At 34.4% G+C, this 72,089-nt stretch overlaps 2 protein-coding genes across 4 annotated transcripts in view; one reads left to right on the forward strand and one right to left on the reverse strand.

The window, feature by feature from the left end:
* The first annotated feature begins 11,021 nt into the window (after positions 1 to 11,021).
* Positions 11,022 to 54,637, forward strand: Naalad2 (N-acetylated alpha-linked acidic dipeptidase 2). 3 transcript variants are annotated; one of them, XM_071616598.1, is made up of 19 exons: positions 11,022 to 11,345; positions 12,189 to 12,300; positions 17,646 to 17,832; positions 19,618 to 19,719; positions 20,362 to 20,487; positions 22,807 to 22,993; positions 27,531 to 27,624; positions 28,624 to 28,722; positions 33,566 to 33,651; positions 33,897 to 34,016; positions 34,103 to 34,185; positions 34,930 to 34,993; positions 35,899 to 35,966; positions 36,847 to 36,938; positions 42,187 to 42,277; positions 45,003 to 45,267; positions 48,663 to 48,744; positions 50,019 to 50,111; positions 52,386 to 54,637. In XM_071616598.1, exons 1-19 carry the CDS (start codon positions 11,264 to 11,266, stop codon positions 52,573 to 52,575), a joined length of 2,223 nt encoding a protein of 740 aa, XP_071472699.1. In that variant the 5' UTR covers positions 11,022 to 11,263; the 3' UTR covers positions 52,576 to 54,637. The 3 variants fall into 3 exon arrangements, with proteins under 3 accessions (XP_071472699.1, XP_071472700.1, XP_071472701.1); XM_071616599.1 differs by lacking the exons at positions 48,663 to 48,744; positions 52,386 to 54,637 and having other exon boundaries at positions 50,019 to 50,107; XM_071616600.1 differs by lacking the exons at positions 11,022 to 11,345; positions 12,189 to 12,300; positions 17,646 to 17,832; positions 19,618 to 19,719; positions 20,362 to 20,487 and adding an exon at positions 23,742 to 23,811 and having other exon boundaries at positions 22,979 to 22,993.
* Positions 54,638 to 64,561: 9,924 nt separating this feature from the next.
* Positions 64,562 to 72,089, reverse strand: part of Chordc1 (cysteine and histidine rich domain containing 1) — a 17,219-nt gene continuing 9,691 nt past the window's right edge. Inside the window, exons 7-11 of the mRNA XM_027951375.3 lie at positions 70,002 to 70,072; positions 68,993 to 69,098; positions 65,881 to 66,000; positions 65,323 to 65,385; positions 64,562 to 65,074 (exon numbers count right to left, since the gene is read on the reverse strand). Coding sequence (XP_027807176.1) covers positions 64,928 to 65,074; positions 65,323 to 65,385; positions 65,881 to 66,000; positions 68,993 to 69,098; positions 70,002 to 70,072 — 507 coding nt within the window. The 3' untranslated portion in view covers positions 64,562 to 64,927. The remainder of the gene's footprint in view (positions 65,075 to 65,322; positions 65,386 to 65,880; positions 66,001 to 68,992; positions 69,099 to 70,001; positions 70,073 to 72,089) is intronic.

Below are 72,089 nucleotides of genomic sequence, written 5' to 3' on the forward strand. Positions count from 1 at the left end.
TTGTTTGACTTCCTAATGGCTGCCAATCTTACTGGAGTGAGATGGTATCTTAGGGTGGTTTTGATTTGCATTTCTCTGACTGCTAGAGATGTTGAGCATTTTTTCATGTACTTGTTGATTGACTGTATGTCCTCCTCTGAGAAGTGTCTGTTCAGGTCCTTGGCCCATTTGTTGATTGGGTTGTTTGTTTTCTTATTGTCTAATTTTTTGAGTTCTTTGTATACTCTGGATATTAGGGCTCTATCTGAAGTGTGAGGAGTAAACATTTGTTCCCAGGGTGTAGGCTCCCTATTTACCTCTCTTATTGTTTCTTTTGCTGAGAAAAAACTTTTTAGTTTGAGTAAGTCCCATTTGTTGATTCCAGTTATTAACTTTTGTGCTATGGGTGTCCTATTGAGGAATTTGGAGCCCGACCCCACCGACTGTAGATCGTAGCCAACTTTTTCTTCTATCAGACGGCGCGTCTCTGATTTGATATCAAGCTCCTTGATCCATTTTGAATTCACTTTTGTGCATGGCGAGAGAAAGGGATTCAGTTTCATTTTGTTGCATATAGATTTCCAGTTTTCCCAGCACCATTTGTTGAAGATGCTATCCTTCCTCCATTGCATGCTTTTAGCCCCTTTATCAAATATAAGATAGTTGTAGTTTTGTGGATTGGTTTCTGTGTCCTCTATTCTGTACCATTGGTCCACCCGCCTGTTTTGGTACCAGTACCATGCTGTTTTTGTTACTATTGCTCTGTAGTATAGTTTGAAGTCTGGTATTGCTATACCGCCTGATTCACACTTCCTGCTTAGCATTGTTTTTGCTATTCTGGGTCTTTTATTTTTCCATATGAATTTCATGATTGCTTTCTCTATTTCTACAAGAAATGCCGTTGGGATTTTGATTGGCATTGCATTAAACCTATAGAGAACTTTTGGTAATATCTCCATTTTGATGATGTTAGTTCTGCCTATCCATGAACAGGGTATATTTTTCCATCTTCTAAGATCTTCTTCTATTTCTCTCTTTAGGGTTCTGTAGTTTTCATTGTATAAGTCTTTCACCTCTTTTGTTAGGTTGATTCCCAAGTATTTTATTTTTTTTGAAGATATTTTGAATGGAGTGGTTGTCCTCATTTCCATTTCAGAGGATTTGTCGCTGATATACAGGAATGCCTTTGATTTATGCGTGTTGATTTTATATCCTGCCACTTTGCTGAATTCATTTATTAGCTCTAATAGTTTCTTTGTAGAGCCTTTTGGGTCTGCTAGGTATAGAATCATATCATCTGCAAATAGTGATAATTTAAGTTCTTCTTTTCCTATTTTTATGCCTTTAATTTCTTTCGTCTGTCTAATTGCTCTGGCCAGTGTTTCGAGAACTATGTTGAACAGAAGTGGAGAGAGAGGGCATCCCTGTCTAGTTCCAGATTTTAGAGGGAATGCCTTCAGTTTTTCTCTATTCAGAATGATGCTAGCCTGAGGCTTAGCATAGATTGCTTTTACAATATTGAGGTATGTTCCTGTTATCCCTAGTTTTTCTAGAGTTTTGAACATAAAGGGATGCTGTACTTTGTCAAATGCTTTTTCCGCATCTATCGAGATGATCATATGGTTCTTATTTTTAAGTCTATTGATGTGGTGAATAACATTTATTGATTTCCGTATATTGAACCAGCCTTGCATCCCAGGGATGAATCCTACTTGATCATGGTGTACAATTTTTTTGATATGTTTTTGTATCCGATTCGCCAGAATTTTATTGAGGATTTTTGCATCTAGGTTCATTAGAGATATTGGTCTGTAGTTTTCTTTCTTTGAAGTGTCTTTGTCTGGTTTAGGTATCAGGGTGATGTTGGCCTCATAGAATGAATTTGGAAGTTCTCCCTCCTTTTCTATTTCCTGAAGTAGCTTGAAAAGTATTGGTATTAGTTCTTCTTTAAAGGTTTTGTAAAATTCTGCTGTATACCCATCTGGACCTGGGCTTTTCTTAGTTGGTAGTCTTTTTATGGTTTCTTCTATTTCCTCAATTGATATTGGTCTGTTTAGGTTTTCTATATCCTCCTGACTCAATCTGGGCAGATCATATGACTTAAGAAATTTATCTATGCCTTCACTATCTTCTAATTTATTGGAGTATAAGGATTCAAAATAGTTTTTGATTATCTTCTGTATTTCTGAAGTGTCTGTTGTGATATTGCCTTTTTCATCCCGTATGCTAGTAATTTGAGTTCTCTCTCTTCTTCTCTTCGCTAGCATCGCTAAGGGTCTGTCGATTTTGTTTATTTTTTCAAAGAACCAACTTTTAGTTTTGTCAATTTTTTCAATTGTTTCTTTTGTTTCGATTTCTTTAATTTCAGCTCTGATTTTCATTATTTCTTGCCTTCTACTTCTTTTGCTGTTGTTTTGCTCTTCTTTTTCAAGGATTTTGAGATGAAGTATGAGATCATTTATTTGTTGGTTTTTTCTTTTTTTAAGGAATGAACTCCAAGCAATGAATTTTCCTCTTAGAACTGCTTTCAATGTGTCCCATAGATTCCGATATGTTGTGTCTGTGTTTTCATTTATCTCTAAGAATTTTTTGATTTCCTTCTTGATGTCTTCTATAACCCATTGATCATTCAGTAACCTATTGTTCATTCTCCAAGTAATGTATGCTTTTTCCTTCCTTCTTTTATCCTTGATTTTCAGTTTCATTCCATTATGATCAGATAAGATGCATGGTATTATCTCTACTCCTTTATATTGTCTAAGAGTTGCCCTGTGACATAATATATGATCTATTTTTGAGAAGGATCCATGTGCTGCTGAGAAAAAAGTGTAACTGCTTGATGTTGGGTGGTATATTCTATATATGTCAATTAGGTCTAGGTTATTAATAGTGTTATTGAGTTCTATAGTTTCCTTGTTCAACTTTTGTTTGGAAGATCTGTCCAGTGGCGAGAGAGGTGTGTTGAAGCCTCCCATGATTATGGTATGGTGGTCTATTAGACTCTTGAACTTGAGAAGAGTTTGTTTGACGAACATAGCTGCACCATTGTTTGGGGCATAAATATTTATGATTGTTATGTCTTGTTGGTGTATGGTTCCCTTAAGCAGTATGTAGTGTCCCTCTTTATCTCTTTTGATTAACTTTGGCTTGAAATCTATTTTATTTGATATGAGTATGGACACTCCTGCTTGTTTCCGAAGTCCATATGAGTGATATGATTTTTCCCAACCTTTCACCTTCAGCCTATGTATGTCCTTTCCTATCAAATGCGTCTCCTGTAGGCAGCATATTGTTGGGTCTTGTTTTGTGATCCATTCTACTAGCCTGTGTCTCTTAATTGGTGAGTTTAAGCCATTAACATTTAGGGTTATTATTGAGATATGGGTTGTTCTTCCAGCCATATTTGTTTATTTCTGTTACTAAACATGGTTTGTTTTCCTCTTTGATTATCCCCCCCCCTTTACTGTCCTACCTCCCACTGTTGGTTTTCATTGTTATTTTCCATTTCCTCTTCCTGTAATGCTTTGGCGAGGATGTTTTGAAGAGATGGTTTTCTAGCTGCGAATTCTTTAAACTTTTGTTTATCGTGGAAGTTTTTAATTTCATCCTCCATCCTGAAGCTTAATTTCGCTGGATACACAATTCTTGGTTGGAACCCATTTTCTTTCAGTGTTTGAAATATGTTATTCCAGGATCTTCTAGCTTTCAGAGTCTGTGTTGACAGATCAGCTGTTATCCTGATTGGCTTACCCCTAAATGTAATCTGCTTCCTTTCTCTTGTAGCTTTTAAAATTCTCTCCTTATTCTGTATGTTGGGCATCTTCATTATAATGTGTCTAGGTGTGGATCTCTTATGATTTTGCACATTCGGCGTCCTGTAGGCTTCTAGGATTTGGGATTCTGTCTCATTCTTCAAGTCTGGGAAGTTTTCTTGTATTATTTCATTGAATAGACTTCTCATTCCTTTGGTTTGGAGCTCTGTACCTTCCTGTATCCCAATGACTCTTAAGTTTGGTCTCTTAATGTTATCCCATATTTCTTGGATGTTCTGCTCATGGTTTCTTAACAGTCTTGCTGAGCTGTCTATGTTCTTTTCCAGTTGAAATACTTTGTCTTCATTGTCTGATGTTCTATCTTCTAAGTGTTCTACTCTGCTGGTAGTATTCTCCATTGAGTTTTTAAGTTGGTTTATTGCTTCCTGCATTTCTAGGATTTCTGTTTGTTTGTTTTTTATAACCTCTATCTCCCTGTATAGTTGATCCTTTGCTTCCTGGATTTGTTTGCGTAATTCGTTGTCGAAGTGATCTTTCATTGTCTGATTTTGCTGTTTAATGTCTTCCTTGATACTCCAGATCATCTGAAGCATGTATATCCTGAATTCTTTATCTGACATTCCATCTGCTGCAGCTGTTACCTCTTCTAAAGTTGCGTTGACCTGCATTGCTTGTGGTCCTTTCTTTCCTTATCTTTTCATACTGCTTGCGTATCTTTCCTGCAGGTGCGGGCGGCGGCTCTGCTCTCTCCTTATTCCAATTGGGGTGTCGTGGCTACCACACCGGCAGGTCACTGGGCCTGTTCTGGGAGCTGGCGGCGGCTCTGTTCTGCCCCTACTCCAATTGGGGTGACGGTGTACCACGCCGGCAGGCCACTGGGCCTGATCCGCCGGTCGGTTGCAGGTTTGCCTACCCTGCAGGCGCGGGCGGCGGCTCTACTCTGCCCCTACTGCAAATGGGGTGACGTGTCTGTCGTACCGGCAGGCCACTGGGCCTGTCCCGCTGGTCGGTCGCAGATCTGCCCACCTTTCGGGCACGGGTGGAGGCTCTGCTCTGCCCCTACTCCAATTGGGGTTTCGTGACTACCCCACCTGCAGGACACTGGGCCTGTTCCTGGCACGGGCGGCGACTCTGCTCTGCCACTACTCCAATTAGGGTGGTGTTTGTACCATGCCGGCAGGCTCCTGGGCCTGATCCGCCGGTCTGTTGTAGGTCTGCCTACCTTGGAGGCGCGGGCGGCAGATCTGCCCTGCCCCTCCTACCACGCCTGCGGACCCCTGGGCCTGATCTGCAGGTTGATCACTGGTCTGCTCACCCTGCGGGCACGGGTGGCGGTTCTGCTCCGCCCCCACTCCGATTGGGGTCACGTGACCACCACACCGGCAGGGCCTGATCCGGGCGTGGGAGAAGGATCTGCTCTGCCCCTACTCCAGTTGGGGTGACATGTGTACCACACTGGCAGGCCACTGGGCCTGACCCGCCAGGCTGTCACAGGTCTGTTTACCTTGCACGCTCATTCGTCACAGCGCGAACCGCGGCTCTGCCCTGCCCCTCCTACCACGCCCATGTACCACTGGGTCGCGGGTCTGCCCACCTTGCGGTTGCGGGTGGCGGCTCCGCTCCGCCCCCTCTCCAATTGGGGTCACGCGGTCACCACGCTGGCGAGCCGCTGGGCCTGCTCCGGGCGCTGGCGGCGGCCCGGCTCCTTCCCTCTGGCTCGACGACAAATTGAGGAGACTCGGGTGACTGTGCCTCACCCCCCCTACCAGGAGACCAACTGCTTATGTCACCACTGGTATTGATGAAGTTCCCTCCTCCGCCGCTTTCTACAGACATCAGATCTCTGCCATGTTGGTATCCTATGCGAATGGCAGCATTTCGTTCCCCTTGCCGGGCAACCAAAGCACCGGGTGAGTCCTGACCGGCCCTCAGCAGGACCCGGACCGAGAAGCAGTTTCCGCGGGCTCCTAGCCCCGGGCCAGGGAAGTTCCGGGAGCCGGAACTCGGCCGCTCCGTGCTCGGTGTAAGCTCCTATAGATGTAAGCTCCAAGAAGCAGTCCCCGCGGGCTCAGTTCCGGGAGCCGTAATTCGGCTGCTTAGTGCTTGTTGTATGCTCTGGTAGGAGCAGGGTCCAAGAAGCAGCCTCCGCAGGCTCAGCAGCCCTGGGCCAGGGCGGTTCCGGGAGCCAGGCGCTGAGCCCTAGCAATCTGTCTGCAAGCCGCAGGCGAATTGCAGCCTGAAATTACCTGTTCTATGGCTGAATGAGCTGCGGTCAGTCAAAAACAGGGGTGGTGACGTCAGTTTACCAACATGGTGGCTGCTGGCCTCCTCTGTGGTCTGACCGGTGTGGAGAACTGAGATGGACCGCTTCCTTCCCCCGTCTCGAACCCAGAATTCAGCCCTGAGTACGGTGCTTGCGCGGCTGGCAGAAACTGCAGCGCTGTAACCCTGCGTCTCTATCCCAGCGCACGCTGCAGATTCTAGCCGCGGGGTGATTTGCTGAATAAGCAGTGTTACCCTCCGTGCGACAAACCTCTCGCGTTTGAGTCCCCGTAGCTGATCCTTGTGCGATGGAAATCCTTCCTCCAGGTTCCAGAGCACCCCACTATTGCTGGAAATTCCTAACAAGATATCCTTTAGCCGTCCTGACTTGTCATACTCCCACACAGTGAAGCAGCACACGGGGACAATGCACTCCCCTCGCCGCCATCTTCCTTCCCTCCCTCCCGCCATCTTCCTTCCCTCCCTCCCACCATCTTCCTTCCCTCCCTCAATAAACTTCTAATTTCTACTCTGACCTTGCCTTGGCGTGCTTCTCTGGTGTTATTCTTCAACATTGGGGAAGCAAGGACTCCTCACCAGTCAAAAGCGGTAACAAAGATACAGATTACAAATGCTGCCTAATAGGGCATAATAATGATCATATTTGAGGATATACTGTTCCTTCTTTGCTGATAGTAGGCCCGCCCTGGCCCCTGGGGACTCAACCCCCAGTTCTTTGTTATGCATGTCAATGTGGCCAGCTCACAAGGCCATGACACAGGCTTGCGGTTCCCTGTTTATCTGCCTCGCATATATGTGTCTCTCAGGAACATCTTGACCTGTTCGAGCCTCCTGATAGGGGACGGTGACGTGACGGTAACCCAAGGACGCAGTTATTACTCTTCCCTCCTCACTTTTGAGTAATTTCCCGCAGCTGTTAAAAAGATATATAAGGGGAACAAATTTGGCAATAAAGCGGGCGCGCACACGCTCCCTCCTGGATGAAGAACCTTGGTGTCCTGTGTATTTTTAACCCCGCCGTCCCTCGCCGGACTCGGCTCTGTTAGCCGGACGTGGCACTTCTTGAAACTGTTACATTTAATTATTTAATCATTATCTGTCTTCTCATACATTGTAGGTTTTATAAATAAAATGATACTAATTTCAGGATTAAGCACAGTGAGTGGCATGCTATAGCATTTCAATAAGTATTGGTTGAGTTAGTAAACCAACCTTTTTGGGGGGAGGGTACAGAAATTAAACTCAGGGATACTTTACCACAGAGCACCATCCCTAGCCCTTGTTATTTTTTATTTTGAGACAGGGTCTCACCAAATGCTTAGGACCTCACTAAATTGCTGAGGCTGACCTTGAACTGGTGATCTTCTTGCCTCAACCTCCAAAGTCATGGGATTACAGGCATGTACCACTGTGCCCAGCAGTGATTTAATTTTTTTTTTTTTTAAAGAGAGAGTGGGAGAGAGAGGAGAGAGAGAGAGAGAGAGAGAGAGAGAGAGAGAGAGAGAGAGAATTTTTTAATATTTATTTTTTAGTTGTCGGCGGACACAACATCTTTGTTTGTATGTGGTGTTGAGGATCGAACCCGGGCCCCGCAAGCACGCCAGGCGAGCACGCTACCGCTTGAGCCACATCCCCAGCCCGTGATTTAATTTTTATATGGGAAAATTAGCCAATTTGGAAAATTTTGCTAAATAATACATCAATTTTTCTATTAGTCAAACTTCAATTAGTATAATTAAGATAGGAGTAAAGGATCCAGATGGCAGGCTAGAGGGAAATGGCATTCTTTGTAGCTTTGTGACCTGGGATTCAAGCAGTGGAAACACTGTTTGCATGTTTTTAGAGGACCTCCAACAGCTGCTCTCACACAAATCATGTCATAAGCAAATAGACAATTTGAGTTCTTTTTTTATCTGTATTCCTTTCATTTCTTTCATCCAATTGCTCTGGATAGAGTTTTATGAACTATGTTAAATAGAAGTGGTGGAAGAGCGAATCTTTGTATTGTTCCAGTTTTTAGAGGGAATGCTTTCATTTTTTTTTCTCCATTTAGAATGAGAAAAAGCCTTGGGCTTAGCATAAACAACTTTTACAATGTTGATATGTTCCTATTATCCCTAGTTTTTCCAGGGTTTTGAACATGAAGGGTGCTGCATTTTGTTGAATGCTTTTTTCTGCATCTATTAAGATGGTCATATGATTTTTATCTTTAAGTCTATTGATGTGATGAATTACATTCATTGATTTCCAAAAGTTGAACCAATCTTGCATCCCTAGGATGAATCTCATTTGGTCGTGGTGCTCTATCACTTTAATATGTTTTTGTATTTGATTTGCCAGAATTTTATTGATAATTTTTGCATGTATGTTCATTAGAGATATTGGTCTGAAGTTTTCTTTATTTCATGTGTCTTTATCTCGTTTTCGAATAGGTGATATTGGCTTCATAGAATGAGTTTGGAAGTGTTCCCTCTTTTTATATTTCATGGGATAATTTGAAGAGTATTGGTATTAGTTCTTCTTTGACGGTTTTCTAAAACTCAGCAGTGTATCCATCTGGTCCTAGGCTTTACTTGGTTGTAGTCTTCTGATGGTGTCTTTTGTTTCATTGTTCAAAATTGATCTGTTTAACTTGTGTATATCATTCTGATTCAGTTTGGGTAAATCATCTGATTTTAGAAATTTGTCTATGTCTTTGATGTCTTCAGGGTATGAAGACTATCACCAGCCACAACACTGCACACCATAGAACTGTATTTATTGGAGTACAGTTTTTCAAAATAATTTCTAATTATTTTTTGCATTTCTGTAGTGTTCATCGTGACAGCCTGCACCTGGGGACACAGGACAGGGTATGAAGACTATCACCAGCCACAACACTGCACACCACAGAACTGTATTAAAAAACAGCATACTACAGAGATGCAGTCACATCAATGTTTATAGCAATACAATTCACAATAGCTAAATTATGGGACCAAACTAGATGCCCTTCAATTGAAGAATGGATAAAGAAACTGTGATATACATTCACAATGGAATATTACTCATGATTAAAAGAGCATACAATCATGGTATTTGCAGGTAAATGGAGTAGAAGAATATCATGCTAAGTGAAGTAAACCAATCCCCAAAACCCAAATACCGAATGTTTTCTCTGATATGTGCATGCTGATTCATAATGAAGGCTGGGGGTTAGGGGGAGCATGAGAGGAATGAAGGAACTTTAGATAGGGCAAAGGGGAGGGAAGGGAAGGGAGTGGGCATAGGGGTAGGAAAGCTGGTGGAATGAGTTGAACATCATTATTCTAAGTACATATATGAAGACATAAATGATGTGTCTCTATGTACAAGCAGAGAAAAAATTGTGCTGTACATGTGTATTATGAATTGAAGTGCATTCTGCTGTCATGTATAAAAAATCAAAATAAATAAATAAATTTTAAAAAAGATAGGAGTAGGGAAAAAATAATTTAACAAGCAGCTATTTTAATCATTAGTTTCCACCTTCTCTCTCCAACAAAATTTTGTTGTAGAGGTAATTTACATATGTCTTTTGAGAGCTATACAGCAATAGCAAAGTTTTCATGAAAAACAGAAGAAAAAAATAGCCAAAGGTCTAGAAATTAACAAATTACATAAGTGATCCTCAAAATGTTTATGTGAAGCACAATCAAATTAGATATTATATATTAGATATTGAGAAGACTCTTGTCCCAATGTTTGACACTAGATAGTTATTTAAAGCCCTATATTCTTTATTAGTAAAACAGATAAAATACATCTGGGTGCTCCAAGATTGAGGGGGATAATTATTTCACCAGCTGTTGCACATTATCAATAATTTCATTCTAACTTGCTGTATATGCTGCTGTGCATCTATAGGGTTAGGGACCAACTTATTTTTTAAAGAAAATATTCATGGAAAGGTGTTTGTCTCTGAAATAAAAAACACCAGAAGAATCACTTGAGGAATGTGTAAGGGGCCAGTAGCTAAAGGAGCTGAGGTTAGTTGGGCTTTAAACAATATATAAATATTCTAAAAAAGCAATTAGTTCAATAAAGATGTTTGTTTTAAAGTTAACTTTTAGGGATTTTACCAAAGTTCTAAGAGGGAAAAAAAAAAACAAAAAACATTAGCTATATCAGCCAACAATAACACTGAGGAGAAATAAATCATTTGCTTGTAATGACTTGTTAAAAATGAAGAAAGATGCCTTGTCTAAGGCCATTAGAACTGCAGACAATGCAGCAAAGGTATGGCATAGTCCTGGAGGTACCATCTCCTTCCAATCCCACGCAAAAATGTTGCTTTGGCTGAAAAAGAAAATGATTTTGCTTACATATGAGTAGCCCTTTGTAAATTCCTAAAATTTCCCTCTGGGTGAGATGGATGGATGCAGGAGTTCTGTTTGCAAATCTTCTAAACACCTTTAAAGAAAATGTGTGGTAAGTGTAAGGGAAGGATGAGGGCTGGGGCAGTGACATTTGCTCAAAACTCACTGACTGTAATAATGCAAGATCCTTTGAATGGCTAACTGTATTAACTTGAATCTATAACATTCCAGTGAGGAATGTGAAAACCTCAGTTAGAGAGGAATTACCCGAATTTGGAGACTTGTTCATGTGAGGGGGTGGAACAAAAGAATTTCATTCTCATTTTGGTGTTGATGTATGGTTGAGACATTAGTGAGTTGCAGTGGAGCAGTCAGGATCTGGATTATTCCCAAGTTTGACAAGTTGGAAATTGGGTCCGAGAATCTGGAACCGGAGCAATCAAAAAGGAATGAAAAATAACGCTCAAATACATTTTGCAGCCGAGATTCCGGAATTCTTGGGATGGGATTGGCGAAGAAGCAGTGCTTTAATCTTTTAGGCAGCAGGAACATTTCCCGCAGCTGCCACAGCCGACTTTGCCCGGATACTGCAGGATCCATGGAATGGAAGTTGCAGGCCAACAGGAAGAGTGCCTCCTCCCTCTGCAGGGCTTCCTCTCTCCCCGCCAGGGTTCCTGGCGACTTCAGGGGCCAGAAGGAGCTCTGGGCTCGCTCCTTTTTGTTAGTCTCTGGACCCACTGGCAGGGCTGAGCCGCCTTTTGGAAGGTCAGCTGCGGTCAGCGGCGGTGAAAGCTGCCTGGGAGGTCGCCGCTTTCAAGGCTCTCTCTCTGCTCTTCTGCAGCCCGGAGCTTTTGCGAGGGCTGCTGGCTCCCAGATCTCAGAACAGAAGCCATGGCGAAGTCCAGGGGCCGTCTGTACCTTTGGATGTCTTTGATTGCCGTGCTGGCATCTTTTCTGGTGGGCTTTATGGTGGGTGAGTGTACAATCAAGTCTCCGGGCTGTCTCTCTGGGGAGGTAAAGGGAGGAAGCCTGTAGCTGGAGCGAGTGGGTTGTCCCAGGCCAGTGTCTAGTTCGGCTCACAACATGGCTAACTCCATAAACTGCACCCAAACTAGAAACCGAACAGAATGTATTTGTGGCCGCAATAAGAAAAAAATAAAAAATAAAATAAATAAACTCACTGAGTTCAGGCTTTTATTGTGGGCATTTGAAAAGAGAACTTAGGGCTGTCACTGTTCAGGGATGAAAAATTTATTTGCATTTCCAAGGAATAGTAATGAGTCAAAATTATTAGCTAATATTGACTAAGCACTGCAAAGAATTTTTTCCTTATCGTTTAAATACATAAATTTTGGAAAACTCCCTGTGTGTCAAGAACTGGTACAAATTAGATCCCCTGGCGAGAATAAGAAAGGCCTTAACTCAGAGATGCAAACATGTAAGAAGGGAAAGCACATCTCTCAAGTAAAACCGGTTTTAACCCACTCAAAATTGCAGCACACAAAGGAATGTGGAGGTTTTCTGCATTTTATATGGATCTTTTTTAAAAAGTTCACTATGAGCTATTTGTCAGGCATCAGTTTTTCTTTTTCTTTTTGCCTTTTTTGGCTTTTGGTTTTTTTCTTCTTTTTAATTTTTTTTTTTTCTTTGAGTCAGGGTCTTGTCAAGTGTTCCAGGCTGTCCTCACACTTGAGATCCTCCTGCCTAAATTTCCCTAGTTTCTGGAATTACCGGCATGCACCACTGCACCACAGCTGGTTTCTACTTCTAATAAAGTCAAAAGTAATTGTGTATATGTATTTTCCCCCCCCCACAGGCTGGTTTTTTAAGCCTCTCAAAGAAACAATCTGTGCACCACACCATGGTCAAAGTATACGAGGGAAACTGTTGTCAGAAATGAAAGCTGAAAACATTAGATCATTTCTTCGGTAGGTTTGTTTTGCATTTTTATTCTAAACATAGTATTTAAAATATTATTTAGTCATAGGTGTATTAAAACTGGTTATATTCAGTTGAACAATCTTTGTGTGAAATTATATATTACTCATTAATTTACGGTTAGTTAAAATGTCTCTTTAAACTACTCTTGGTGTGAAATCCATAACTTGTTAAGAAGTAGGTCTTTCTTCCTAATTTCATCCTCCAGAAAAGTATCTGTTGGCTCACTGGGGGATGTTTCAACTTCATGCAGCTCTGGGCTGCAAGTGAATGCTATTCTTTGTTCCTCGTTGTGGATGTAATCAGTAGCCTGAATTTAATCAGCAATTTTATTTATTTTTTACACACTGTATTCACTTAGTTTGTTCTTTGCTCAGTGATTTAGTGAAAAGGAGATCAGTGTTTCAGATTCTGTCTGCCACAGGTTAAACCTTGATCCTCTCTTGTTAATATAAATTTGTGGTTCAAAAATAGGGCAACATGAAAATAAAATATGATCAGTGCCAATCTTCCATCTTCTAAGAGTGATATTCAGAGTGATATTTGTGAACTTGTTGAAAGCAATTAGCATAACATTTATTTCTGTGTTCAGGCTGTTTCAAAGAAGTGATATTTTAAAAATCAGCTTTATTGAAGGATAATTTTCATAAAGTAATCTTGATCCCTATAATATCTACAACTTCAGAGTTTTTACAGATGTCTGTGGTATGCAACAAACCATCGCCTCAATCACGATACAAAATATTTCTAGCATACCCTCTGTAGTTTGTTCCTCCCTTCACTCCTGACCCTACATAATCACTGTTCAGTTTTACATCACTATAGATTTATTTGCATATCCTAAAATTTTTATATAAATGTGGTGTTCATAGCATGTTCTGTGTGTTATCTGGCTTCTTTCACTCAGAATAATGATTTTATGAGTGGCTCAGGTGGTTAGGGATGTAGCTCAATTGGTAGATTGCTTACCTGGCATGCACAAGGCCCTGGGTTCAATCCCCAACACTGCCAAAAAAATAAATAAATAAAATAAAAATGATTGACCCACGTTGTTGCATGTGTCACTAATTCCTTCTTCTTTTTTAAATCACTGAGTAGAATTCCGTTGTACAGATATTCTATAATGCGGTACTTGAGGGACATTTGGATTGCTTCTACTTTTTATTATTGTAAAAGAAGCTTATATAGATATATGTTACAAGTCTTCATGTGATATATATTTTCATTTCTATTAGAATGATTGGGTTGGAGGATAAGCATTTGCTGTGTTTTTCTTCTCCCCCCCCTCCTCTCTCTCTGTGTATGTGTTTGTGTGTGTGTGTGTGTGTGTGTGTGTGTGTGTTTTGCTGGGGATCAAACCTAAGGTCTTGCACATGCTAGGCAAGTGCTTTAACACTGAGCTTTACCTCCAGCCCTTTAGAGTTTTTTAAGAAAAGGCTAAAGAGATTTCAAAAGTGGTCATAGCAGTTTATATTTCTACCCATCAGTGTAAGTATTCTAGTAGCTCCATATCCGGGGCAATGCTTAGTATTGTCAGTTGTTCAGATTTTAACCAATTTAATTGTTGAATAGTGCTATATTTTTGTAATTTTAATTTGCATTTCTTCATGACTCATGATACTAAACATCTTCTCATGTTCTTATTAGACATTAGTATATCTTATTTTATAAAGTTTCTGTCCATATATTTTCCAATACATATTCTGGGGTTAAGTCCTTTGTTAATCATATGTATTACAAATATTTTCTACTGCAGCTGGCCTTTTGTCATAGTGGAGTTTTTGAAGATCAGAAATTTCTAATCTCAATGAAGTTCATTTAATCAATTTTTGTTTGTTTGATGCTTCCTACTTCTTCTGTCTTATCTAAGTTTGTCTATGAGACTATTGTCTTAAATATTTTCTTCTAGAAGTTTTAGAATGGCAGTTTGCACATTTAAGGTCAATGTTCCAAATCGACTTAATTTTTGATATGGTGCAATCTAAGGATTGATGATACTCTTAAATACAAATAGTCAATTATTTCTGTAAATTTTTTTGAAAAGACTTTTCTTTCCTTCTTAGGAAGATTTTGTTCATTATTTCTCAAGACATTTTTCCCTATATTCTTCATTTCTCTTCTTCTGAGAATTCAACTGAACCCTAGAGATCAATACGCAGAATGAAGTGCATACTCCATGATACATTTCCTCCTTGTCCATGCTGTGGTTTAATGATATCACACAATTCCATATTAATTCCCATGGATGAATTAGAATTAGCAATAATGAGGAATAAAAACAGCTATACTGTTCTTGGGAAATTTGAGCTAATTTATGACCAAGGCACATCAGATATCAGGAAGCTAATTCAAAATGTTTGTTCTGAAATGCTTTTTGGAGACACAGAAAAATAATGAGTGGGCAATGGGATGACTATCACTTGTAGTCTATATTGCTCATTTGGTAAAATGCTATAAAATGCAGACTATCTTATGAAATGAGACAACATGTTTAAATTTGTGTAACTTAAAAAATCAGGTAAAATGTTAACATTATTGACCTCTGCCGCATATCGTGAAGTGTCCAAAAGAAAGCACCTAGAAAATTACATGAGTTATCAGGAGTAAACCTTGGTGCTGGCTCTTACCTTGAAATTTTTATTACTATTACTTTGCTGTAATCTATAAAGTATGTTTCATATATTATGTTAATATACCATATTATATTGCTTTATATTACCTTGGATATATTACCATACATATGGTGATAAATGATGTATTAATAGTTTTCATGATGATTAAGTACATCCTTGAGACTGGCTTTTCTTTCCTTTGTGTATGACTGAATACAGAAATGCATACCAAGAAGGATGATAGGAATAGGAAAAGAGGGAAATACAGTGCATTAGGAGTCCACAATTATTTAAAAAATATTTTTCACTTTTTTGCAGTACTGAGGATGTAACACAGCACCTTGTGCTGCTAGGCAAGCACTCCACCACTGACCTATATCCCCAGTCCAGGAGTCCATGACTTTAATGAAGGAAAAGGAATAGCCCACAGTTTTGCAAATGAGAGCACCTATTTGGTTATAAGCACCAAAAGAGCTATTTGAAAGGAAGGAAAAGAATGAGAAAAAAAAACAATGAAAAATAAGAAGGGCTCCTAGTTATCCTTCTTGCTCCAAGATAGGTAGGGGCATGGAAATTAAATAGTTTGCAGATAAGCAAAGTCCTCAGAAGATACCTGTTAAGGCCAGTAGTTAATGCAAACTTTCCATGAAGGAGCAGAGGATATTGAGGAATTGTTGATCATAAGTTTAAGGAATGTATACATGCAGAAAAATAGTTTAGCAGGGAAAGGCCAGATTCAAGATTGTGTTAAAAGAATTAGTTGTGGGAGCAATTTGATTTTCCCCTATCACTTTCTTGTTGGCACAATGTCAACTGTGTTTGTCTTCTTCCAGGAGGGCATGTGTTTAGTAATGATTACCTTCCTTTCAGCCCAGGGATCTCCTGATTAGTCCATAAGCCAGTCATTCTAATTCTTTCTTTTTGGCAATGATTGTTTTGAAAAGAAGCTTTTTGTCCTAAACACTGCCAAGTTAATATGTGATGGCCACCTTACATCACAGGGAGAAATTCAAAAGTAAATGATGTTATTTCCAGCTGCTCCTTCTTAATTTGTTTTTTCATTTCCCTATTTCATTTCAGTGGGTTCTCTAAAAGATGAAAGGCAAAAGCTTATGGTTAACCCAACATCTTAATTTAAGAAAATACATTTATTTTTCCCTAATTGTAAGATAGTATCTGCTCATTACAGAAAAGAAAATGAAAATATATTATGTAAAGTAAAAATTAAATATCTCAGACTCATTGTTTCCCCATGTATAAAAAATTACTTCTGTCTAAACATATTTATACTTTTTAAAACAAATATTTAAGTTATTAAGCATCTGTATTTGCAGCTTTCATTTAATAATATAGAGAGGGCTTCACAGAGAAGATAGTCTTGAGGGATCCTTATGAACCATTAACAGTTTGCAGGTGGGAAAGTTGATGAAGAGAGGTTCAGTAGATGAGAAAATATTCATGTCTGAGAGAAGACCTTGAGTGAAGACTAAAGGGTATGAGAGAGAAAGCATAATCATTTCAGGGAGAACAGAAGTATGCTCAATGACATAGACCAGAGCAGGTAATAAAGACAGTGGGAGGAAATGAAGTTGAAAATATGGGACAGACACCAATGGGCTTCCTATGCCACATTGCAGTGTGAATTTGATAATGCAGAATGTAGGGAGCTATACAAAGATGTAAGCAGTTGGGTAATAAGATTAAGTGATATATAGTGAAATATCACCATTTCTCAAACTCAGACAAGGATAATTTCAGCTTCTTTCTCCAGCACTTATTACTATGCAATTATAAAGAAGCTATTCAACCATTTTTTAAGTTACTTTTGTGTAAAATGGGGACAAAGGTAGAAGGTTGTAAGGATTAAATGAGATAACACACGTGAAAGTGCCAGTGGGGTCCTTAGCATGTCGAAAGTTTTCAATAAATATTAATTGACCTTTATTGCCATATATTTTTTGGTTGTTCTCTGCTTAACTTAAAAAATAATTTATAAAAGTTTATATTATTGTTCATCTGACACAGGTTGGAAGTGGGATGGTTGAGAAACTTTAAAACATTATTCACCTAAAGCAAAATGTGTCACAGTAAGAAGTATATTCGTGAGTTCATTTAATTGCTATAACTCATTTACACCTAGAACCAAGGTGGCATTGCCTAAACTCAGTTCGATCAGTCATTATTTCCATGGTACCTGACAAGTGCTAAGCCCTGAGAATTTTAAATATCAAAATATACAGACCTTAACCTTAGTGAGATAAACAAGCAACTATATTGACATAATCAATAGTAGAAATAGTTAAGTCAAGTGTACAAGTGCCTGACTGGTCCCTGGAAAACACTGAAATTATTTCTTCCCAAATGTCCTCTATCTACTGAACAAGTAGCCACCAGCAAGGAGGAGCACCATTAGTATAGCAGTATAACTTTCTTTTAGGGTGTCTTCTCATATCTGTTCTGATTGTCTTTACCAAGGAATGCATTCTTTTCTGAGGGAGAATATTATGAAAATTGTAGTTGTACATAAGTAATTTAAAAATTGGCATATATATAAATTGTTATTTCTAGCTGTGCCATTTAGTATTTTTGACATATAATTCATAACTTAATGTGTAAAAGATGTGTAATGCATGTAGAAGATTTCTTAGGCACAGAAGCTGAATGTACTCTTTAACTCACACTTGTTTTTTGTTTGTTCATTGTTTTCTTTTTTCTCGTTTTAGTTCTTTCACAAAACTTCCTCATCTGGCAGGAACAGAAGAAAATTTACTACTTGCCAAAAAAATTCAAGCCCAATGGAAGATATTTGGACTAGATTCAGCCGACTTGGCTCATTATGATGTTCTCCTCTCTTACCCTAATGAGACAAATGCTAACTGCATATCGATTGTGGATGGACATGGAACTGAGGTGATAGAGAATTGTTGGTTCTTTTCATATAATTATGCCATACTTTGTATGGATTAGAATATAAGGTCCAGTAAAAATATAAATTTGTTAATAGTGTGTAGAACTCACATTATATAGAAAAGTTAATAAGTTGTAAACTAGTCAGTGTCTGGTATGTGTTAGGCATGATGCTAAGCTAGATCTTCAGGCCAGAATGAAGATTAGGACATGGGACCTTTGCTTAAATAAGGTGAGGCAGACAATAGGATACAGGGTTTCAAATCAGTATAGTAAGTGACATGAATGGTATGATAAAGGGTCTTTATCTGTACAGAAATGGGTCATTCACCCCACACCCACACCCAAGAACTAGCCCCCACACTGGGAGTTAGAGAAATCTTCCTATATAAGTTGACATATAAGTCATGAAAGAGCACAAGGGATGAATAATATGAAAAAGTAAGGTAAGAAAATTCTAGCTGGAAGAAAATATTGCAAAGGCTTGAAAACATACTATCTTAGTATTATTGGTAGAATTTAAGATTTTTACGTATTCCAAGACTGTAAAATACAAACTGACCAATGGAAGAGGTAGACCAGTGAAATATTTAAGTTATTAAGCATCTGTATTTGCAGCTTTCATTTAATGATATAGACGGGGCAAGCTTCACAGAGAAGATAGTCTTGAGGGATCCTCATGAACGAAAGCAAGTCCTAAGCATGGGAAGGATGTGACCACAAAATTCTATTTACATAGATGGGGGAGTCTGCAGATAACACCTAGACTAGGCAAGGAGTTAGAGTTAAAATTTAAAGACAGTAGTTCAGATGAAAGATGATGAAATCCTGGATTAGCATGTTAGCAGGTGAGAAAGAATGATGATTTTGAGAAACAGGAAGTATATAGGACTTGTTTAGTGTCTTGGAGGAAAGAAGTGAAGAGTGTTCAGGATAACTGCTAGACTGTAGGATGCGGGTGACTAATTTAGTGAGGCTATTAATGGAAGTAGAGGATGCAGAGCCAGGAACCGGCTACAGGTGGGAGAACATAAATTCAAATTTTAACTTGTTGAGTTTAGACATTAAAGCTAAGTGACTATTTGGGCTCTTAATATATGAGTCTGGACAACATAAGTACATCAGCTGTTGGCAAAATTTTGTTAGTCAATGAACTCTTACAGAGAGAGAATATAAAATAAGGCAAGTGGTGGGCTTGGGATAAAATATGTGTAACATTCAAATAAAAATGAAAGAAAAAGGGACCACAAAGGAGGCTGAAAGGAAGAGTCATGAAATGAAAATCACAAGTATGCTACCTTTGTTAGCAATTTTTTTTTTTTTCATGCTTGGGATGGAAACCAGGGGCTCACACGTGATAGATGAGCACTCTACCGCTGAACCACATCCCCAACCAAGAGTGCTGCCTTTGAAGTCCTGTTCTTTTCGGTTTTGTTGAGATGAAGTCTTGCTATGTTGTCCAGTTTGGTCTCAAATTCCTGGACTCAAGTGGTCCTCCTGTAGCATCCTTCTGAATGCTAGGATTACAGGCACATGACACCGTGTCCAATTTTGATGTCATTTTACACTGTATGGTAGCTTTTAATTGTCTGGGACTACATGCATTTATAAAAGTTTTTATTATTTTGAAAAAAAAATAATAGAGCTCTTTCTTATTGTCAGTAGAATTTACCTACTTAATTATGGAATCTAGGATGCTTATTAAGTCTATACTTGGAAAAAATTAATTATACCTTAATAATAACCTGGAATTATTCTTCTAGCTTGACATGCTTTACTTCTTGCTAGGTATTCAAAACATCATATCTTGAACCACCTCCAGATGGATATGAGAATGTGACAAATATTGTACCTCCCTATAATGCTTTCTCAGCCCAAGGCATGCCAGAGGTAAAGTAAAACATTTTTTAATTCAAGTTTTATTTATCTCTATTATTTTTAATTCAAGCTTTTAAAACTTTCTTTATTGTATAAAAACTATGTAGAGGAATAAAACCAAGGAATTTACCTGGAGATTAGACATACTCACCCATTGTTTTATGTTCAGTACTATGCATGCCCCCCGAAATAAAAATAATAATTAAAAAAAGACTACCTAAAACAAAAAAGAAAACAAATACATTAAAAACAGACCCCAGTAAGGCAGAGGCCACTCTTTGCAAAAACAAAGAAACTTCTGAAGATGATTTTAATTCAGCAAGGGCACTACTTAAAATATGTCTTACTGATTGCCTTTTCTCCAATCTTTTCAGTATTTTGATAGTTTCTCTAAAATATTCTATAGAATAGCATATTTATTAATCCCAAATAAGGAAAGAAAAGTACTGAGGATGTAGCTCAGTGATAGAATTCTTGCTTTGCATATGCTGCAGGACCCTGGGTTCAATCTCCAGTATTGAAAAAAATTAAGAAAACAAAAAAAGAAAAAACAAAACAAAAACCTTCTGCTGATGCAGTTTTGTGAAACACATTTATTTAAAAAATTTTTTCTTTAATTTTAGCAGTGGTATTTTTTTCTTCTTTTTTCTGTAGGGAGATCTCGTATATGTGAACTATGCTCGTACTGAAGACTTTTTCAAACTAGAAAGAGAGATGAATATTAACTGCACTGGAAAGATTGTTATTGCAAGATATGGGAAGATCTTCAGAGGAAATAAAGTATGGTGGAGCTTTTCTAGAGGGAAGGAACGGGGACAGATACTGTGGATGTAAATGATCAGCTTGCCTCATGGTTTCCAAAATTGCTTTGAAATTTCTTTTCTACTTGCCATGGGTACACAGAAAATTTTATTTTTTATTCACCTCATATGTCCATAAAGGAAAAGAGTTTTATTAGAAGAATAATATCTTTTAAAAAATTAATTGAAGAAATGCATACAAACTAAAAAATAAAAATCTCCCTTGCATTATTCAACTTCATTGGCTAGACATAATCAATCTTAATAGCTTTTTCCAAACCTAATTCTGTGATATATAAACATACCTCTATATGTTTACTATACACACATATATATGGATGTAATTATATTTAATATATAGTATATTATATAACATCAGTAATGTATATTATAATATGTAAGAATACATATAGATCTAATTAGTATTTATAATAGGTCGTTATCCACTGTATCTTGGATAACTTTATAATTTCACTCAGCCATGACTTGGATATTCTTTCATATCATTACACGGAAAGTCATGTAACATAGTTTTTAAGAGTATAGTCCATGGATCCTTACCACCTGGGTCTGCTCTCCTCTGGGCCCCTGCTCTTTTATTGTGAGCAAGATCCTTAACCTCTCTGTGCCAACATTTCCTCATATATAAAATGGGAATGCTTATAGCAACAATCTCAAAATGAAACTCAGATTGTTTCACAACAATCTTCTTACTAGCTCAGTGGTAGAATTCTTGCCTTGCATGTGCTGCAAATAAATTAATAAATATCTCACTAATTTAAGGAAGTGGTTAATTGGGGGTGTGGCTATAGGATATATATTTTGTATCTGGAGCTGGAGTTTCTCTCTCTGCTTGTTGACCACCGTGATGAGAGCTGCTTCCCTCTGCCACACTAGGCCTAACTGACTTTATGTTTTAAAGCACTTAGGGTAATAGCTGGTTTTAGTAATTTCTATATCTTAATAAATATCTCACTAATTTAAGTGGTAACATAATATTTTGTAGGAATGAAAAGCAGTGTATTTAACCATTTCTTTGTTAGCGAGTGCTTATCTTGAATTGGTTACTAGTACAAATAATTCTATTGTGAACATTCTTGTCCATATACACTTCAAACATCTGTATGAACATTTTTATAGTATAGATTCTTGGAAATGGAGTGGCTAAATAATAGTGTAGCTTCGTACAGCATTTTGACAGGCTAATTATAACAGTCCTTCCCCCAAATTGTGACAGATTATATTTTCACTGATACAGCAAAATGATTTCTGAATATTGGGATCTCTTTTAGTTAATCAAGACTGATAGTTACATCTTTTGCTATAATACTTTTGCTGATGAAAGATTTAGTACCTCGCAGGGTAGATGTTATGGTTTGGATATGAAGTGTCTCCCAAAAGCTCACCTGTGAGACAATGCAAGAAGTTTCAGAGAAGTGACTGGATTGTGAAGGTCTTAACCCAATCAGTAAATTAATTGGATTTAATTGAGTGGTAACTAGAGCAGGTGGGGTGTGGCTAGAGGAAGTGGTTAATTGGGGGTGTGGCTATAGTATATATATTTTGTATCTGGAGCTGGGGTTTCTCTCTCTGCTTGTTGACCACCATGATGCGAGCTGCTTCCCTCTGCCACACACTCCATCATGATGTTCTGCCTCACCTCAAGCCCAAGGAATAGAGCTAGCCTTCTCTGTACTAAGACCTCTGAAACTGTGAGCTCTCAAATAAACTTTTCCTCCCTAGGGTTGTTCTGGTCAAATCCTTTAGTCACAGCAGCGAAAAATCTGAATAAAACAGTAGATTTTCATATTGTTGGTCAATTTACATTGTTCAAAATATTTTTGAAAAACAGGCTGAGAAGTTCTTCATACACTTTGACTGTTTTGCTTAAAATTTTATGTCAATTTAATTAAACCAATATTTGTAAAGTGCTTACTCTATGATGTGTGAGATTTTGGAGGGTGGGTATTTAAAATTAAGACATGATGTATTTTCTCAATAATATCCTCAGTCCAGTAGAGAAGACAAATATTTAAAAGACATTTTAATACACTATGATCTGCCCTACAATAAATATATATACAAAGAATAAATCCATAGAAGAAAGGAGACTTTAATTTTTCAGGTTTGGAAACCATAGAATATTTCACATTTGTAAGGCCTACACAGAGGGGAACTGTCTTCAAAGCAAAGAGAACTAAATAGGTAATGGCATAATCAAGTGCAATGTCTAAATTTCCTTACATTATGATTTTTTATATAAATAGTAATTTGCCATTTCTGTACCTTCCTCACACAGGTTAAAAATGCCATGTTAGCAGGAGCCATAGGAATCATCTTATACTCAGATCCAGCTGACTACTTTGCCCCTGGGGTACAGCCATATCCCAAAGGCTGGAACCTTCCTGGAAATGCAGTGCAGAGAGGAAATGTGTTAAATTTGAATGGTGCTGGTGACCCTCTCACTCCAGGCTATCCAGCTAAAGGTAATGGATGAGCCTATGAGCCTGTCAGTGTACCGTTTTTTCAAAAAGATTCCTTGCTGTTTTAGATGGGGAAAAAAGCAAGCATCTGTAGAATAACATTAAAATAACTAAAAAATGTATGCATTATGTAATTTTGGATTATTAATACTAGGAATTCAAAATAATTGCCTTTGTAGTATATATGTATGTATGTATGTATGTATGTGTGAATGTATTTGGTGCTAGAAATTGAACCCTGGGCACTCAATTGCTGAGCTACATTCCCACATCTTTTTATTTTGACATGAGGTCCCAATAAGTTAATTAAGGCCTAAATTGGTGATACTGACCTCAAACTTGCACTCCTACTGCCTCAGCCTTCTGAGTTACTAGAATTACAGGTGAGTGCTATTGCACTTGGCCTTTGCATTATTTTTTAGTTTGAATTCTCATGACATGTAGGCATGGGAAGGGAATATTCAGTTGGTATTCTCCTTTTACCCTTACTAGACAAGGGTTTCAGAAATGTTGCTCCTCATACCCAAAGTAATATTGCTCTTAACAAACTAGGATTTACATTTTCTAAGTTATCTAGGATTGTATGCTTCTTTAGGTCACTCACTTGTATTTTAAAAATACCAATGAGGTTTTTTTATTAGTGTTATTTTAAATGTAAATTTTGAAGTTTTGACATGTATAAAGCCATCTTTTTTTTAAAGAGAGAGAAGAGAGAGAGAGAGAGAGAATTTTTTTAATATTTATTTTTTAGTTATTGGCGGACACAACATCTTTGTTTGTATGTGGTGCTAAGGATTGAACCCAGGCCGCGCACATGCCAGGTGAGCGCACTACAGCTTGAGCCACATCCCCAGCCTTGTAAAGCCATCTTTACAAATTCATTACCCCTAAAACTCTTCCTTTCTCTGTCTACTCTTCTTGCCTTCTCAATACCAATGCCTAGGCAACCATTGTTCTGTTTTTCTCAGCATAATTATTTTGAGATCCATCCATGTTGGCATTTCTGTCATAGTTTGTTTCTTACTAATATTGCATTGGCTGGCTATACCAGAGTTGGTTTATCCATTTACTTGTCGAGGGACATTTGGATTGTTTCATTTTAGAAACTTTTACATATAAAAGTGCTACGAACAAGTTTACAAGTAAGTGTCAGTGTGTATACATTTATTTCTCTTTGGTAAACACTTATAAGAATGGATGAATAAGACGGCAGATTGATATTTAACTTATAAAGAAATTTTCAAATTGGTTTTCCAAAAAGACTGCTCTACTTTGTATTCCACCTAATAATCCAGTTCCTATATCCTTGCCAGTAGTTATGTGGCAGTGGCTTTTAATTCTGGATTTTAAGTAAGTCCTCTAAGTTACAACTCTTGTTTTGTAAAGTTATTGTCACATCTTGGTCCTTTCCATGTGAATTTTAGAGCTGGGAATCCCACAGACATTTTTTTTTTTTTTTCTGTGAGTTTAAAGGAAATCTATAGATCAATTTGAGGAGATTTGACATCTTAAAATATTTGAATCTTTTTTTTTTAAAATTTTTAATTTATTCTTTAGTTTTCAGTGGACACAACATCTTTGTTTGTATGTGGTGCTGAGGATCGAACCTTGGCCCCATGCATGCCAGGCGAGCACACTACTGCTTGAGCCACATCCCCAGCCCCTGAATCTTTTGATATATGAAAAAAGTACAACTCTTTACTAGTTAATTTCTCTCAGCAATGTTTTATAGTTTCACTGTATGGATCATGCACATCTTTTGTCAGATTTATTCATAAGCATTTCATAATTTTGTACTATTGTAAATTACATTAAATCTCAAGTCCTATTGCTCATTACCAATATACAGTAATGCTATTGTATTTCTAGAAAAAAAAAAAAAAAAACTTAACCCTTTACCTTGCAAACTTGTTAAATTCACTAATTATTTTTAAGGTTTTTACAAACCATTAGCATATTTACATAGATGATTATATCATTTGCAAATAAATACGGTTTTCTTTGTTTCTAATTTTTATATGTGTCATTTCTTTTTCTTGCCTTATTGTACTGGCCAGCAAGCACTTTCATTACAATGTGGAACACAGTTGTTAGAGCAGACATCCTTGCTTTGTTTTTGTTCTATAGGAAAACATTCAATCCTTCTCTGGTAGCAGAGTATTTTGGGGATTGAATGTAGATGCTCTCACATACCAGGCAGGCACTCTACCACTGAGCTCCATGCTGAGTTCTTTTATAAAATTTTAGTTTGAGACAGGGTTTTTCTAAATTGCCTAGGCTGGCCTCAAAATTTCTGTTCTCCAGCCTCAGCTTCCCAAGTAGCTGGGATTATAAGTATGTACCAACATAGTCAACTCTCTGTTTAATATGACATTAGCTCTAGGTTTTAATGAATTGTTTTTGTTGGACTGAGGGAGGTCATTTCTATGTGCTTAATGTTTTTGTCAGTAACCTATATTGGGTTTTTTAAAATGCTTTTTCTTTGTATATTGAGCAATCCTATGTTATTAATGCTTTCATTGAATCCATACAGATATTTTTATGCTAATCCAACACCATCCTGTAATAAACTAGTTGGTCACAATTTATTTTGATTTTTCTATTTTATTTCATGTGTGCTAAACTTTTCTTAAGAATATTTTATTTATGGTCATATTGTAAAGTGGTCTGTGAATGTTTTTGTAATATTATTGTGCCATTTTGGAATGGGACACTTACATTTTCCTTATTTTTCTGTGTGATTTTATATAGAATTGGTTAAATTTTGTCTGTAGAGATTGGGATAGAATTCGCCCATAATTCCTCTGGACCTGAAGTTTATTTGTAGAAATTGTTTCTGTTTTAACTACCAGTTGAATTTCTTTAGACTGTTCGGGTTATCTATCTAGTCCTGAATGAAATTTGGTAATTCATTTCAGGGATTTTGTTTATTGAATTTGTCAGACAATTAAGAGTGTAGAATTTTTTCATAATACTCATATTTTTTTTTAAACTTTGTCTACTAAGACCATAATGATATTTTCTCCTTTATTTTTATTTAACAATTTATGTTTCCCCTTTTGTTCATTATCTCTCTTATTAAAGATTGATTAGTTTTATTGATCTTATCAAAGAACCAGCTTTCAGTGTCATTTTTTAATCTCTATTATTTTGTATTTGATTCATATATTTTTAGATTTATTCCAATTTCTTTCCTTTCTCCTATTGTTTTAACTTTAATTTTTTCTTCTTTTTCTAAACTTTTAAGTTGGAATCTGATTTCATTTGTTTGAAACCTGTCCTTTTCCTAAGATAGGTGTTTTAGTGCTATTATTCTACTAAGCACTGCTCTGTCTTGTACAACTTTTGATATACCGTTTTTACTTATTCAGTTCAAAATAGTTTATCATGTTAGTTTGCATTTCTACTTTAACCCATAGATTATTTGTTATTATGTTATTTAGTTTTCAAATATTCAGGGTTTTCCCAAGTGTCTCTCTAATGTTGGTTTCTAATTTCACTGTGGTCAGAGAATATAACTTTTATGATTTTTATGGATACTGAGATGTGTTTTATGGTCCAAAATATAGTGTATCCAACACATATTTCATATGTATTATAAAAAATGGAATACAGTATTCTATAAATGTAAGTTTGGCCAAGTTAATAGATAGATACTTCTATTTAAGTTATATATTTACTGGATTTCTAGATATATTGTTAAAATTTTTGTTTCAATGCTCAATTACTATATCTAAAAAGAAATAGTTGTTTGGCAAAATTATCATTTCATCTATTTTGTCATTTTTACATTTTTTGAAACATTTCTTCAATCTTGGCTGAAAGCCAAAAGTTCTTACATGATTTTAAGGCTTTCAATAGTTTTCTGTCTTTCTTTGAAGAGAATAATGCATTACTGTTTGAATAAAATATTTGTTCTTATTTCCCAAGACCTTATGAATTCAATTTTTCCCAATAATTGTAGTTTTAGAATCTGAGATACATTTTCTAGGCATCTAGTTAACTGAAACTTCTCAAAGAAGGATTCAAAATATCCTTCAGGAAATTAAAGAAAATTCTTGTAAGTTAAAGAGAATTAGGTGAAATGTCAAAACAAAATCGAGAATCTATAAACCCTACAATTAGTTTTACCTTAAAATGTAAACAACTTAATTCTTACTGTTGAATCTAATAGGCCATAATAAAACAATAGCTTGGTTTCGGGGGGACTTTTAATTTTTATATAATTGCAAATGTCTATAAAAATTGGCTGGACATGTTGGTGCATGCCTATAATCCCAGTTACTCAGGAGGATTAAAAGTTTGATGCTAATCTGGGAAACATAGGTAGACCCTGTCTGAAAATAAAATGAGAAAAATATTGGGGATATAGCTCAGTGGTAGAGGGCTGACCTACCATGGGTGAAGCTCTGGGTTCAATCCCCAGTACTGAAAAAACAATGTGTATAGCAAGCAAAGCTATAATAATAATACAAATATTTCCTACATAGTTTTTGCTCAGATTCTTCAATTGTTTTCATTTATGTACTTGATTTTGCAGATTATACTTTCAGACTAAATATTGAAGAAGGAGTTGGAATCCCGAAAATACCTGTACATCCTATTGGACATAATGATGCAGAAATATTACTACGGTATATAGTTTTTTTAGTTGGATATGAGAGGAAGACATTTTGTCATTTTCTCATCTAAAACCAATAAAACCCAATTGTGTTAAAAGTAAAGTCTTGTATCAAAATAATTCCTGAAGTAGGAATGATGGAACACACTTCTCTTCCATAACAGGAGCAGTCAGTTTAGTGACTAGGAAATAATTAAACATTGCTCTGGTTGCTCTAAATGAAATTCTCAAATGCAAAGTTATGTTTAAAGATAAAAATGGATACTGGTTTGAGATTTGTTTTCAGGTATTTGAATTTACTTAGATATTCAATAAATACTTATTTATACCCAACCTGTAGTTTAGAAATACGATCATGCTTACCACTTACTAGATGTATGATCTTGGACCAATTGATTCTTCTCTGATTCAGTTTGCTTATTTATAAAACAAGGACAGTAAATTTTCTCCCTGATGGGGTTGTCATTAATTTATACTAGTTAGCATAGTGTCTAGAATATAGTAAATTAATGTTTGCTCATACTGTATTCTGTAACTGAAGTTTCTTTACGTATCTCCCAACCCATTGTTTAAATGTTTCTGCCAGAACAACTTCATGATTTCTTTATGGGTACACACTACATAGTTGACAGCTTCTTTAAAATTCATTTCTTCCTAACCCAGTTATGAATTTCCTAATGTTGGATATCTTATACTCACTGTTTCCCCACAGAAGTAAGATCAAGGGTGAGGAGACTTTTGCTTCCCATCTGCCTTCACTATTATATGTTTTTCCTCCTCAGCTCTTAGCACCAAAATATTATATATTTTACTTATTTGCTCCAGTTATGGCTCTCTCATTAGAATAAAAGCTCCTCAGAATATAGAATAAAAGGGGTTTGGACAAGTTGGTCAATAAATAATTCTTAGTTGTAGAGTGAAATATTACCTCAGCATGAACTTCTTGATTTTTTTTTTTTCATGGAAATGGTGATACTCAGCCTTTTTCTGTCATCTCATTCTCTCTTGACAGCCACTTGGGAGGAACTACTCCACCAGATAAGAACTGGAAGGGAGCTCTTAATGTGAGTTACAATGTAGGACCTGGCTTTACAGGGAATGAGTCTTTCAGGTAATTTTATATTACTTTAATAACTTGGAAAAGTTTTATATTTCAATGGAAATGTGAAGATAACTGTTCCACCAGGCATATTTTGCTTATATCTTTTTCTTATTGTCACTAGTGAAAAATTTATCATTTTATATCACTTAAGAAGAACTTACAGAATGAACCATTGAATTCCTTCCCCCCGCCCCCGGCGAGCTGGGGATTGAACCAAGGGATTCACACATGCAAGGCAAGCACTCTATGACTGAGCCACATCCCTAGCACCATGAATCAATGAATTTTTATAGTAATATTTCAGCATTAGTTTCAGAATTTCATCAATTACTGTATTTGAATTATAGACTTAACATTTCAAGTAATAATTTTTAAACTTTCCTTTCACCTAAAGTTTAAATTTTTTTTTTCCAATAACTTTCAGAATGTTATATATGTATGTGAAACATTAGGTTATGTTAAGGGAGGGAATATTGGAGAACAGAGAAAGGAGCCAACAATTATTGGTTATTTACTGTGTATTAAGTGAGTTTAAATGAATAGATCATGTAGCTACTATAAAGCTCAATAGACTCATTGTTTTGAACACATGAAAGCATCATTCTAGAGGAGGAGTGTTGTGGAATGTATCTGTTAAGTTAGATCTACAGAAAGAATAAAAATTTCCAAATGGCTCAAGGCAGGCAGGAAATGCTAGCTACCGTGTGAACTTGGAGAGAGTTTGTGGAATGGCCCTACATGATTAGAACTAAGAAGTTTGATTCACTTAAAATGTTGCAGGAGAGGGAAATGTCACTGATAAATCATAAATGCCATAGCTTGCTTTTTTTGTTTTGTTTTTGTTTTTTGTTTGGTTTGGTTTGGTTTGGTACCAGGGATTCTACCCAGGGGCACTTAACCACCCCACCAAGTCTCATCCTAAACTCTTTTTATTTTTTAATTTTTGAGACAGGGCCTGACTAAGTTGCTTAGGGCCTTGCTAAGTAGCTGAGGCTGGCTTTGAATTCCCAGTCCTCCTGTGTCAGCCTCCAGAGTCACTGGGATTATAGGAGTGCACCACCATGCCCAGTGTGATAGAATGTTTTTTAGTTTTTGAAATTCTTTTTATTTCAGAAAGGTTAAAGTACTAGGTTAAATTCAACTTCCTTCCTTGATAGGAACTTCAGAAGCATTCAGTTTCTGTGTTTATTAATCTCTATAATCAATCACTATAGAGTTCCTTTAATTTAAGAGACTATTTAGTTTATTTATGTCTTCTGAAGGGAAAAAAACACATAATATAACAAAAAGTAAAAATCTATCTGATTTACAAACCAGAGTATACAGACACAAAACATAAGTTCAGTTCTATAATTTCAGTCATAGTTCAAGAGTAAACTCAAAAACATAAGAAATCCCAGGTCTAGATATCAAATACACTGTTCTCCACTGTGGATACAAAATTTTTGATGGATTTGAGATTACAATGCACAATGAACAATGTTAAAAATTCCTAAAACTAGATTCTTTCCTATCTCTCCTACCACAGAGATCTTCAGAATTCATTGATTCACTTAGATAACCAAATGATAAGACATAAAGTGAGATTTCTAATCATTGCTGCTACCAGTGAATAATAGCTTATTCTGATCTAAGCAAAGAGGAAACATAAACGAAACACAAAACCAGTAAGGAAAAAAGTAAAACTAGACATATGGCATGTCAGCAAAGTTGGGAGAGCCACAGAAAATATGAAGAATGAGTTTCAACTGACTACATCTGTTCTTCAAGATGAATCTACCGTTTGTTTCAAAGGGCCCTCTAAAATAATGAAGGATAATTTAAAAACTGATTATTAGATGAATGTAAATGAACATGTATTACAGATTTCATTTAACTTTAGTTAATAAAAAAATCCAGAATTATGTTAAAAATGGTTCAAAAGGCCAAGTAGATAATTCAGTGGTAGAGAACTTGCCTAGCATGCCCAAGGCCACAGGTTCAGTCCCCAGTACTGGAATTAATTTAAAAAAGAATGGGTTCACGTGGACATGGCAGTGTACACCTCTGATTCCAGAGGTTCTGGAGACTGAGGCAGGAGGATTTTGAGTTCAAAGCTAGCCTCTACAACTTAGTGGGACCTTAAGTAACTCAGTGAGACCCTGTCTATAAATAAAATACAATGAATAGTAGGGATGTGGCTCAGTGGTTAAATGTCCCTGAGTTCAATTCCTGGTACCCTTCCAAAAGAAAGAATGGGTTCAAAGAAGAATTTACAGATAATACCAAAATATATCAGTTCATCAGGAATGTCAAATTTAATCAAGAGTAATTAATATACTTAACAGTAGGAAAGCTGGCATATTTCATAATAAGGGAGGATTCAGATGAAACTTCACTAGATACCAATTCATTGGACATGAATTATTTGTGGTACAGAGTTGTAAAATAGTCTAGTTGAAGATAATAAATGAGAGGAATTCATTACGAGTGATATAGCATCTTTCCCAATTTTCCCTTACAGGAGTATATTCATTCATTTCACAAATATTATTGAACATTTACTAAACTCCAGGTGCCATTCTGGGATCTTGGGGTTCAGAAGTGAACAGAGGAGGCAAACAGCCCTATCCTATGGAGCCTACATCCCAGAGATCAGTTTGTTTGGGATGCATTGAGTTTGCAGTGATGATAGGATAAACATGCAGATTTTTTTTTTTTTTTTGTACTGGGAATTGAACCCAGCTACATCCTGAGCCCTTTTAAGTTTTTATTTTGAGACTTAGGCTTGCTCAGTTGCTTAGGGCCTCAATAGTTGCTAAGGCTGGTGTGATTACAAGGGTGTGCCACCACGCCTGGCTCACAGATATTCATTTGAATAACTCTCAAGGTCAAAAATACTAAAAATAAAAAAGATATAAAGATTAAAGACTTAGATGAGATTCTTTGAGAGTCTGAGCAGATGGTCTATGTTTGTTTTCATGTTTGGACTAACATTTTTCTTCAGTTCTCATTTGTTACATTAACTCTTAATTTTCTTATTTTAATGACATAATATCAATAAATTTTAGCTTCTTACTAGTCATATATTTTAGGATTATATTTTTAGAAACATGCTAAACAATATTTCTGTATTTATATATTATCATAATCATCATCCTCATTATCATTTTTGATGCTGGTTATTGAACCCAGGAACTTGCTCATACTAAGCAATGCTGTACCATTGAGCTGCACCCCAGCTGTGTTATGAATTTTTATCTCTCAGTAGCAAAAATAATTTACTTAATGCCTTAAAATGTAAAAACCATTGAATAGTTTTCTCTCCATGGTACTTTTAGTTGAATGCTGCATGTGGATTAATTGTGTATTCTGAAACACACTGTAATTTGGTGGGAGACAGAATCTGCACTTAACAATATACAGGTTTTGACAGCTTCATTGTTCTTCCATTTAAAAATAATCACAAATTGAAACCAACTGGTGCCTCCATCCCCAAAATAAATAAAGGCTTATTATGTTCTCTTGTGAATAAATGGCTCAACATTTTCTCATGTCATTCTGGATTCATGAAACTTTTTTTTTTCCCTATCTGGCAGAGCTTGATTGTACTTTTGCTTTTTTTCTAATTTGGTTAGTTTATATTCATGAATGACTATTTAAAATCAGAATCAACAATGAGATTCTGAAAATTTTTTATTATGTAATATGCATTTTAGCAGGAGCTTCTCAAGTTGTCATTTAACAGAATTTATCATGGTTCTCACATGCAGCACTCAGGCAGTTCTTTAACTGTGTACCTAGGGATTACTTTCATAGTCTTGTAGAAAGTTATTGAACAGTAGGAATTAATATAATTAATACAGTCATGCATCACTCAATATGAGAATATGTTCTGAAAAATGCATATTAGCAATTTCATTGTTGCTTGAACATTGGAGAATGTACTTAGACAAACCTAGCTGATTTGCATTAAACACAAGATTAATGAGGCTTCTGCCAGTGTAACATGGAATAGTATTTTATAACCAACTTACTTTTAATAAATAGAAGGTATACATTATCAAGAAATGATAAAAATAATATTATGTACTATGCATAATTGCACATGCTACACTTTTATATGGCTGGCAGTGCAATAGGTTAGTGGACAGCAGCATCTCCACAAATGTATGACTACTATGTTAGGCTATGACATTACAGCAACTATAATGTTACTAGACAATAAGGATTTTTCAGGTGTATTATGATCTTATGGGACCACCATCATAGATTATAAAGGTAAATGTTCAAATAATAGGCTTATGTTCCTTCTGTTTATTAATTAATAATAGGATGTCTTCATTAATGTTTTAATACTTAAAGTAAAATGTATTTAAAATTTTTTGAATAAATGCCAAAGATATTTAATAGACTACTTAGAATTGTAAATAAGTATCCATAAAACAGCTCTGAGAAGGAAGAATATAAATATTAGGTAGTTTTGAAATACTGACTTCAAATTGCATGCTTAAATACTTAGGTGTAAATTGTCACAATGTCTGCAACTTCCTTACAAAGCAACTCCCTTACAGAGCATTCAATATTAAAGATTGTTGAATTTAGGTGATTGATATACATATTTTTATTCTTGTATAATTTTCTGTAGTTTTGTGATTTTTCATAATAAAATGTTGGAAGAAGGGCTGGGATTATAGCTCAGTAGTAGAGCACTTGCCTATCATGGGTGAAGCACGGGGTTCAATTCTCAGCACCACACATATCTAAGTAAAATAAAGGTTCATTGACAACTAAAAAAAAATGTTGGAAGAAAACTGTAAAACTGTAAATATAATACCATATTTGAAGTGATTCATTCCTTTTAAAATTCTAGGAAAATTAGAATGCAAGTTCATAACACCAATAAAATTACAAGGATTTACAATGTAATTGGAACTATTAGAGGATCTGTAGAACCTGGTGAGTAATCAAATTCTTTTAGCAGTTTTTACAAAGATTAAGTGTAAGAAAATATAAACTTCAGTCATCAATTGATATTTTTCTGACTTATTTGCAACTACTAAATTTGGGAAAAATTGTACAACTCTAAAGGTTTTACTTTTTGCTGATTATTTTTTTGTGGGAGAAACTCAAGCAGTAGGAAGTTTAATTTAAAGACATACATTACAGATATTTATAATGTATTCAAAGTTTTTGTTTTCCAGACAGGTATGTTATTCTGGGAGGGCACCGTGACTCTTGGGTGTTTGGAGGTATTGACCCAACTACTGGGACAGCCGTTTTGCAAGAAATTGCTCAGAGTTTTGGAAAATTGATAAGAAGAGGTAAGTGATAAGAGAATGTGACTTCCTTATATTTCCTTTATTCCTAGGCAGGTGTACCTAACTCTGTATTTTAACAATGATTACAGGCTGGAGACCTAGGAGAACCATCATTTTTGCCAGTTGGGATGCAGAAGAATTTGGACTGCTGGGTTCTACAGAATGGGCTGAGGTAAATAAGATGCCCAAGGTTCTTGTTATTGTTTTGATCAACAAAGAACAAATATATATCTCAGGATGAGCACAGCTAGACTCCATTACTTTATATGGTTTTAATTTGGAGAGTGATTGGAGAGAATTTAAGAAATAGAATTTGTTTTTACTTTCTTATTAGTTTGGCAAAACAGAATAGCCTCTTAGTCAACAAACAAATCTACTCAAATCTATTTGCATTTGTTTTGTGAAAATAAAATCAGTAACTTCAACATTAGGAAGCATTTTTTACATGTAAATTGAAACTAATTTTCAAATTTTTAAAGTTTCCTTGGAGGTCTTCTGGGAAAGTTTATTTAATTAAGATGGTTATATTCTGATAATTATTTCACATTTACAAATTCCACATAAAATAGCAACCATAGTTACATTTTGCTTTTTATAACATATATCCCTACATCTGTTGATTCAGGGAATCAAAGAACCACATATTGAAAATGTTTCTTTTCCTTTGGGGCTCTCTGCTATTAGTATATATATATTAGATACTGATTCATAGTAATCTTCTTTCTTGTTTTAATTGCATAATGTTTTCAAACAACCAATTATCAACATTTTCTCAGAAGCTATGGTCACAGGCAGGTGTAAGTATTTTGTTATAAAGATATTTGCAGATCACTCTTCCACAAAACTATTGTGCTTATTTTGTTTATATTTTTATGATAGTAAATACTGTGAATTAACAACTTTGCTTCAACTATAGGAGAATGTAAAAATACTCCAGGAGAGAAGTGTTGCTTATATCAATTCAGATTCATCTATAGAAGGTAAATTTTATTTCATTTTTAAGTAAGATGTTTAGAAAGTAAATTTTACTAAGAGTAATTTTCCTTTATGGTTATTATGCATTATGTGTCCTTTAAGTCTATAAATTCCAACTTATCTATTTCAGATATTCTGTTGCTATGAGACTTCTCAGTAATAACTTAATTTTCTATTTTACCATGGAGAAAATAATGATTCATATCAATTATTGGGAATCATAACTAACCTATTGCTCTTAGTTTCTTTGTTATATTTACCATATTTATTTGTCTATCTTCGTCTACTACTTAAACTCTAGTATTAACCACATTTTTGCTATGGATAGATTAAATAAATTTTGGTAAAAATATTCTATGGAATATTTCATACAGAAATATTTTATACAGATATATTTCCTATTTTAAAACAGTTTCTTAAAAAGTATAAAAAGACAGGAATATTTCCTGTATTTATTGGAATATGCACAAACTATTTCCTTTTGAATTTGACATATGTATGTCCCTAGTCTTTTGTTGAATTTTAATTTTTCTAGATGAATGTTAGAGCATACATACATACTCTAATATCTTAATATGTAATATTGAAATGAATGAGTGAATACAGAGGGAATTCTGTAGCCTTATCCTGCTTTTGCCTAAGAGAGATACTGCCATAAGGATGAGGTCTGAATTGTGTGGGAGCTCTTGCCTCAGACACCAAAGGCCATTTACTCCTTTTTCAGCCCAAAATATATATGGCAGATTCTCCTATTCCTGGATAGAAAATTCTACCCTCTTTTATTCCATGGGAATGATGCATTTGATATAAAGACTGTTATATCTTATTTAAAATTTTAGAATAATGTTAGAATTAAGCACAATTCAAGTTTCATTGGAAGTATGAAATAGTAGTTTCATTTATTTTTCAGGCAATTATACTCTCAGAGTTGACTGTACACCCCTTCTTTACCAGTTGATGTATAAACTGACAAAAGAGGTATATAAGATCTGTCTTACTATGTTTTCTGATGAATGGATACATGAATAACACTTTTTTCCCTTAAGCAAGTGGCACTTAATTTTAAGTTGGTGACAGAATATGGTTGACTCATATAAAGGACAAATAAAAACAAAACTTTTAATATGAAATTTACTATGTGACATAAATGTGAAGATAGTATTTCCAGTCTGTTCTTTCTAATAATGGTGCTTATTAATTGTATCCTAACTTATAATGTATAGTAGGCTCAATATTAATCTGACAGAGCATTTTGTTACACTGAAAAGAACATTGAACTGCTACAGAAAAATCTCAGAGTTCAAAAAATTGTGTTTCCCAGCAACTCCTTTCATACAACAAATATAAATTGGGTGGTTACTTTGTCAGGTCTCATAAGATGAAGTTTGGCAGCGACAATGATAAAAGTAGAAGACCATCAAAACTAAAAACTTTGAAAGCTAGAGAGGACACAGGCTCACCATTTTGCCCTGGCTGGTCTTGAACTCCCAGGCTTGGGCAGTCCACCAGTCTCAGCCTCCCCAGAAGCTAGAACTGTAGGAATACCATTGTGCCTGGAACCCAGATTGTTTCTAACCTGAGGACTTGGTACTGAGGATTGAACCCAGGGACACTCAACCACTGAGTCACATCCCCAGCCCCCTTTTGTTATTTTATTTAGAGACAAGGTCTTAGTGAGTTGCATAGGGCCTTATTAAGTTGCTGAGGATGGCTTTGAACTTGCTATCCTCCTGCCTCAGACTCCCAAGCCATTGGGAATACGGGCTTGTGCCACCATGCCCAGCAAATATATAGTTTTATAATGGAATAAATTTAGTTGTTTCTGTTCTTAATCACCAGTATTTGATTATCTTTCTAGATGTCTAGCCCAGATGATGGTTTTGAGAGTAAATCACTTTATGAAAGCTGGTTGGAAAAAGACCCTTCACCTGAAAATAAAGGTTTTCCTAGGTAAATCACTTACATTCAGCTTTTCTTCCATAAATTCCCCTCTGCCCCACACTTCCCCAAACATGTAATCCTCATATGTATCATCAATAATTGGAGTGAATTTTTTAATGTATATATATATATTTTTAATTTATTCTGATTTGTTATACATGATGGCAGAATGCAATTCATTTCATATTATACATTTAAAGCACACTTTTCAAGACACTGATTGTACACAGAATATTTTCACACCATTCTTGTCTTATACATGTACTTAGGGTAATGATGTCTAACTCATTCCACATCATTCCTACCCCATTGCCCCCTCCTTTCCCCTCCCTCCCCTTTGCCCTATCTAAAGTTCCTCCATTCCTTCCATGCTCCTTCCCCCAATTGCCATTATTCATTAGTATCATCATATCAAAGAAAACATTCAGCTTTTGGTTTTTTGGTGTTGGCTTGCTTCACTTAGTATTATATTCTCCAACTTCATTTACCTGCAAATGCCATGATTTTATTCTCTTTTATTGCTGAGTCATGTTCCATTTTGTATATATACCAAAATTTCCCAATCCATTCATCTACTGAAAGGTATCCAAGTTGGTTCCACAATTTAGCTATTGTGAATTATGGTGCTATAAACATTAATGTTGCTGTGTCCCTGTAGTATGCTGTTTTTAAGTCCTTTAGGTATAGACCTAGGAGTGGGATAGATGGGTCAAGTTGTGGTTCCATTCCCAGTTTTCCAAGGATTCTCTATTCTGCTTTCTATATCAGCTGCACTAATTTGCAGTCCCACCAGCAATGTATGAGTGTACCTTTTCCCCCACATCCTCGCCAACACTTATTGTTGATTATATTCTTAATAGATCCATTCTGAATGGAGTGAGACAAAATCTTGGAGCAGTTTTGATTTGCATTTCTTTAATTGCTAGAGATGTTGAACATTTTTTTCATAAGTTTGTTGATTGATTGTATATCCTTTTCTGAGAAGTGTCTCTTCAGTTCTTTGGCCCATTTATTGATTGGGTTATTTGTTATTTTGGTGTTAAGGTTTTTTTAGTGCTTTATATATCCTAGAGATTAGTGCTCTGATGTGCTTGTGGGAAAGAATTTATATGTCCTAGAGATTAGTGCTCTGATGTGCTTGTGGTAAAGATTTGCTCCCATCCTGTAGGCTCTGTATTCACCTCACTGATTGTTTCTTTTGCTGAGAAGAAGCTTTTGAGTTTGAATCAATCCCATTTATTTTTTCTTGGTTTTAATTTTTGTGCTACAGGAATTTTATTAAGAAATTTGGGCACTTCTCAGAGAAGGATATACAATCAATCAACAAATACACGAAAAAATGCTCACCATCTCTAGCAATCAGAGAAATGCAAATTAAAACCACTCTAAGATACCATCTCACTCCAGTAAGAATAGCAGCTACTATGAAGTCAAACAACAACAAGTGCTGGCGAGGATGTGGGGAAAAGGGTACACTTGTACATTGCTGGTGGGACTGCAAATTGGTGCGGCCAATTTGGAAAGCAGTATGGAGATTCCTTGGGAAGCTGGGAATGGAACCACCATTTGACCCAGCTATTCTCCTTCTCATACTATTCCAAAAGACCAAAAAAGAGCATACTACAGGGATACAGCTACATCAATGTTCATAGCAGCACAATTCACAATAGCTAGACTGTGGAACCAACCTAGATGCCCTTCAATAGATGAATGGATAAAAAAAATGTGGCATTTATACACAATGGAATATTACTCAGCATTAAAAAATAACAAAATCATGGCATTTGCAGGGAAATGGATGGCATTATAGCAGATTATGCTAAGTGAAGTTAGCCAATCCCTAAAAAACAAATGCCGAATGTCTTCTTTGATATAAAGGAGGCGACTCAAAACAGAGCAGGGAGGAAGAGCATGAGAAGAAGATTACCATTAAACAGGGATGAGAGGTTGGAGTGAACGGGAGAGAGGAGGGGAATTGCACGGAAGATGGAAGATGGAAGGAGACCCTCATTGTTATACAAAATTACATATAAGATGATGTGAGGGAGAAGGGGAAAAAAGAGAGAAATGTGTAACAGTAGATGGGGTAGAGAAAGGTGAAAGGAGAGGAGGGGGGAGGGGGGATAGGAAGGGGATAGGAAGGGCAGCAGAATACAACAGACACTATTTTGGCAGTATGTATAAACGTGGCTGTATAACCAATGTGATCCTGCCATTTGTACACATGGGAAAAGTAAGAATTCATACCCCATTTGAATCAAATGTATGATATATGATATGTCAATATCATTGTAATGTTTTGAGCAACTAGTAAAAAAAAAAAAAAAAAAGTTGGGGCCTAAATGGACATGATGGAGATTTGAGTCTACTTTTTTTTTTTTTTCATTAGGTGCAAGGTCTCTGGTTTAATTCCTAGGTCCTTGATCCACTCTGAGTTGAGTTTTGTGCATGGTGAAACATAGAGGTTTAATTTCATTGTGTTACATGTGGATTTTCAGTTTTCCAGCACCATTTGTTGAAGAGGCTATCTTTTATCCAATGTATGTTTTTGGCACCTTTGTCTAATATAAGATAACTGAAATTTTGGGGGTTAGACTCTGTGTTCTCTATTCTGTACCATTGGTGACAGGTCTATTTTGGTGCCATGGAGTGAAGTTGATAAAAGCTTTCTTCTCCCAGGTTTTGTTCTGCTAATCATTCAGCACAGCCATAGAGCTATAATCTCTATTATAGGTTATATTTTTAAACCTATAATAGAGCACAGATGGATGTAATTTTGCAAATTTTTAATCAAAATGTTTTTGCTATATTATTAGTCACTATTTGGTATTCTTATATAAAATTTTATTCCAATATGTAGTAGATATACTAATAAAAATATAACTTCCCATGATATTGATGAAGGGAAGAAAAACAAATAATGGACTATTTGCTTGTAAATTTACCAAGAGTCATTGTTAGCAACCACCAAATTGTATTGACCTGTAATTATTTTAGATTTATATATATATATATATATATATATATATATATATATATATATATATATATATATATATAATATCTATGTAATATTATATATATATAATATATACAGATTTTATATATAGAACATATATACAGATTATATATAAAGATTTTGTATAATATATAATATGTTAATTATTTCCTCTTTTCATTCATGCAACAGCAGCTTCCTTGAATTTATTGTATATTCATTTTCTACTACAGTGCTATTTCTAATACTCGTAAATGAAGGTGGAAGTTAATAGCCTCATTTCATATCCCAAATCAGTCTTTTGAAAGCTTAAATGTATTTCTTTCATAAAAGTTTCATATCCTTGTTCAACAAAGAGTAGAATACAAAAGATATTTTAAGAGCATCCAAGGCCTCTATTTTAAAACACATCTAATAATCTAGTAGTTTGGAAATATACACTTTCTTTTTCTTTTGGCATTTTTAAAATGTGTTCTAATTAGTTATATGTGACAGTAGAATGCACTTTAACATATCATACATAAATTCAATATAACTTCTCATTCTTCTGATTGTACACAATATAGAATCACACTACCGGTTGTGTAGTCAATTATGCATACAGGGTAATAATGTCTGATTCATTCTCCTATCCTTCCTACCCCTGTATCCTCTCCCCTCCCTTCACTCCCTTCTGCCTAATCCAAAGTAACTCTACTCTTCCCTAATTGCTGCCTGCTTGCCTTATTCTGAATTAGCAGCTGCATATCAGAGAAAACATTTTGCCTTTGGTTTGGGGGATTGGCTTACTTCACTTAGCATGATACTCTTCAGCTCCATCCATTTACCAGCAAATGCGATTATTTCATTCTTTAAGACTGAGTAATATTTCATTGTGTGTGTGTGTGTGTGTGTGTGTGTGTATGTGTATACACACCACATTTTCTTTATCCATTCATCTGTTGAAAGGCATCTAGGTTGGTTCCATAATTTGGCAATTGTGAGTTAAGCTGTTATAAACATTGATGTGGTTATGTCACTGTATTATGCTGATTTTAAGTCCTCTGGGTATAAACAGAGGAGTGGGATAGCTGAGTCAAATGGTGTTCCATTCCATGTTTTCTAAGGAATCTTCATACTGCTTTCCTAAGGCTTGCACAATTTGTAGTCCTACCAGCATATGTGAGTGTACCTTCTTCCCCACATCCTCACCAACACTTATTGTTGCTTGTATTCTTGATAATTGCCATTCTGACTGGAGTGAGATGAAATCTCGGAATAGTTTTAATTTGCATTTCTCTAATTGCTAGAGATGTTGAACATTCTTTCATATATTTGTTGATCGATTGTATTTTTTCTTTTGTAAAGTGTCTGTTCAGTTCCGTAATCCATTTATTGACTGGATTATTTGTTTTTTTTATTTGTTTGTTTTGTTTTGTTTTTTGTTAAGGTTTTTGAGTTCTTTTTATATCCTGGAGATTAGTACTCTATCTGAAGTGCATGTGGTAAAGATTTTCTCTCATTCTTTAGGCTCTCTCTTCATGTTATTGATTGTTTCCTTTGCTGAGAAAAAGCTTTTTAGTTTGAATCCATCCCATTTATTTATTTATTTATTTTTGTGCTTTAGGAGTCTTGTTAAGGAAGTCATCTCCTAAGGCAACATGGTGAAGATTTGGGCCTGCTTTTTCTTCTATTAGGCACAGTTCTTAATGCAAATATAATATTACATTCTGCTTTATTGACTCACCGTTAGTTCACAAAAAAATCTTCACATCATTAGATCATGTATGTATATGCATGTGCATATGTACAGTGATTTTAATTATATGGAAATAAATATAAATAGATTTGTTTTTGGAATGAAATGAGGTACACATAGATTCTTCATGATCTTAAATATAGATTTCCTTGTGGCAAATTTCATATTGGACTGTAGTTCTCCGATGTAGGCACCATAGCTACATTGCTTTGCACTTTTCTTAGATGCTGAAAATTTGGAAGATGGCTTCATCACTAGGCTACAAGTTTTGATGACACTGCCAATCTCTGGTTGTCTTCAATGCAGATTTATAAATTTATTACAGTAATTTTCCAATGTATGCTAGGAAAAAATTACCTTGAAGGCTATTAGCTTGTACTAATCCTTGTAGTACATATACTACGTAATTTCTTACTACTCTTGGGGTAAGAGTCATTAATCATCTGCTTAACTTTGTGTTATCTAATTATATATTCATGTATGCATGTATTTTTATTTATTTTTCCATATTTTACATCTAGAATCAACAAGCTGGGATCTGGAAGTGATTTTGAAGCTTATTTTCAGAGACTTGGAATTGCTTCAGGCAGAGTTCGTTACACCAAGAACAGGGTAAGCCACTTTATTATTTTCAATATATAGCATTTGTGTTAGTCAGCTTTCCATTACTGTAACAAATACCTGAGGTGAACAACTGATAGAGAGAGGTTATTTGGACTCAGCATTTGGGAGAATTGTGTCCATGGTCAGTGGCATCATTGGTTTTGGGCCTGGTTGAGGAAGCACATCTTGTGGGGAACACATGGTGCAGGAAAGCTGCTGACCTAATTACAGCTGGGAAGCCAAGAGGGAAATAAGAATAAGAAGTATTGTCACTATCCTTCCAGGCTATCATGCCCCAAAGACCTAAGACCTCTCACAAGGCCTACTTCTTAAAAGTTCTGCTACCTTCTAGTAGTGCAACCTGAGGCCCAACCCTTTAACTCATGGGACTTTGGGGGACATTTCAGTTCTAAACGATAGCAACAATGTAATGAATCCACCTTCCATTGGTGAGGAACTGTTTTCTGAGTTGTTCCGATAGACATGTGGCCTGGGAAGAACTCCAGGGATGCAGACAGACTGCCTGCTCTTTTAGATAAACCAGGAAGTAATTTGGATTATTTTGTGAGTATTTCACTACTAGGTTTATTCACTGAAATGGCAGTTCACAGAGTAATGCCACATGGTTATCAGTAGTAGGTAATTCATATTCTTTTCTTGATTCAGGGTAAGTTGGAAAAATCTCATCTTCTAGCCTAGTTTTATTTATTTTTTCCTAGCCTCATCTTGTAGGCTCTGATGTCCTTTTCCTGAGGAAAATGCAGTCGGAGGATGTATTTTGTTTGAGGGGTTCACTAGTATTATCTATTGTCAGTAGCCCCTCTTCATATTCCAAATCCTGCCTATCATGAGTCCAGGACTTCTGCGTAAAGAACAGCAAATTTCTCTTAATTATTAACTTGATATTATTCTTCTCTTCTGCAGTGTCTATTTTGCATCCTTGTCACCTAAGCACCTGGATGATATAGTTAACTTGGATATAGTCAACATACCATATTGACTTGTCTATATTATAAATTAAACCATAAATTACACTAAGATTACATTAGTAAACACAGATTTTCACAGCTTTTAATCAATTTTCAAATCAAAAGTGCAACACACCAACATCTTGTATGTTGATAATATGTATCCATTATAAAATTGACAGTCCAAAATATAATTAAGAACAAAGAATTAAGCTAGAACAGTTCCAGAATATTACAAAATAGAAGTATAAATTCTGTATACTAATATGCCTTATACTTAATACAGTTGACCCTTGAACAACATGGGTTTGAACTGCATGGGTTCATTTATATGTAGATTTTTTTGGAGATTCACTACAATTTGAAAAATGTACAGATGAATAATGTAGCCTCCCTGTCAAAAAATACACATAAAAGATTAGGTATGTCATGAATACATTAAATGTATTTAAATAATAGTCTGTGTTATTATTTACTACCAGGAAAGTTTATTATAACTATTTAGAATTTATCAAAACCAACACACACAAATGCTTAAGGAGACCTGGTATCATTTGCAGGAGAAAGAAATATAAACATGTAAAGAAGTATTAAAATTAATTATAGTCTACACTATACTACTATAATAATTTCATAGCTGTGTTCTATTGTATTGTGGTGAGCTTAAGTGTTGCGAGTATCTGTTTCAAATGCCATATGACACTAATCATCCCTGCATTATCAGTTGTCTCTCCAGTAAGTTGCATAGCATAATAAAAAGTAATCTTTTCTGATTCTCACATATTTTCACTATATAGAATACATATAACACACAAAATATATGATAATTGTTGTTGTTTTCAGTAAGGCTTCCTGTCAATAACAGGATATTAGTAGTTCAGTTTTTGGAGAGTCAAAAGTTATCCTTGAATTTTGAAATATATGTGTGGAGACAAATCAGCATCTCTAACACCAATGTTGTTTAGTGGTCAACTGTACATAAAAGGTGAGCTTTTAATTCATTTTCAAGGCCTTTTCACTTCTGTACCCTGTCATCAATTTGAGCAGTTATGTAGTTTCTAAGACCACTACAGATTAGAAACAGACAATTAGAAGGAGAGTGACCAAGACAAAATTTTTTCTAGTGATACTAAATAAGAATGATAATATGAATGATAACCCTATAACAAGGTAGCAGGTGCTAAACTAAACTTAGGTAGACTTAAGAACTAAAATTATATATATATATATATAAATATATATATATATATATATATATATATATATATATATATATTTCTTATACGATCCTACTATACCATAATTAATGTTCATTATAGTAGCTCTTAATTATATAATAAAGGTTAAATGATTTGGTTATATACTTCTTGGGGAGGGAAGACATTAAATACACCATTGTTCAGTTGAATAAATACTTAACTGCCAAACACCTTTAATTCCCAAGTGATGGATAATTTCAAACTGCTAATGTGCAGATCGCATATATATTCCTTAATTTTAGTTATTAGAAATACAATAAAGAAAAACTTCAAGCAGCGGCATTTTGAATAAAATCTGCATGAATATAAAATGAATAGAGGTAAAATTTTAAATCAGTGAATTTTTGGTTGCAATATTTTAGTTAATTAAATTTCAATATTTTTGCTTTATTGTGTTAAAACTCAGGATACATATTAATTCTTCAGTCACTTCTCTTGATTACATAAAATATTTTAATTTGAATAAATATCCAATTTTATTTTATACTTGAATCTTCTCTTTTTTAGAAAACAGATAAATACAGCAGCTACCCTGTATATCACACAATTTATGAAACATTTGAATTAGTAGAGAATTTTTATGACCCCACATTTAAGAAACAGCTCTCTGTGGCTCAATTACGAGGAGCACTGGTATATGAGCTTGCAGAATCTATAATCATTCCTTTCAATATTCAAGACTATGGAACAGCTTTGGAAAACTATGCAGCAAGTATCTTCCACTTATCCAAGAAATATGACCAGAAATTGAAAGACGAGGGGGTATCATTCGGTAAGACATTTTATAATCTTTAAGGTAGTACTTGATGATATTACCTTTTATGATCAATAGATACTGTTTCATTCTAGAATTAGTCATAATTACTTATTTTGCCTAACTAATTCTTTTACACAAAAATAAACATCTACCAAATTCGGAATCTGATTTAATCTGATGTGTCTAGAATGAATCCATTATGGCTGAGTTAGTGCTACAAGCAGTGGATTGGTAAATATTCCTTATACTATACTGCCTTTAAGAACACTTTTCACTTTTACAAAAGCAAAGTGAAGAAATTGTAAAAATATTGAAAAGTAGAGAAGGCCACCAGTTCTACTACATATATGTATTAAACATTCTCATTGAATATTTCCATTAGTGTTTGTATAAATGAAGAATTATTTATATAGTTATAAGCTATGTAAATATGTTATAACTATGTAAATATCTTTCTTTTTATAACTGGTCACTCAGTTTTGGTTCTACTTCATACATCTACTATAAAGTAGGGATTAAAATATAATGTAGAATAGTAGCATAGAGTATTGGGTCTGGAAGATTGCCTAAATTAGATCCCAGCTCTACCATTTAGTCTGTGTGTTCTTTGGAAAGTTACTTAACTTCTCTATGTCCCAGTTCTTTTTTTTTTAAGAAGTGAAACAATAAAATGAAAGACTATAATATGTCAATGATTATTGTGGAGATCGTTAAGTAATATAAAAGCAGTGGTGGTTAGCACTGTGCTTAATACATGTTGCCTATTATTACTATTTTATTATCATTTTCTTTTATTATTCAGGGGGACTTATTCTTATATAACAAAATTGTAAAATATGTACTGTTTACTCTGTCGAAAGTGCTGCTATTTCTGAGAGACTGTATTATAAGACTTAGTCAAATACTCAAAGATTAAAATCGTATGTGGGCAAGGAAAAGACAAAATGCATAGGAAATTAGCGGGTACACAGAGTACTATAGCACAGAAAAGTGTTATGGAGTGGTCATATGTTATTTTAAGTATTATTACATAAGTGTTAGTAATCTTTATGAAGTTACAAAGAACAGAGGTATTTTGATATAGAAATAAAATAAAGCAAAGAAAATACAGAGAATTGTGGTTATATCAATGATTGGTGTATCTCTGCATGGTGAAGGAAATGAAGAGATTAAATTAGAGAAATAAGCAGAGTTAACAGGAAGACAATCCTTGATATTTCTTTGGCTATTTAGCATACAGTTGCCTTTATAAGTGCCCAGATTTCCTTTTGGTGGAATTATGTCTTATCCATTTGTATAAGTCAGGGTCCAATCAAGAGGCATAAACTACACAAGCTCAACAGAAGGGCTCCCTTTAAATGGTATTCATTCTTCTACCAGCTTACCGTGTTTGGGACCTGGTCTGTTCTGTTAATGCCTTGCTCTGCTCTATTTTAGTAATTTCTTCATTGGTGACTCTCCTTCAGATGAAATATTTTCCTTTCAACAGTATTTCTTTTTTTGATGTGTACTACTTCTTTCACTATTGAAAGTCTTCATTTAGTGTCAGTTAAAAACATTATCTTGGAAAATGTTTTCAATGAAGAAGAAAGGTCTGATGAATTACCAAATGAACGAATACAAAATTGGCATTCCCTGTCTCCAGTTCTCCATGCCACACAAATTAATTCATTGTGCTATCTTATCTACTGAAAGTGGCTTTTGCCAAAATTGTTATTGACCTGAGTCACTAAATTCTAGGAAAATATTTCCATTCTTATCTTGACTTCAGTACATTTTTCTTTTTTGCAATACTGGGGATTGTGCCCAGGTAGCTTTACCACTGAACTACATCCCCAGTCCTTTTTATGTTTTATTTTGAGTTAGGGTCTAAGTTGTTGAGACTGGCCTTGAACTTGAGATCCTACTGCCTCAGGCTTCTCAGTCACTGGGATTACAGGCATGTGCCACTGTGCCTTGTAACTTCTGTTATTACAGTTAAAATTAAAAACTTCAATACTCTCTTCCCTCGGTTTCCATCACATATGTTATTATTTAAGCAAGATTTAAAAAACAAGTAAAATTTAAGAAAATCTAGGATGAAAAGACCCTGTTTTTCATTCTAAATGTGTTTATATTGAAGGTACCAATTATCAGAGTGACCTAATAGAAATCCTGTTGTCTGAGCTGTACATGCTGTATCTATAAAATGAATACTTTATGTTATACTTTCTCTGCATAACAGAATGATGCAAATAGTAAAACAATAATGTATTGCTTAGAAGCCGGGTGCAGTGGTTGGTGTATGCCTGTAATCCCAGACACTTGGGAAGCTGAGAGAGGAAGATCACACATTTGGGGCTAGCCTCAGTAACTCAGTAAGACCCTGTCTCAAAATTAAAAATAAAAAGGGCTGAGGATGTAGCTCAGTGGCAAAGCAACCACTGGGTTCAATTCCCAGTATCCACCAATCAACTCCTGCTTAGAAAACATGAAAAACAATAAACTGTAGCATTAAAAAAGTCCTGAGAACCTAATTTGTAAACTAAAGAAAAGTTTAACCCATCAAACCTGATCATTGAGTCTGGATATATCAGTTTGTCACAGGTTGTCTTTTGAGTAAGATCTTAAATGCACTGCTTGGAAATTAAAATTGAGTGGGGCTCAGTGTTACATACCTATAATCCCAGTGGCTCAGGAGGCTGAGGCAGGAGGATCAAGAGTTCAAAGCTAACTTCAGCAAAAACAAGGCGCTAAGCAACTCAGTGAGACCCTGTCTCTAAATGAAATACAAAATAGGGCTGGGGATGTGGCTCAGTGGCCAAGTACCCCTGAGTTCCATCCCTGGTGCCAGAAAAAAAAAAAATTGTTATTGTTTTAATCCAGTAACAATTACAGGGATTATCATTTATTTATAGCTATATATTCAGTGTTTTATGTGAAGTAATTGTCCTAATAAAAATGTATTAAATGGGGCTGGGGATGTGGCTCAAGTGGTAGCGCGCTCGCCTGGCATGCGTGCGGCCTGGGTTCTATCCTCAGCACCACATACAAACAAAGATGTTGTGTACGCCGAAAACTAAAAAAAAATAAATATTAAAAAATTATCTCTCTCTCTCTTTAAAAAAATGTATTAAATGAATATATAAAGGAATGAATATTGGCTTTGGGTAAATTATAGGTCAAAGAATTATCTATATTCTAAATTTTTGAGTGGTAATTTCCTTAAGAATAATTTTAGCCATTTCAAAAATTTCATACAATATTTTTGGTGATATATTCTAATACTTTTCATGAATCTACAAGAAGGTTCAGTAACAGAATAGTTTCAGCATCTATTCTGTCACACTAGTGTGGAGAGGACAGAAAAATGAAATTAAAATATGACTCACTAATGCCTGTAATTTCTTTTTTCTACTTAAAAAAAAAAGACTCCTTGTTTTCTGCTGTAAAAAACTTCTCAGAGGCTGCTTCAGATTTTCATAGAAGACTCACAGAAGTTGATCTTAATAAGTAAGTTTCAGATGCCTACTGTTTTGAAGAATAATCTGGTTGCAGGAATGAACTGTTTTTACTCACTTAAGCATTCAGCTCTAAATCACTACTATTCAAATTATGGTCTGCAAATCAATAGCATCACCAGTACCTGCAAGCTTGTTAGAAAGGTAGAAATCAGAGCCCACCCAAGACATAGAGAATTAAAATTTGCTTTTTAAAAAGAACTTCAGGTGATTTAGGAGAGACTGTTGTAAATGGAAGTCTAAACACTCATTTCAATACAAGGGCCAGAAATGTGTTTTTAAGAGTTTATGTTGTTTAGCTGGTATTCATTCATAGCTTTATGGGTTTAAGTGCATTTGTACTCTATTTCATTATAGTCCTTTTCCAACACTTCTATGCATCAATTTATAATTCTTTCTTTATCAAATTCATATAACTTGTTGCCAGTTTTAGCTTGAAAATAGTTTAAAAGTTATATTCAAAGTAAAACATTATGTAGTAAACATAAATTGCTCCACATTATAGTCCATGACATTACGTTTTCAGACTTAATCAGAAAACAGAAAGCTTTGCCAGTTATTTTTTTTTTTTTTCCTTTTGGTACCTGGGATTGAACCTAGGGTGCCCTTTTTTGTATTTTTATTTAGAGACAGGGTTTCCTGAAGTTACTTAGGGCCTCATTGAATTGCTGAGGCTGGCTTTGAACTTGTAGTCCTCCTGTCTTAGCCTCCTGAGCTGCTGATATTACAGGCATGAGCCATCACACCTGGCTTTGTCAGTCATTTTAAGGAGACTTTCTTCTCCTTTGAATTGTAGGAGTGCCCAGGGAACTCAAGATGACAGTCTGAAAATTTCAAGTGCAAAAGGAATTCCCAGCCCACTGTTTCCTTCCCTTCTTATGGACTCCTAAAACCTTCAGTCATTGTTTGCTATTCTGCCTTTATTTGGCTCCTTTCTTCCACAGTAGGCTGAGTGACTTGTCAGGAACAACTTGGTAGTTCACCCTGTACTATCCAAAATGCCTAGCTGACTGTCTTCCAGTTCTTTTTGATCATCTTGTGGCCTTGAAAAACAAATCATTACCAGTAGGACTGTTATTATAAATGCCAGAATGATGACCTTGCTATGTAGTTTATCATGTAAAGCAGTACTGGATTAATATGCATTTTTTGTTAAAAAGAAAAATATATTGATTTTAATTATTTTTCCATGTCATCTTTATTTAATATTATTTTAAATATGGTTCTATAGTAAAGGTTTTAATTACATATTTCTTGTTCTCAAAGTCCCATTGCAGTGAGAATTATGAATGACCAATTGATGCTTCTGGAAAGAGCATTCATTGATCCTCTTGGTTTACCAGGGAGACAGTTCTATAGGTAAGGAAAACAGTAGGGAATCCACTAAAGGGTACCAAATACCTCACTTTGACAAGAAAAAAAATACCCAAAGTCTGCTGTAAACTGTTATTATTAAATGAATAGAGGGTGATTATGTATACTGAAAGAAACATGGGCATATTATGCATCTAATACTAGTATAATACATAATACCAAAAAATTACACATTTTTCTACAAATGGTGAGGATTGAATAAGAACTCTTATAACAAAATTATCAAGCCATAGAATTTAAAAGGAGATCTTAGAGAGTTCAGCTAGTTGAACTATCTACATGAATCCTTACAGATTCTCAGTTAACATATACAGGATGGGAAGCTTACTTCATGAGGAAGTCCAGTCTGTTAGAGAAGGTCTCATTATTACAAAACTTTCTTCATAAAGATCTGAAATCTATTATTCTGTAATGTTCTCCCTTTGACCCAGATCTTTTCTCCAAAGTAGAATAACATTTCCATATAACATTTTAGGTTTTTTAAAGATGGCTGCCATGTTCCTATAAAGAAATATAATGGTTTTCTTTTTGTATATCAGTCATATTTTCTCAAGGTCCTTTGTAAATTATGGTTTCTTGTGGAAATTAGAAAGGTCCTAAAATGTAAAGTCATAAAATATATGATCAAGTTCACTTACAGATGTGAGATTTAGTTTAAGTGGCTTCCATGGCTTTCCCATCTCAATTAAGATGATGTTAATTGCTAAGGCTATCTATCAACAAATAACATGCCAAAAATTGTTGTATACATTACCTTCCTAAATGTCAGTGATTATTATTAACATTTAAGTAATTATAAGAAGTTTATGGAGCCCAGCTCTGTCATGTAGTAAGTGTGAGCAAGGCAAAATTAAAGAAGCATACACTCAGTACATGGCCGTTAGTTTTATAAATTGTAAATAAAAACATAAATGTTTACTCATGCAAATGAAATAGGGCAATTAGTTAAGTATATAAATCAAAGTTAAAAACAATATCTATAGTCTTGTTATTAGTCTCTTTAAATTTCTATTATTTATAATCAAACATCTATTATTTTAAAATATAAAAATATCAGTCTTTATAGGATCATATAGAAAAAAAAAAGAGACAAGGCATTTTCATCACTCCCTCCTATATTTCACTCAGTCCCACTATTTACAGAGAAATTCAGTGTTTATTGGGAATTTCTTTACACACACACACACACACACACACACACGTGTGTATATATATATATATATATATATATATTTGTATGAATATATAAAATGTATATCATTATAATCTGTATATATTATTTACATGTATGTATGTATAAATTGTATTCATGTATGTATGTATACATTTACTTATAATATACATAATTGTCTGCATACATATACATGCACACATTATAATATGAACATTTATCTTTAAAGATAAATGGAAACATATAGGAGTTTACATATTTTTTTCCCTTAATCTCTTCTAGCTTTCTATGTTACTATATAGTTTTGCTCTTTTTATCTGCAGCCTACTGCTATATTATATGGCTCACATTTTATAATTTATCTCATTTAAATTAATTTTTTTTTAGTTGCAGATGGACACAACACAATACCTTTATTTGGTGCTGAGCATCAAACCCAGTGCCTCACATGTGCTAGGCAAGCACTCTACCACTTTGAGTCTTTTCTCCCAATTATTTATTACTATAGGACATGATAAATATATATGGAAGTAAGTCATTGTTGTGTCCTATTTGAACATTTACTATCTCCATAATTAGGACTTGGGATTTCAGGGTCTAAGGACCAACACATTTTAAAATTTGATGAGGTTTCCACAACCTAACCTCCAAAAAAATTACACTGATTTTTTAATTTTATTTTTTTGGTACTGGGGATTGGACTCAGGGGTGCTTTTACTATTTTGAGACAGGTTCTTGTTAAGTTGCTGAGGCTGGCCTCAAACCTATGATCCTTCTTCCTCAGCCTTCTGAATCACTGGGATGACAAGCATATGCCACTGTGACTGGCCTACACTGTATTTTTTAAAATACATTTTTGACTATTAACTAAATATTAAAAGTATATTCTAAAGTAGTTACATTACGGAATTTGTCTACTGCAGTGGTATAGGAATAATTTTTCCGTGTATGATTGTAAAGGTTACTTTATTAAGTGAATATATAATGTATTGCACCCTTTCACTTTCCCAAATAACTTCTGAAGTGAATATAGTTATAGTAGCAATTCATTTCCATTTGTTTTAAATAATAAGAATATTTTCTTTTAGGCACATCATTTTTGCTCCAAGTAGCCACAACAAATATGCTGGAGAATCATTTCCTGGGATTTATGATGCTATGTTTGATATTGAAAATAAAGCAGACCCTCATTTGGCCTGGACAGAAGTAAAGAAACATATTTCTATTGCAGTTTTCACAATTCAAGCAGCAGCAGGAACACTGAAAGAAGTGTTATAAGAAGGCATCAGCTAAGTGAATAACTATTAAAAGTGTTGCTGAAAGTCTGAGGATGAAGTTAGTCTTGTTGATGGCCTGTGAAGCCAGAGTGTTCTAAAATCTTGATTTTTAATGTCTACCAACAGATAAATGGATAAATTGTGGGAATACATATCCATAAGGGAATACTACTCAGCAGTAAAATTAAATGAAGCAATGCTACTGGCAGACATTGTTGATTGACAGAAGCTAGGCATAAAAGAGTACATAAGGCAAAACCATTTACATGAAGAAGTGTTAAACTAGATATAAATTGGTGATTGGACAAACGACCAGAGGGAAAGGATGGTCACAAAGATGTATGGAAAATCTTTCTTGGATAAATGCGTTTTCTGTATCTTGAGCTGTTACAGCAGTGTACACATTTGCCATACCTCATCAAACTAAAAATGTCTACATCTTACTGTATGAAAATTATGCCCTGGTAAATTTGACTACAAAAAAATAAAGGTCTGGTAGAAAAACTGGGATAGCACATCTTCTCTTGTAAAATTACCAATGTAGTGCCAATTGTCAGAAAAAGTCAATAGTATCTAAACTTTTGATAAATTCAACTCTACTGAATAAATACATAAATCTAATAGGTGATGAGGTAGCTGCTCCAAAGTTCCAGTCTAGCTTCTATAAAGCATATCAGCATCTGCAAGCCTTTATGAAGTCACAGAATTACAGGTGAACATAATTAAGTTTCAATTAGCTTGACTGTTCAACTAGGTTACCAAAAAGAGTTGAGAATCAAAAATTAGAATGGATTTATTGGCAGGCACATGCAAGTAAGGGAGAACTCCAAGTTTGACTGCAAGGAGAAACTACATCTGCCACTCCTTACAAGGCCAACAACATGATTTAATATAACAAAGAGTTGGGTTATTTAGAAACAGACATTACTTTTATAACTCAACATTACTACAGGGTGTCTCACCATTTCCCCATAATAAAATAAGCACATGTGTAACAGTAATCTTGAGACATCAAGATAAATTTTGTGTCCCACTTATTCTATGAAAAATACCACAAAGTCTTCTGCTTTAAAAAGATAACAAGTTGGGGCTGGGGATGTGGCTTAAGTGGTAACGTGCTTGCCTGGCATGCATGGGGAGGCACTGTGTTGTAGAAAAGAGTGGATTAACACCCATGAGTCATACATTTCTACTATCCAACTGAGTCAATTATATATAACTGGACATCAGTTCCTTCTAACTCTATTACATCATTTCTAAAGGAGACAAAACACAAAAGTTTGGAAATCTCTTGAAGGGTATTATTCCTGCTGGCAGCTTTTTTTGAAGAAATACACAGGCTAACCAGCATATGTGACTTGAAATATGTATTTGGGATAAAGTATTAATCTTTGCAACTTACTGTTCCTTTAATTGGCAAGTTATTTTGTTTTTCTCATCTTTCATCAACAATTGATCAGAACAAGCAGCTATGTGGGAAACACTGTAATCAGTCCATGATACTGGATGTAGGGTATGTGCTATCCCATGTTAATTACACATTTGAATGTTTTTTTTTTAAATTTTCCTCCTGAGCATTTGATTAACAGTTGAGCTGTTAATCATTATTCCCCCGAGTGAACGATTATTTCTTTTAAGAATACATAGAAAATAATAACAAAGAAATATATTGTTGTCAGTATGTATTGCCTGATATATGAATGATTTTTAAAATCAAAGTTAAATAAGCCATACATTCCTATTATACTACAGTAATTTACTTTAGTCATCTAAAAAAATTAAACATGTTTAATACAATCAGAAGTTACATAATATTAAAGTAGACCACTAAGCCATAGGCATGTGAAAGATATATATATATATATATACTTAGAAATTCTAAAAATTTGTTCTGTAGAGAAATTGAACAGAATATATAACACAAGGGTGTTTACTGCAGCATTCTATATGAAATGAGTAAGTAATGAACAAAATTTCAAGGGAGAACTGATTAACTTACTGTATAATCCTAAAACTGATGATATATACATTTTAATTCATATGGTAAATTGTCCGTGACTTTTGTTGCAAAAAAAAAAAAAAAGTAATAAATCTAAATATAAAAATATCAACAAAATGTCAACAGTGCTTACTTTGGGGTGGCAAGACAGTATTTTTCTGGGTTGCTTAAGTTTTTAATATCAGGATATATTCCTTTTATAATTGGTAAAATAAAAAAAAATTCATTTTGAACAGGAAAAAGTATATGAATTTATGGGATGCAATACAGTTCACAAATATAAATCCTCTTCCAGTTTTCTAATTTAGCAGTTCTTCTGAGGATATAAATAATACTCATTTACATATACACACACTGGCCATCTGAATATTTTCCCGAAGTTCATACTTTAAAGAACATCAATTAGTTAATCCTTGAGCTTTTAAGTGTAGAAATTAGTTTAGGGTAAAATAGTCACCTCCAAATAAATGATAGTGCTACATAGGTAAAAGCTAGACAGCCTTCCCTTGTTGTTGCTTTCTAACTATGAAGTCATTTGCTCTATATTCTCCTTTCTGACGGTCTGTCCTGCTTCAGCTTCTAAAGTACCTGGAATTATAGGTATGCACCACCATGCCTATACTTTACATTTCAATAGTTCTTATATTCTAATTTCCAATCTAATTAATCTAAATTCAGAGAAGCCATCTTTCACTTAAATGATATGACTTCTCTTGAGATCATTCCACTTCCTTTTCTCCTTTATATCCATAATTATACTTAGAATGATCTTCCTAAATGTAAGCATACATGCACTATTTAAAATCTCTTCAATAGGGAGTTTCGTTCCTGGGGATGTTGTAGTAACTGACAGACAATTGCTCCAGTTACAACTAGGAAAAATTGGATTGAATATATTTAGAGATAACAAATATTTTTAGGAATACTTTTATATTTTAAACTTTCTCAAGATATTTTTAGATTCCACAGAACTATGGAAGCACTGAAAATCAGAGGTGCTAAAGATCTCTGAATACTTGGATAACTGAGATCACCAACTGTTTTCTTTCCTGGGTGCATTCTCCAATTCTAAGCATTAGGCTAAAGTTCAGGCTTGGCATGGACTGAGCCACCTTAATTTAGGAGATAATCAACAGAGATTTTTGAAGGCTGTATTAACTGCCATGCTGTACTAGAATTAAGAGAAGTCCCAATCCAATGCTGACATTTGCTTAGGAACTGGTGCAAGGGGTAGTAGCCATGCCATCCTTCCACTCTAGGTTTTTTTGCATTCTCATCTTTGTGAACTTCCCTCCCCTCTGTTCAGGACTCTTGTTGTCTGTCCTTCTATAAAGTGTACCAAATATGCTCCACAGCCACTCTTTCACACACACACACACACACACACATATATATATATATATATATATATATATATATATATATATATATATATATAGTACCAGGGATTGAATTCAGGGGCACTTAACCACATCCCCAGCTCTCTCTCTCTCTCTCTATATATATACTTTTTTAAATTTATTTTTGACATTGGTCTCACTAAGTTGCTAAGGCTCGCTTTGAACCTGTGACCCTTCTGCCTCAGCCTCCCAAGCCACTGGGATTACAGGCATGCAGCACCACGCCCAGCTTGGCATACTTTTATTGAATGATCTTGTTTTTCTTTTTGGAATCTTGCTTGAAAGTAAAGTGTCTTTATTTGATCAGTTATCCCCAGCACACCAAAGATCATTTGTTGATGAAAACTAATTAAGCAAAGTGATGACTACACTATTAAAGAGACACTTTCATCTTATTAAAAACATAAGTAAAACTTAAAATTTCACATCCATTAAAGCAGTTCTTCTGAGAGAAAAAAACTACTCAGAAATCTCAACACTTCAAGATTTTGACAAAACATAAATACAACAAGTAGATAAACTACAAAGACGTGTCCAATAACAATTTTATATGTGGTTCTTCATTAAAACACCAAGAGTTCAGGAACTGTTTTTTCTTAAAATGTCTTTCTCTTGTAATGTGATGGGATATCTTTCCTAACTTTCCTTGGTTTTACACAAGTTGAAATGATTCAACTTTGTGTGCCTCATATACTAAACTTTAACATATTGCTTCTCCTTTACGAATTCAAAGAGAAGCATCTATGTACATTGCCTTCTAATTGCATACACCTAACACAGAGATGTAAAAAAAAAAAATGTGACTCCACTGATGTTCAGCCCAAGGCTATTTATAGGTACAGATTATTAGAACAAAATGCCTGTAAGGCACAAATTCATAGCCATGAGCCTTTTACTTTCACTCAGTCCTGCAGAATCCATCCCTATTCTTGTTAACTGCTCACTGGCCCTTTAACAGTTATTAAAAAAGTGAATGGCTCTTGGGGCTGGGGATGTGGCTCAAGCATAATGCACTCGCCTGGCATGCGCAGGGCACTGGGTTCGATCCTCAGCACCACATAAAAATAAAGATGTTGTGTCCACCGAAAACTAAAAATTAAATATTAAAAAATTCTCTCTCCTCTCTTTTTTTAAAAAAGTGAATGGCTCAATTGACTATTGCAAAAACTGACAGCACATTCTTTACATGATAATTCAGTTATTTGATACTAAAAAAGGCAGGGATAAACTTCATTAAGATATGGCAGTCTATTTTTGGTTTTGCACGTTGACTTGGAATGTCTTGTCTCACTGTCCAAAATTTAAGGCCTCTGGAGTCGAGGAAAAAAAAAAAAGTTTTATTTAGCTTTTTCACTGCTCTGACCAAGACTTGACAAGAACAATTTTAGAGGAGGAAAAGTTTATTTCAGGGGCTCATGGTTTCAGAGGTCTCAGTCCATAGATAGCTGGCTCCATTCCTCAGGGATTGAGGTTAGGCACAAAGCATGGCAAAAGTATGTGGAGGAAAACAGGACAGGACATGGCCACCAAGAAGCAGAGTGTGCTCCACTCACCAGGAACAAAATACAAATCCCAAGAGGCTTGGCCCCATCCCATCATCCCACCTCCTCCAACCAACCCTACCTGAGTCACCACCTGTAGTTAATCAATACAGTGATTACTTTAAGGCCCTCATATCTCAAAAACAAACAAACAAAACAAAACAAAACAAAAAAATTTTGCCTCTAAACCTTGTGTTAATTATCTTGGGGGGACACCTAATGTCTAAACCATAAGTCACTAATTTTGAAACAGAATCTCACCATTTTCCATCTGAAGCAAGTTATGAAGGTTTCTTTTGTCTCTAAATGCAGATAACAGAACACAGTATATTCATGGAATGGTGTTAAGAGTAAATCAAATCCTGACATATTTAGCAATTATTTATGCAATAGCTATCAAGTCTGCAGCTTCAAGTTACTACTTGTAAAAAATACTTCTCAAATTCCTAAGCCTAGACAACTAATGTAATTTTTGAAGTGCCCTCTACTCTACTGAAGTAATTAAGACACCTACTTTTCCTGAAAGTTTTAATTCCCTACCTTAAAAAAAAAAAAAAAAAAAAAAATGGGACTAGATTTCCTCTAACCATCTTCCAATTCTGATTTCCATTATCCATTTTCATAGGCTTTCTGGCTTTACGAATTTGTTTCCTTTCTCTGTCCCCTGCTTCATCATTTGTGCTGATAAATTTTAGTAACCTTATTGGGAAACAAAAGGGACTTAAAGAATTCTTTAAGGCATCAAAAATGGACAAAGTTGGTCTCTAGTAGTCTGGGATCGGTTACTAAAATTCAGACTTCTTTAGTGGGGAACCTAAAGTTTTATATAGAACTGTAATTATAATGATCTCATTAATTGTAATCAGACTAAAGTAATGAACATTTTTTAAATGTGGCTTTTCTTGACACACAAAACTTTGACACTTTCCTCTAAGAATCTATCATGGCTAAGTTGCTTTATCATTGCTACACACAAGATCAAGGTCTGTAATGGACTTTTGTTGCTTCTGTTCACTCAGCCTTCCTTTCCCATTCTTCTGATAACAAAAAGTTCTTTCATACGGAGGACCCATTTCAGATGGTTTGGGTAGCATACTCTCAATATTTAGCATACACCTATATGATTATATATTGGATTTACTTATTTCCACACTTGTGTACTACATCATACTCAAAAACAGAATTATCATTGTTTTTTGAATGAAAATAACATACCCTCAAAGTTCATAATGCATCAACTTTGCATTCCCAAAAGCGAAGTGATGCATTTACATTATGCCTATTTAGTTGTGATTTCCAAATTCTGAGAGCCAGATCCCTCACTGCAAGCTTCAGACCTTACTGTCATCCCAGATAGCTTATGTTGACTTGTAAAGATTTGACTTTACAGTCCTATTGACAAAATTACTTCCTCCAAAATCTTGTCTAGATTCCCTGTCTTGTTCTATTCTCATACCTAGGAGTTATCTTCAAGTTTCTCTCTAGTACCAAATTCCTTTCATTTCAAGACACCGAGTCTCTTATATATCTCCTCTTACTGCTGTTCCTGCTGTATTTCATGCCCTGATCCTAACTGATCTTTATACCATTTCTAAATGCTCCTTTTTATCAAAATGATCTTTCTATAAAATATACACTGCATTACAAATATAACAAAGAGATGAAAGGAAGAAGTGCTCAACTTTTTGAATATGCAGGTATCTAGAAATGTTTTAAAACTAAAGATTACATGCACACACTGTAGTTGATAAGTTGTTTCCCATGGGCAATTGGGTTAACAATACTGACACTGCAATACGTTATGTTAGAATTAAGCAAAGGGATATAGTATATTTGGAACCCATGGGAAGTTACAGATAAGCAAGGGAAGAAGGTTGGAATGATATGTAGTAATGAATTAAGAGACATGATTTCATGGTTAGCTTAACAAAGATACAGATGATTAGAAACACACAAGTTAGTAAAAACATGTTTCCTTGCCTAAGGGCAAAAATATTCCAATTGCAATAAACATGCCTAGTACTTAGATGCTGGTTTTTAAACTATTCTCCAATAAAGAAATGGCTGACTCTTCAATTTGGATAGTAAATACACAAAATGAGCTCAGAACATCTTGAAATGCCACAAAATAAGTGCTCAAACACACACAAACACTAAAAGAAAAATCATAAACACACATAAAACCCAACAGTGAAACAACTATGCCAAAAATTTAAAATAGGAGCCAACTGAAAAAACTGTTAATAACTTGGAATTAATTAAGCAAAATAAAGTAGCATTAAATTTTAACCCCAAATATAAAATATCTATGAGTCTATACTAATACAAATGAATGACTAATGGAAAGAGAAAGATCTGTGCAAAGTGGCTTCTATATTCTGTCCTAAAGGAAATGGAAGAAAATAACTCCCTACGCCCTCATGATTATGAACTATACAGTAGGAGGAAGATCAACAGGGTGAATAAAAGAGATCTTCATAGAGCAAGTCAGTTGCTCAAATGACTTTGACAGTATGTATACCCTTGATATCACAAGATGAGAATGGCATTTTAATTTTGTGTTTTTTCTTTCCCAAACACATAAATAAGTGCAATCTTTAAAAAAGCAGCTACACAAATCCCAATTGAGGGACATTCTATAGCATACTCCACACCAACTGTCAGTGTTTTGAGTTTAAGAAACTAAAAAACAAGGGGAAACACAGGAGGAATAATGACTAAATATAATGTGGTCTTCTAGACAAAGTAGTTGAAGAAAGAAGACAATGAGCAAAAACTATGAAAATCTGAATAAAACATGGACTATAGTTTATAATGAATCAATACTGATTCAATTAATTGTAATGGGTTATATTACACTAATATGTCAATGAAGGGTGAAATTGGTTGTGTACATAGAAACTCTGTAATATTGTCACCTTTGTTCTACAAATCCCAAATTTTCTTAAAACAAAAAGTTCATTAAAAAAAAAATATGAGCCTACTGAGATAACCATGTTCTTAGTGGCTTTAAAATTTTGAAAATTTTACTGTTTATCAGAATCCAGAAATTATTCTGCACATCCTGGACCCTATTTCCAGTTTCTGATGTAGTAGGTCTAGGTTTGGACCTGATAATTTGCATTTCCAATAAGTTTCTACTGATAGTGACAGAGTTTGTCTAGAAATGGTATTCTGATAATCTTGGCCTGAAGATGAAGTCAAAATTCAAATGATCCTTTACTATTTAGTCCCCATGTTTACAATCCTATCTTCCGACATTCTTAGTTAGATGTTCCAGACATTCCAAATTAAACAAAGAACCTGATTATACTTCAGTAGTTATGCCATTTCATTAACGCAGAAATATGAATTCTCATTTAAAAGATGTATTGTCATTAACAAAATGGCAATGGAAACTTTTATGGTATTTTGCATTGAGGATTCTGAGACTATTCTAAAAGTTGTCAAATAACAAGTGATAAGTTTTTAATAGGCTATTAAAACCAAACCATCCAGGCAAAAGGACTGTGTAATTTATTTTATAAATTTATTTTCTAACCAAACACATCTAACAAAAAAATTGTTCCTAGTTATCAACATACTGTTAATAATTTTCCATGCAATATGTCAATGTTTTGCAAAGCTTATGCATTCAATGGGTAAATAAAAGCAGCACACAATAGTGGTTAAGAGCACAGAATACAGTCAGGCTGCCTAAGTCTGAAATCTTTACTCCCCAACTCACTAGTTTAAACTCTAAGTTGCTTAACCAGAGCAATAAATCAGTTTCCCCAATTGTAATGTAACAATAGAAACTACCTCATAATTGTTATATTCCCCAATTGAAATATATCAATAGAAACTACCTCATTATGACTATGTTCATACTCATTTAAATTCTTTGAATAGTGAGTAGCCCACTATTGCTGCATGTAAGATATTTTAAAGAACCAACTAATATGCTAAGTACTTTACTAAAAAACAGAAATACCGATGGTCAAAACACCCACAGTTAAGATTACATGCAGTCTGAAAAGGACACAGATAATAACAAATTAATATAAATAAATAAAACTACTACATTCACTTAATGTCTCTGTTGGAGAAGTGAAGTACATTTAGGGAGGTTTGTCTTTTCTAAGCTGAATCACTAATATTACTTTAATTAGCAAAATCTCTTTAAAAAAATAATTTAACAATCTATTCATCTAAACAGGATATCTGCTTAGTGGAAAAGGAATAACAAACTATTTTGACATGCAGCTTTAAGCAACATAAAAACGTTTAACTGTTGTTTTATTTCATTTTATTGTACATTAAAGGGGTCCTACTAAACTGGAGAATTAAAAAAAGTCATTAATTAAGCATTTAGTGAAAACACGATCTTTAGAAAACTTTCTTAGAGAAACTACATCAACAAACACCATGAAAACTTAAAATTAAGCAATGCTCTGCAGGAAAAAAAAAAAAAAAAAACTTTTCAAGCCTTGTATTTTAGGGACAATGCCACATGCACAAAGCCATAGGCATCTATAATCAATTTAGAAAAGGCAAGCCAGGCAACACCAGATGAATTTAAATTTTTGGAAGAGAAACAACTTCTCACCTATCAAACAAACAAAAAAAGGAAAAACAAAAATCTATCAAAACAACATTAAAACAAGCTGGACTTTAATTTGCAATAAAACAACAAAAAAATAATCTTTTAACATTCAAATAGCCCTAAAATGGATACCAGATCTCATAAATGAATTTTTCAAAGTTTACATGTTGTTTGTGTATTCAAGACATCCATTTACAGGCTTAGAAATGAATGTTGTTGTTTTTTTTAAATGTGGGGGATGGGTTAACAATAGCTTTAAGGCCCCTTAAAATATGTGCAAGAATGCTTTAAGGTTCTCTTCATTCTTGGAGCTTGAAGAACTGTCTAAAGAAAACCGAACAATTTATCCTTAATACGAATTAAAATTTCTGGCAGAAAATGAAATTATAAAGTAAAATCAGCCCTTTGCCATGTACAGGTACACCAAGAAGTTACATCATCAGTCTGTAAACGTTTGTTAATATTTTTAATCATTTATATTAACTAAAATTATTACAACTAGAATAGGACTCAAGAATAGGATAGATCTTCAAGAGTTTTACTAAAAATAGCTGGTTAAAATTAAATGTTCTATTTTAGTTAACATTACTGTACCAAGGTTAACTTCTTAGCTGTATAAAAGTCCTGTGATTATGTAAGATTTTAACATAAGAGAAAGATATTTAAAGAACTTCTACTATTTTTGCAACTCAATCTAAAATTATCTCAAAATAAGAGGTTAAAAAAGTAAGCTCAATATTACTTTCTTTATATTAGCAAATGTGCTAGCTAGGCAATAAAAATGGCATTTCAAGTTTCCTGTGTTGAAGTCAGTTACCAAATGTTTCACATACCCAGCTTTCGACTGCTTTGTTATATTAATTACTTTGAATGCAAAGAAAGACAGCATAATTCTAGACAGATGACTCAGTAAATTAACAAGTTTTATTAACTTTTTTGAAAAATTGATAGAGTAAAACATACTCTACCTATCTATAACTGTGTCCTTTTATGAGTTTCACTAATGTAACTAGACTACATAGTTGTATCAAAAAAGGAAAAAAAAAAAAAAATCAGTGCTTTGTAACTAAGTCTGAGGTTTGAATATCTCACCTGCTTTAAATAATATTTAAATCCTAAAAAATGAAGACATTTTGCAGGAGAAAACAGCCTCAAGAAGAAAACATTACAAAAGGTATAATGATAATTACTTTAAATCAAATTTATGAATCAATTTCTTTCTCCAAACAAGGTTCCATGTCTACAAAGAACACAGGTTACTAATTCCAAAAAGACAAGTTGTCAAAACTTTAAATACTTCTCTCAAAACTAATAGTTACATTCTCTATCTGGATCACACTTTTATTGACCCAAATTTCTTGCCATTTGTTTTAATGTCAACAAAGCCTGGGTGCCAAACTTTGTAAAACTGTGACAGAGCTAGATCTTTAAATAATTATTATAACTAATATATCTACTAGTTATTTGCTAAGAGTAACAGAATGATATATACAAACCTCTTAAGAACTAAAATAGTACTTCTGCACACTTTTCTTTGCAAGAGTTCTATTAACCTAGAATATACTCAAGGGGTTTGGAAAACTTTTTGACTTTCATTTATCTGTATAAACCTAATAATAACCAAATTTATTAAGTTATGCCAGTTTGAATGGCATAACATTTCTTAAAATTTCCTTCTTGAACTCTGTATTACCTCAAAAAGCGATCTATTCACTAATGGTCTGAGAAGCATAAATAAATCAAAGGATGTATTACATATATTTAATACCAATAAAATACAATATATGATCAACATTGTATTACTATAATTGTCAAGCTCTATTTGAAAGCCTTAAAAAAAAATGACTCTGGTAGAATTAAGCTATTTTATTTAACATGTAATAGTAGGCATAAAGCAAAGTTTATGTATTTAGTTTTCTCATTTTCTATTGTATTTCCACAAACTTTTAAGATACAATTTTAGGTATTTTTCTATCAATAAGGCCAGATATAGATTTTTTTTTTTTTTTTAATAGGTAACTGAAGGTTTTAAGAGGGTTTAGACTGAAAATCAGGTACCATTTAGTCATAACATCATATAAAGACCCTTAATCAGGAGAAAGATTTTTAACATTATTGCTTAAGTCTTATAAAAATAGTGAATTTTAACCAAATTGATCTCTCTCCAGTCTTGTTTCCTTTACTCTTAAGTCATACTTGTTTGGCAAGTAATATAGGTAATGATGTAATTTTAAAATTAAATTAACCGTGAATAAATTGTAATTTGTTGGTCAGTGCATATATTTTGCCCCCACTTTACCTAGGATAGTCCTCTTGGAAAAAGTGACTGTCCCACATGGAAAATAAAAGCGAACAAAAATAATGCAGAACTTCATTTCTTCCTTGAAGATTTTCAAGTATTATAGGAACAAAAGGTCCACAAAGAGGGGAAAAAAACAAACAAAACAAAACTGATTAAAAAATTGACATTTTCATCTTGCTTTAATAATTATGGGATAACAGAAGTATAAAAAACAAATGTCCCTTATTATTTCTTTGTTTAACAAAATAATAATACACTAAGAAATACTGCAATTACACTCGAGCTATTTTCCAGCTTCTTCAAGTAAGGGACATAACTATGGTTCTACCAATGAGAAGATACGAATAATCAATCTTATGGAACGCAAAATATGGCAACACAAAAAGATAAATTGACTTTGGCTTTTAAAAACAAATATCTAATATGACCCTGAAATGCCTGATTCAACAACAAAAAGTTACAGCAGCAAGCCACCACTTTACCACACATTCAGAATTCTGAAATAGGCAACAGCCCTCCCCCGACCTCAATCTGTAATATCTTCTTTTTGTTTTTCCTGCTTTTTGGTTGTAGGTAGTTCAAGGCTTGCCCACTGCATAGGCTCAGCTTTTCTCATGGTGATCTCAATCTTTGTTGCAGTCATAGTCACATAGCTTCGTTTTACATCAATCACCTGTAACATATCAAGGAGCATAAGAGTAAATAAACTTGGGTCTCATTTAGTCCAGAGGAAAATATTGGTCTTCCTTATGCTAAAAATCCCAACCTCAAGCCTCTAAGGCCATTTGTATACCAATATTTAGATTTTTTTATAGGACAATAAAGTTACAGATCTGTAATTCACTTATTAAAGTATTTGCCTTTTATTCTACAAATGGTACTTTAAATTACCCGAAATTTTGATGGGTTCATAATACTTACACCCCATAATTTGACATTTTGATGAAATTCCTTCTCTCCTTCAAATACAATGTGTACATTTAACTAAAAAAAAAAAGATAGAAAAGAAAAATTTACTTGAAATTTCATACTGAGGATGAAATACCACATTATCAGGCAAGTTTTATGAGCTACTCTATCTCCAATATGCTTTAGGAAAAAACCCTATAATAAATTTTAGATTTTCATTCATAAAAGTTTCCATGAATATAATTTAAAGTTATTTTTTGATGTGGAAAAGACTTTTTGTTTTTGGTAATGGGAATTGAAACCTCAGGGATTCTTGGGCACTGAACTACATTCCCAGCTTTTATTTTTTATTTTGAGACAGGATCTCAATAAGTTTCTGAGTCTGGACTTGAACTTGGGAGTCTCCTGCCTCCATCTCTTCAGATGCTAGGATTACAGGCATTGCCATCATGCCCAGCTTATATGGGAAAGATTTTAAAATCCATTGAAATAAGAACAATATTTTATAATGCAGTAGTGTCAAAACAATGTGAGCAAGACAAGTTAGATTCAGCTGTTTAGTGTACTTACCAATGTACTATTAGCTTCTACTCGACTAAGTTCTGGAAGTGAATTTTTAGCATATACTGAAATGGTGACTTCACCTCCAGTCTGATGCCAGTCATGTCTACATGGAACAACTTTTTTCCCCTGAAATGTAAGAAGACCTTTACAAGTTTAAAAAGCACCGTATAATTAACTTCTTCAAAAGAAGAATTTGACCCGTGAAAAGTAGAGGAAAACTACTATGCAAATGAAGAACATAATGTTTTTAGGACAATCAACTCCCAAAGTTTCCACCAAGAGGTTTAAACTACAAAATAACACAATACAGAATATTTTAATAGTTAAATCCTATTATCCACTAAGTACCTCTTTTAAAACATTTTTTGAATTATTTTTCCCTTTCCCCTCACTTCCTCTTGTATGTAATTTTGTATAACCCTGAGGGTCTCCTTCCATTTCCATGCAATTTCCCTTCTCTCTCCCTTTCCCTCCCACCTCTCATCCCTGTTTAATGTTAATCTTCTTCTCATGCTCTTCCTCCCTACTCTGTTCTTAGTTACTCTCCTTATATCAAAGAAGACATTTGGCATTTGTTTTTTAGGGATTGGCTAGCTTCACTTATCATAATCTGCTCTAATGCCATCCATTTCCCTGCAAATTCCATGATTTTGTCATTTTTTAATGCAGAGTAATACTCCATTGTGTATAAATGCCACATTTTTTTTATCCATTCGTCTACAGTAGAGGGGGTAGAGAGAGAAGAGGGGAGGGGAGGGGAGGGGGGTTAGTAGAGGATAGGAAAGGCAGCAGAATACAACAGACACTAGTATGGCAATATGTAAATCAATGGATGTGTAACTGATGTGATTCTGCAATCTGTATACGGGGTAAAAATGGGAGTTCATAACCCACTTGAATCAAAATGTGAAATATGATATATCAAAAACTATGTAATGTTTTGAACAACCAACAATAAAAATTAAAAAAAAAAGTATATATATAAATTTTGGTATATGATATTACCTTTATATTCATATTTATATTCATATATATTGATATATATGTTCCAAAGGCAACCCATCTCCTAAACCAAAGCTGTAACTCAGAACTAAACCTAACCCTATCAATAATCATGAGCCTTTTAAACAAAAATTATATTATTGAATATCCATATATATTTTCACATATATATTCTGTATATGTTCATATACATATACACACACACACATACACACACACACCCTAATGGCAACCCAAATCATACCCATAAATTTTCATATATATTCAGTTACATAATCATATCCTATATCTTACCAAAAGTGTAAATATCCATATCCATTTAAATATTTTCATGTGTATTTATATATATATATTCACATTTGTATTCATATATATGAATAAAAGTGTTCTAACCCAGAAAAAAAAAAAAAAACATTCTTTGAAGACTGAAAATTAGAAAGAATGTTCGCTTCAGTGGAATAAACAAGACAACAACTTAACTTCAAATATGGAAACCTTCAATATGTTTTTTACAAGTAATAATAATTTGGGAGAAAAAATGACCACTTAAACCTGACATTTACACATAATCCTCTTGTCCTTATGTATTAACATACAGGGGGAAAAGAAGGGAAAAAAAGCAGAAGTAATACTCAATTACTCTCAAGTAACCCTCAATTATTAGTGGTTTATTGCCATACCAATTCATTTTCTTAAAGAAGCAAATGGTGATTTGTCTTATAAACGAGAACAACTTAAATCAAATTACATAAGTAAACTCCATGACACTACCATTATAAAAGGCATCATTTACATTTTGGTACAACTGCACTAAGTTTAAATAACAAATTTATCACTCATAACTTTTCCTTAGCTACTATCTCATATATCTAATACTTAAATTGAACTTTGGGAAAAATACAAAGGCAGACATAACTTTCTACTAACGGAAGATTCATGGTGAATGAATTATTTAACTTTGGAGGGTACACTTATAATAGTTAACCATGTGTTAATACAAAGTCAACAGTTCAAATATGAATAAATTTCTAACTTTTGAAAATTTACAATAACTTTCTAAATTAAAATGCACAAATTTTGCTAGCATGGTGGCACACATTTGTAAAACCAGCACGTTGGGAGGCTGAGGCAGAAGGATTCCAAGTTCAAAGCCAGCTATTTAGGGAGGCACTAAGCAAGTTAGTGCGATCCTGTTTCAATACAAAAAATAAAGGTTTCTATATTTGAAGTTAAGTTGTTATCTTGGGGATGTGACTCAGTGGTTAAGCATCCCTGGGTTCAATCCCCAGTATGAAAAAGGTTTTTTAAAAAGGTACAAGTTTGGGGCTGGGGTTATATCTCAGAGGTAGAACGCTTGCCTCGCATGGGTTCGATCCTCAGTACCACATAAAAATAAATAAAATAAATAAAGATATTATTGTGTCCATCTGAACTGAAAAGGGTCATTATTTGGAGTTTATTAGTGTCAGTACAGCATAAAAGATTAATTTATTTAGCACATTATTAAATAAATAGCTAACACCTAACTTATTTCATGATAAACTGCTTTCCTTCTTAAAATCTTATGGTTTTTTAGGGATTTTTGTGCATGGCCCCAAGTTTTCTAAAGATGCTGTCCAGGAAATTAGGAACTTATGCTTTATTTTCTCTCTTAATATTTCCCCCAGAGTAAGCAAAGGAATTCAGAATTCTACTGAAACAAGTCTGCAATTTACTCCTTGGCCACTAGATGAGGCATTTGTGCATCTGTAAATGGTTAAAGTTTTAAGTGGCCAAAAACAACAACATAATGTGGCAACAGGATTTGAAATTAATTTTCATAATAAGCTTCACTTTAACAGGCTCTAGTATTTCACAAAAACCCATATACCTACACCAACATATGCAACAGCTATTTTGCTCAACAGGCAGTGCTGAGAGTTTGATTCAGACCAGTTTTTTCTGTGTTGTAGGGGATGGGCACGATGAAGGTGATGACGACAACAAAGGATACATTAATAAAATATTTGTGAGGGTGAGAATTCCTCTATAAATATAAAACGAAAGATTTTCAAATCTCTCAAAAATGACTCAGACAAACACAATTCAGTGTCATTATTTTTAAAAGGTTACTTACAGCATCCTTTTTAGTCCACACGTGTTTCCCTGTTGTACAGCCTTCTTGGGCTAAGAATGTATTAAAGTCAGAGGTTTTCCTTCTACAACAGCTCCAATATTTCATCCTTCAAATAATTATAAAAAATTTTCAGAAGTAAAACCTCACAATCAATTAAATACAGAAATATTATAGTGCAAGTATAATTTAAAAATCAGGCAACTTCAGTATTTACCAGTGCTTAAGTTACAGAACAGTAAAAATGGACACACATGAGAAAATACTTAATAATTTAAAAATAAGAATGCCACTTATTATGTAAATTTGAAGCTCCTGAGCATAGACTAAAAACTATCACAAAATTCCAATCAATTTTCCACTGGTAGCCTGCACTCCAGTGTCCTCATGAAGCTAACAAAAAGTGATACAACAAGATTTATAATCATTACATTTCAATAACCTGGTAAAGACTATGACATTAACAACTAATGTTTACACAACCTGTGATGGTCAATCCCAAAGTAGAAGAAAATTATCATTCTTTAAGAAAAATCTAACACAGGAAGCTAAAATTGCAACACAGTTTCAGGTTTGAGCCTTGAAACATAAGGAAACAGAGGAAGATTTTTAAAGCAGTCCTATTTCTTTAAACTACAGACAAACTCTCAATTGAAGACTGGAAAAATAGGAGTTTTCCTGGGTAGTAATGCTTTAATTGCCCCTGAGCCAAAATTCTAAATGTCCTGCCAAATGTCAGACAGTCTTTCAAACAAAAAAGAATTTAGCCCAACTAGGAAGAGCATCACATTGAAATGGAAAATACAGTGTTTAAATCACAATGGCCACTTAATAACTGTAATCTTGTTTTTCTTCTGTTAAGACAAATCCCATATTTTTAAGTTACTATAAAAATTAAACAGCAATTTAAGTAGAATACTTAATAACACTGCATGGTAAGTACCTAAATATATGAAGGTTTAAGTTTCTAATCTCTACCATAAGGTATTTTAATTAGTCATGCATAAGTTACCCCTCATGGAAAATAGGTACTCCAGAATGATATACACAAACTTCTTCTAGACTCTGTAGACCCTGATATGTCTAAAAGAGAAAAGAAAAAAACAAATTTAGCTGCCTTATCTCTCAGTTGTATCTTACACATATTTGTTAGTACTCCATTGCAGGTCATTCCAATAAGGAATAAAAAATTATTCCATTTTACATATGGTTAAATTTTAGGCTCCTGTGAAAAGGCAAATAAAAAAGTAGGCAATAGATAACATATTAAATGTTTTCATAGCCTGAAATTCAACCATATTCATGTGTTTAAATTTACAGAAACATTCAAAACAGATTAGGATCTTCATCAGAAAGAGGTACAGCATGATTAGGTATATAACAAACTCTGTTAGCATTATCAATTTATTAATTTATTATCAATTTATTAATCTAATACATAATTCTGGAAATTCTATAGTGCTGGTTATTTCTCTTCCCTCAAATGGTAAAATGAGCTGCAGATGTACTTATATTTATATCTATAGATCTCTTCATGGTTTGTTTGTATGATCTAGGCCCCATAAGCTGCTATATGTGAAAGCTCTACAGATGAATTCACAAGTTAGGTTAATAAAACATGGAAGCAGCCAGCAGCCTATTTTCTCTCTACTATTGTATTTATATTAACTATCTACATGAACAGAACATAAAATTTGATGTTTACATTTTGTAAATCTGAAGTATTAAGCGTGTTTATTTCCTAAGTTATCATGTGAGCACATAAATCCCAGTATGTTAGATTTTAAACTTATCACTATAACTCCCCATCTTATATGATGGCATCATAACTAGTCTCTCAAAATCAATATCTGTAAGTGCTCTTTAGTTTCTCCACTCCATTCACCTATATGTAGTCTATCATGAAATCCTATTACTCTGAAAAAATCTATTGGTTTAATTTCCTAGCCCTACTCACGACCTAGCAGATTTTAGGTAATTACACTATACGAAGTTTTCTACTACCTCATTTCTCACCCTTTGATTTCTGCTATCTCAGTAAAATATCTAATTAGTATCACTTTCTTAATTTATAAAGTGTGAGTGATTTACCTCACACCTTATACAATAATTAGCTCCAGGTGCTTTCCACATTTAAATGTGCCCCTGTATGAGAAAATATTCATGTCAACTCAAAAAAGAACAAAATGAAAACAAATCAAATGAAACAAAATAAAAAATAACAAAGCCATGACTATATGCAACAAACATGAACCTAACAAACAAAAGACGACAAAAAAGAAAGTACATGCTCTATGATTCTATTTATATTAAATTTAAAAATTGGCACAACTAATTTTGATAGAAAAATGCAGTAACCTTTGCAGAAGGGAAAAATGAATGGTAAGAGTGCTCTACCATGATGATGTGTTTCCTCTGAAAATCCCTTAGCTATAAACTTGTATTTGTACATGATTTAACAAATTTCTATGTTATATACATACCTCAATGAAAAAGATTTAAAATTTCTATAATGGCCTCCATAATCTAAAGTAAGGTCTTACTTCCCAGCACTATTAAGATTTGGCCATTACTATTACTAACCTCTTTTAATCTCAATTCCACACTAGCAAATTGAATAACATTCCTATTACTTAACGTTCTCTTTATACTATTGCTATCACGGCTACTAAAATACACTTTGCCCCCATATTTTCATAACTCTCATTCATTGTTTTCAAAACTCACCTAACACTTTCTCTTTGATCTTCTTTCTTCCATTACTCTACTATTTGTACTGCCTTCACTCCAAGAATTAATCATTTCCTTTTATCTACTACTTCTACCTCATATACATGTGAATAATTTTATTTCCACCCCTTAATCAGCAACCTGATTTTAAACTTAACAGAAGAGAAAAATAAAGACCTGGCCTCTCATCATCTTCACTTTTTCATTTAATGGCAACAGCAATCACCCAGATGCTCAAGTCCCAACTTCCTTTTACATGCAATCCATTAGCAAGTGCTATCAATATTTCCAATTATACTATACATTCTACATGTATTTGCCATGTCAGGCACTGTTCAAAGCATCAAGAGATAACAAAGAACAAACCAAA

This window comes from Marmota flaviventris, chromosome 9 (assembly GCF_047511675.1).
Source record: "Marmota flaviventris isolate mMarFla1 chromosome 9, mMarFla1.hap1, whole genome shotgun sequence".
Lineage (NCBI taxonomy): Eukaryota > Metazoa > Chordata > Mammalia > Rodentia > Sciuridae > Marmota > Marmota flaviventris.

Excerpts from the sequence above, each read along its gene's own strand:
- Naalad2 (XM_071616598.1), top strand. The coding sequence starts at position 11,264 with ATGGCGAAGTCCAGGGGCCGTCTGTACCTTTGGATGTCTTTGATTGCC. Across the intron at positions 17,833-19,617 it reads TGGATGGACATGGAACTGAG|GTATTCAAAACATCATATCT; the intron begins GTGATAGAGAAT and ends ACTTCTTGCTAG. Across the intron at positions 22,994-27,530 it reads TCCAGGCTATCCAGCTAAAG|ATTATACTTTCAGACTAAAT; the intron begins GTAATGGATGAG and ends TTGATTTTGCAG.